General features: G+C 48.8%; 4 protein-coding genes across 5 annotated transcripts; all 4 read left to right on the top strand.

The window, feature by feature from the left end:
* The first annotated feature begins 4341 nt into the window (after positions 1-4341).
* On the top strand, positions 4342-13963 carry EIF2B5 (eukaryotic translation initiation factor 2B subunit epsilon). Its single transcript, XM_039241680.1, has 16 exons — positions 4342-4570; positions 5571-5695; positions 6533-6718; positions 6812-6989; positions 7077-7157; positions 7428-7505; positions 7779-8091; positions 9142-9287; positions 9801-9942; positions 10064-10165; positions 10350-10457; positions 11084-11174; positions 11478-11601; positions 12106-12231; positions 12649-12759; positions 12935-13963. Exons 1-16 carry the CDS (start codon positions 4376-4378, stop codon positions 12992-12994), a joined length of 2166 nt encoding a protein of 721 aa, XP_039097611.1. The 5' UTR covers positions 4342-4375; the 3' UTR covers positions 12995-13963.
* Positions 13964-19502: 5539 nt separating this feature from the next.
* DVL3 (dishevelled segment polarity protein 3) lies at positions 19503-35284 on the top strand. The gene is made up of 16 exons (XM_039241695.1): positions 19503-19908; positions 25445-25514; positions 26027-26148; positions 26270-26379; positions 26549-26684; positions 26881-26974; positions 27188-27257; positions 27880-28019; positions 28197-28273; positions 28389-28456; positions 28613-28762; positions 29375-29506; positions 29692-29859; positions 33108-33323; positions 33424-33834; positions 34682-35284. The coding sequence occupies exons 1-16, from the start codon at positions 19748-19750 to the stop codon at positions 34711-34713; spliced, it is 2157 nt and encodes a 718-aa protein (XP_039097626.1). The 5' UTR covers positions 19503-19747; the 3' UTR covers positions 34714-35284.
* A 2319-nt stretch (positions 35285-37603) lies between these two features.
* AP2M1 (adaptor related protein complex 2 subunit mu 1) lies at positions 37604-46667 on the top strand. Of its 2 annotated transcripts, XM_039241689.1 has the most exons (12): positions 37604-37711; positions 39725-39841; positions 41718-41983; positions 42657-42739; positions 43137-43142; positions 43343-43478; positions 43568-43709; positions 44182-44301; positions 44408-44543; positions 44644-44741; positions 45256-45367; positions 46057-46667. In XM_039241689.1, exons 2-12 carry the CDS (start codon positions 39768-39770, stop codon positions 46189-46191), a joined length of 1308 nt encoding a protein of 435 aa, XP_039097620.1. In that variant the 5' UTR covers positions 37604-37711; positions 39725-39767; the 3' UTR covers positions 46192-46667. The 2 variants fall into 2 exon arrangements, with proteins under 2 accessions (XP_039097620.1, XP_039097621.1); XM_039241690.1 differs by lacking the exon at positions 43137-43142.
* A 1788-nt stretch (positions 46668-48455) lies between these two features.
* ABCF3 (ATP binding cassette subfamily F member 3) lies at positions 48456-56767 on the top strand. Its single transcript, XM_039241716.1, has 21 exons — positions 48456-48639; positions 48869-49016; positions 49151-49230; positions 49716-49762; positions 49947-50044; positions 50146-50268; positions 50433-50699; positions 50966-51046; positions 51135-51194; positions 51293-51349; positions 51465-51487; positions 51589-51644; positions 51793-51993; positions 52085-52161; positions 54143-54187; positions 54266-54398; positions 54934-55022; positions 55121-55212; positions 55399-55531; positions 55650-55737; positions 55839-56767. Exons 1-21 carry the CDS (start codon positions 48567-48569, stop codon positions 55995-55997), a joined length of 2130 nt encoding a protein of 709 aa, XP_039097647.1. The 5' UTR covers positions 48456-48566; the 3' UTR covers positions 55998-56767.
* The last annotated feature ends 7358 nt before the right edge of the window (positions 56768-64125 follow it).

Below are 64125 nucleotides of genomic sequence, written 5' to 3'. Positions count from 1 at the left end.
GACTTTCGCTTAGGTCATGATCTCGCGGTTCGTGGGTTCGAGCCCCGCGTCGGGCTCTGTGCTGGTTGCCAGCTCAGAGCCTGGAGCCTGTTTCAGTCTGTGACTCCCTCTCTCTCTGACCCTCCCCTGCTCACGCTGTCTCTCTCTCTCCTAGAAATAAATTTAAAAAAAAATTTAAAAAAAAAATTAAATTGCAGACAAAAATGTATCATTATCATTAGCCAATATTCAAATTGCATTGACAATGTGTCAGTGTTCTAATGGCTTTTCATATTTTTTATTGAAATATAATTAGCATACAGTGTTATATTAGTTTCAGAGGTACAATATGATTCCACAATTCTATACATTACTGAGTGCTCACTGCAATAGGTATAGGGCTTTTCTTTTTTCTTTTTTTAAGTTTATTTATTTACTTTGAGAGAGAGGGAGAGAGAGAGCAGGGGAGGGGCAGAGAGAATCCCAAGCAGGCTCCAGACTGTCAGCCTAGAGCCCAGTGTAGGGCTGGAATTACAAATGGCGAGATCATGACCTGAGCCCAAACCAAAAGTTGGATGCTTAACTAACTGGGCCACCCACGTGCCCTGGTGTAGGGCTTTTCATACATTATGTCATTTAATCTTCACAACAACCTTATTAGGTAAGTACTATTAATATCCCATTTTTAAGATGAAGAAGTCCAGGCATAGAGAAAATGAGTAACCTGCCAAGGTTAAACAGCTAGTAAATGACTCGAGCCTGGAATGGAATCCAGGTTCTCTGACTGTGGAGTACCATAATATAGCACATTGTCTCTAAACATAATTCTATCCTTGGGTATGTGTGAATATACATATATGTATGAATATATGTATATGGTGTATGTTTGTGTGTGTCTGTGTCTGTGTGCTTAATCATATAATGTATCTCTATACCTAGATATATAAGCTTAAGGGAGAAATGGAAAGATACCCCACTGAATTATTAGTAATAGTTATAATTCTCAGGGTTGAGTAGGATGACAGAAATAGAGGAAAGGATTTTTACTACTTTTGTGTGTATGTGTGATTATATATTTGTGGATAATAGAATCTTTCCAGTAAGTTTTTTTTTCAATTTTTTTTACTATGGTAAAAAATACATATAACATAAAATTTACTATTTTACCAATTTTTAAATGTATATTTCAGTGGCATTAAGTACATTCGCATTGTTGTGCCACCATCACCACCATCCATCCACAGAACTCTTCGTGTTATAAACTGAAACTCTATACACATTAAACAACAACTCTCCATTTCCTCCTCCTTGGCCAGCTCGTGGCAACCACAGTTCTACTGTCTATATGAATATGGTACCTCATATAAATGGATCATACAGTATTTGTCTTTTTGTGACTGGTTTACTTCACTTAGCAGCACAATGTCCTCAAGCTTCATCTATGCTACTGCTTATGTCACAATATCCTTCCTTTTTAAGGCTGAAAAATATTGTTATACGTATATATCACATTTTGCTCATCCACTTATTCCTCAGTGGACACGTGGGTTGCTTCCATGTTTTAGCCACTGTGAATAATGCTTGTATGAATATAGGTGTGCAAAAATTTTTCACTTTTTGGGGATATTTGTCCAGAAGTAGAATTGCTGAATCATATGGTAATTCTATGTTTAATCTTTTGAAGAACCACTGTCCTGTTTTCCACAGTGACTGTACTGATTTACATTCTCACCAACAGTGCACAAAAATTCCAATTTATTCACATCCTAACACTTGTTATTTTCTGTGTTTTGCTTTAAAATTTTCTAAGTTTATTTATTTACTTTTAGAGAGACAGCACAAGTGTGGGGGAGGTCAAAGAGAGAGAAGAGAGAGAGGGAAAGAGAGAGAATCCCAAGCAAGCTCCACACCACCAGCACAGAGCCTGACACAGGGCTCAAACCCACAAACCCTGCGAGATCACAACCTGAGCTGAAACCAAGACCCAGAGGCCCAATCGACTGAGCCACCCATGTGCCCCTGTTTTGGTTTTTTTGATAGAAGCCATCCCAAGGGATGTGAGGTGATATTTCATTGCACTTTCGATCTGTAATTCCCTAATGTTTAATGATATTGAACATCTTTTTATGTGCTTTATTGGCCATTTGTATATCTTTTTTTGAGAAATGTTTATACAAGAACTTGACCCACTTTTGTTTGGATTTTTGTTGGTATTGTTATTGAGTCAAGTAAATTTTGAAACATACACTCCCTGAGATCCATCCATTAAAAACCTTATACCCAGTTATCTGTACATAGAATTTTATAATTATGGACTTTTCACTCACCACTTTCCTGGGTTACAAGAGTCATTTAAAAGTTTCTAAAACTGGGGGTACCTGGGTGGCTCAGTCCATTAAATATCTGACTCTTGATTTTGGCTCAGGTCATTATCTCACAGTTTGTGGGATCAAGTCCCCAGCTGGGCTCTGCACTGACAGCTCAGAGCCTGCTTGGGATTCACCTTCTCCCTCTCTCTGCCCCAACCCCAACTCACTTGCCTGCACACACTCTCTCTCAAACTAAATAAACTTAGTTTTTTTCCTAAAATTGGACCTACTTTCCATATGCTTCGCCACCGCTCCCCCATCACCCCACCTCGGTGTGTGCACACACCCACAAATCACTAGTCCAATATAGTCAGCCTTTTTTCCCTCTTTCTGCCCATGGATTTGTTTGGTTGTTGTTGTTTTCTTAAGTTTTTAATGTTTATTTAATTTTTGAGAGAGAGAGACAGAAGATGAGTAGGGGAGGGATAGAAAGAGAGAGACACAGAATCTGAAGCAGGCTCCAGGCTCTGAGCTGTCAGCACAGAGCCCGACGAGGGGCTCCAACTCACAAACTGTGAGATCAGGACCTGAGCCAAATTCGGTCGCTTAACCGACTGAGCCACCCAGGCGCCCTTCTGCCCATGTATTTGTAGTACAGTAAAACAGCATCCTTTACAATGTACATATATTTAATTGAAAACTTTTACTTAGTTGCCTACTGCCTTTCCTTCTCCGGCCTAAATTTTCCAAAATCCTTAAGAAACGGTTTTTGCTCAGCACTATCATTAACTAGAATGGCGGCAGAAATGAAAGACTCCGTGGTCCTAGGAGGGGAGCGCCTGAGTACCTCTATCTAGTCAGACCGCAATGACCGTGTGGAAACAACAAAGCTAAGCCTTCTGAACCCCAAATCGCAACATGCAGGGCGGGCAAGGGTGGGAGCAAGGTTTGCAGAAACTTTGCTGGATAAGCCGATCGTGGCTTTCGCACAGCTATGTGTAGAAAGGGCGCCGTGCCTCGCTGGAAAACTAGTCTACCAAATGACCGCCAAGCTGCGCTGCGCGGCTTCCACCGCGTCCCCAAGGTCCGACTGCTCTGCAGGAAGAGCTTCCTCCCTGCGGCCACCGCCTCCCTCCCCCTCCCGACCCCCACCCCGTCCCGCTCTGCCTCCAGAGCCTAGGGCTTCGTGCCTTCGCGCTCGCAGTTCCTTCCCGCCTCAAAGCCTTAACTCCAGTCTCACCCAACCTTACGGTGTTCTTGGATCCACCTCAACTCCGCTCTAAGACCGAGGAGGGTTTCAAGAGATGCTGATAGGCCGAATGAATGAGGAAATGAAGAAATCATAAAATAGTAACTTTTATCCGCATGCAACCTGACAGAAAGGCGTGGAACTCTGAAGTCAGATCGCGTTCCAATACCAGTTCTTCCACGTAGCAGCTGCTTGCTGAAGTTCATTCCACTGAGTGTTCAAGAAACGTTTGCTGAACGAATGAATGATATTCTAGCAGATATGTGAGGAATTAAACGAGGCCATACTTGTACGGTCCGCTGGCCACCATCGAGGCACAACAGAATTACTACTCTCCCTACTATATACCACGTTCTGTATTTAGGTGGAGTGTGAGTTCCCTGAGGGAAAGGGATGCCGGAAAGGCTTCCGAGCTCCCCTAGGGGTTGGGTCACATTTACGTGACTAGACTGTAGATGGAGGACTACAATTTTTTAAATGCTCCGGGCGAGGAAGATTATATACATTCCGAAGGATCTGTCGCTTTCGCAGAGCCCTCAGGTCCCATCATTCCTCGAGAATCTCGGCTAGTTCGTGAATAAAAAGGTCTACGGTACCTGAGTTAAGGTTTGTGCTCCATAGGACTCCACCCCACCCCGCGCCTCAGTCCGCGGAGCAGCCCACCGCTTGCTCCTCCCAGGGGCCGGCGCCTAGGGAGCACGCCTGCGCACTCTTCTCTGCTTGTCTCCTCCCTCCTTCTCTTCGGTAGTCCTTCGCGTTTCGAGCGCTGGGTCCTTTTTGTCCCTTACTCCGAGCGGTGTCCGCTTCCGTGCGGAAGTGGTGGCCGTGAGGGAAGAAGATGGCGGCGACTGTGGTGGCGTCGCCTGGTGCGGCAGCTAGTCGGGCCAACAAGCGCGGTGGCCCTGGGCCGGGAAGCGGCAGCGGTTCGGGAGCCAAAGGGGCGGAGGAGGAACCGCCGCCGCCCCTACAAGCAGTGCTGGTGGCAGATAGCTTCAATCGCCGCTTCTTCCCCATCTCTAAGGACCAGCCTCGGGTGAGCGCCGCGCGCGGAATCAGCCAAAGGGCCCGAAGGTGGCCGCGCTAGAGCAGGTTATGCTTTCGGCTGCCTAGTGAAGAGTGCTCTGGCAAACGGACACTCGCACTGGCCGCCTCAGGTTTGGAAGGCATGCAGCAGGCTAAATGTAGGAGTAGTGCTTGTGAGAAGCCTTCACGCTTCGATTCAGTGCCCCAGGAGGTTGGGCTGCCTTTAACCGCGCAGTGGAAAAAGATCCTTAGGTGAATGGGAACAACACTTCCTTTTCCTGCAAAAGGGAGGTCATATGCCTGAAAAAAGAGCAGACCGGTAAAAGTCTGATCCCATAGTAAGTGCTGTCTTGAATTTCGGAGGTGTCCTTTTTTTCTTTCCAGGTTTTAATGACAGCCGATGCCATCTGTCAAAAGGAGGACAGAACTGGTTTAGTGATTGGTTGCCAGCAGACGCCGTATTGTCTAGACACTGGGGAATGGACTTGGACTGAGCTAGTCTTAGGGATTGCTGGGTCACTCAGCAGGCCCCAGTTCAGTCAAAGACAGCTGCATTCGGATCAGAAAAATATCCTAACTTCCCACTCCCCCCCGAGAAGCCTAATGGCTGTTCATTTTGGACAAATGATCGGAGTGGCCAGAAAGAGATCAGGAAAGAAATTTTATGAGGAAAGGGCTTTATCACTCCTTACGTTTCTGGAGATATGATTGATTTTTAGTATTATCCTTTGCCAGGGCAGCTTTGTTCTGTAGCAGCTATGTGTCTGGTGCTAAGCAAGTAAATTACATGCTTGCTGTTGGATTCTCATCCTAGATCGTCATGCTTAGAGCATGCCATGAACATCAAAGGTAGGGACCTGATTACTTTTAACTTTAGAAGATAAAGTAAAAGGATAGTGTTTGGAAACTGGTAGGGGAGTGAAAATTGCGGTTAAGTGGAGGAAAGAATAGTACCCAGAGGGCCTTCCTGGATTCCAGACTTCAGACTTTTTTCATCTCCTGCCCTCCAGGTCCTCCTGCCCCTGGCCAATGTGGCACTAATTGACTACACTCTGGAATTTCTGACTGCCACAGGTGTACAGGAAACCTTTGTTTTTTGTTGCTGGAAGGCTGCTCAAATCAAGGAACATTTACTGTAAGATTCTGCAACTTTTCTTTCCATTTTTCACCATTTTTTCCAGTTTCCTTAGGATGATTGTAACTAAATAAGAGGAAATGGTGACGGGGGGAAATGTGTCTGTTTGTATTCCATCATAAGGACTAAGGGCAGTCTCTTTACCTATCAGGAGGTGAGCAGCTGAACTTGTGACAAAGATTAAAGAATAACATTTGGATTTTTTTCTGAATCTCATTTATAAAGTTTGGCCTCCTACATTTTGCTTTTATTTAAAGCCTCCTATATGGAAGTCATAAGAGTAACATCTTTGTTTTGCTACTGAACTTCTAAATATTGAGCCTTTCCTCATCTTTGTATTCCCAGTGCCAAGCTTAGTACAAAGCACATAGTAAATAAACACTTAACAAATGTTTGGTGAAATCTTCTTGAAAAAGAGTGAATCTCAGGATTTATAGAAGTTTAGGGAATAAAGACTAGCATGATGTCCTTCAGACAGCTCCTAAATTTGGTTTGGACTTTGCAAGGAGAGAAGTGGCATGGAAAGTATGTTCCCAGAATACTTTGTATACTCTAAGTCTCAGCAGGATTTTGAATTCAGATCCATGTTTGAGGACAGGTGTCACAGTGTGGAGAAGAAATAACTATGTTTCTCTATCCCATAAAACAAGGCTGGTGACACAGGATGCTGAAACCATTAATTAGAGTTCATAAATCCCTTTGAAGTAGAGGATGCTGGCAAGAACCCAAAAAAGCCATAGAGAAGGAGTATGAATGTTGAATGGGGGAGAAAAATAGGGAAGCTCTACACAGTCTTTATGTTTGATTTGCTCGTTCCCCTCATCCTCCTTCCTTTAGGAAATCCAAGTGGTGCCGCCCTACATCCCTCAATGTGGTTCGAATAATTACATCAGAATTATATCGATCACTGGGGGATGTTCTCCGTGATGTTGATGCCAAGGCCTTGGTGCGCTCTGACTTCCTTCTGGTGTATGGGGACGTCATCTCAAACATCAATATTACCAAAGCCCTGGAAGAACACAGGTCAGGATGGGAAGATGGGAAGGACAAAGGGTTTGGAACCAGCAGAGCCCCAAGACTGCTATTTTGCTGCTCTCTCCTTCCTATCCTTTATAGATTGAGGCGGAAGCTAGAAAAAAATGTATCTGTGATGACAATGATCTTCAAAGAGTCATCCCCTAGCCACCCAACTCGTTGCCATGAGGACAATGTGGTAGTGGCTGTGGATAGTGCCACAAACCGGGTTCTCCATTTCCAGAAGACCCAAGGTCTTCGACGGTTTTCTTTTCCTCTGGTATGTGGGTATCTGGGGTCCTTGAAGTGGGAAAGTGACAGGCTTCAGCAGGAGACAGTTTAAAGTCCTTATAACTTCTCCCTACAGAGTTTGTTCCAGGGCAGCAGAGATGGTGTAGAGATTCGCTATGATTTACTGGACTGTCATATCAGCATCTGCTCTCCTCAGGTGAGCTTTTCAGGGCCAGAGCTGCGCATACAAAGAGTAGAAATCTGAGGTATGTTATTGCCCCATTAGAAGGCCAGGGTATATTTCTTCTTTTTCTCTTATCAGTTCCACAGTAAACAGGTGCTTCATCTTGACGCCAGTATCCCATTGGGAGCCTTTTTGGGATTCTGGCCCTTGTCCAACTGTCATAGGGTCTGAATGTCTCTGGAGGCTAATCTTTGCTTCCAGATAATAGCACTCACTGTGGCCCCATCCAACTTGCCCCCACAGGTGGCTCAACTCTTTACAGACAACTTTGACTACCAAACTCGAGATGACTTTGTGCGAGGCCTGTTAGTGAATGAGGAGGTAAGAAAAGATTCCCACGTCTCTTTAGAGGGCTATGATTTTATCCCATGCTGATAACTTTTGGTCCCCTTTTGTGTTTTATTGAGCCTTAGGAGTAAGAGAAAGAACTAGGAGGTGGGGCGAGGGGAGAGGGAAGCAATACACAAAGAAACATCTTGACCATTTGGCTAGGACATTAAGAGGCAGAGGAGAACTTTAGAAAAGAGTCGTACCTGGTTGCGTTCTTCCTTTCTTACTTACTTGGGCGACTTCCCTTTCCTGTTCCCTTTTCAGATCCTAGGGAACCAGATCCACATGCACGTGACAACTAGAGAATATGGTGCCCGGGTCTCCAACCTACACATGTATGCGGCTGTCTGTGCTGATGTCATCCGCCGATGGGTCTACCCACTCACCCCAGAATCAAACTTCACTGACAGCACAGCCCAGACCTGCACTCATTCCCGGCATAACATTTACCGAGGGCCTGAAGTCAGCCTAGGTCATGGCAGCGTCCTCGAGGAAAATGTGCTTCTGGGTTCTGGCACTGTCATTGGCAGCAATTGCTCTATCACCAACAGTGTCATTGGCCCCGGCTGCCACATTGGTGAGCACAGGTGGGGAAGTCAAGCTGGTTACCTTAGGAGCAGGAACCTGGGAAGCCCCATGTCTTCAGAGAAGGTTAGAGAGGGATCATCCCTGAGAATGAGGAACTAGTGTGGCTACCTTAGTAAAGGACAGAATAGGGATGTGAAATTTGTGGCCTTTAATTTGTGGCCTATGAGCATCTTATTGGGTGACTCTTCACATTCCAGAGTACCCTATTCATGTTCAGGACCAAGTGGATAATTAACATACAGTAATGACATCTGTTTGGTGCATTGCAGTTTACAAAGGGGTTTTGCACTCATCGTTTCATTTAGCCTCACAAAAACCTTGTGAAGTGAGTATTATTTATCCCCAGTTTATAGCCAAACAAACAGGCTCAAAGAAGTTGTCTCCCTTAGGGTCATAGCTAACGAGAGGCAGTGCTAGGACTTGATTCTGAGTATTCAAAATGCAGTGTTTTTATTCTACCATTACTACTACCTTGTTACTTCTTGTTAAGTCACTTTGGTTGTAGGAATGTGATGCTTTTAATGCAAGTGCCCCTTTAAAAGAACAACAATAAGATTCTAACTCTAAAATGTACAAGAAGAGGGAGGCGTCTGGCTGCCTTAGTCGATAGAGTATAGGACTCTCGATCTCAGGGTTGTGAGTTTGAGCCCTGCATTGGGTATAAAGATTACTTAAAATCTTTTTAAAAAAGCAAAATGTACAAGAAGAGCTGGAAAAATTTAGTTCTACTTCTAGACATGGATATGTTTCTAACAAGGATCTTGAGTTTAAGTGGGTCCCTAGATATCTTGAAGGTTCTCAGGTTCTTAAGTCCAGTATATAGTCTGTGATTGTTGGAAACCTGGTGGAGGATGGTCATGGTGAGCACTGTTCTATACTCAGGCCGGAGCTTAGAAGGGGAGAGGGTGTTTCTGGTGAATTAGCGGATGGAGTATCAGAGCTGGGTGGGAATTGTGCTGGTATCAGTCAGCCCTGTCCTCAAGGAATGGCCCTGGTCTGGAGTCCTGAGTGACCAGGAATACTTCCTGTCCTGAGCCAGGTGATAACGTGGTACTGGACCAGGCCTATCTGTGGCAGGGTGTCCGAGTGGCTGCTGGAGCACAGATCCATCAATCTCTGCTCTGTGACAATGCTGAAGTCAAGGAGCAAGTTACACTGAAGCCACGCTGTGTCCTTACTGCCCAGGTGAGACCAGCTCCATACTATACACAGGGCCCAAACTGGGTGGTGGTCATGTTGAACCAGAGGGGCCTTATGTCCACCCATGTTCCAGCCTGAATTGTGAGTCCCAATCCAGTGGATTGATTTTTTTTTTTAATATTTATTTGTTTATCCTGAGAGGGAGAGCATGCATGCATGTAGGCACACAAGTTGGGGAAGGACAGGGAGAGAGAGAATCCCAAGCGGGCTCTGCACTGTCAGGCAGAGCTGGACACAGGACTTGATCCCATGTGAGATCATGTCCCGAGTTGGAGGCTTAACTGACTGAACCACCCAGGCACCCCCGTTTTTTAATGTTTATTCTGAGAGAGAGCGCACACAGGGGAGCGGCAGAGAGGGAGGGGGAGAGAGAGAAAATCCAGTGGATTCATTTATCTTCTACTTAGCTGTGTAAAAATAGTTGCTCTCATTGTCAGGATGTGCCTTTCCCCAACACAATCATGGATCTGTGCCTCCTACTCTTTTTTGGTCCCCTAGGTGGTAGTGGGCCCAGACATCACGCTGCCTGAGGGCTCGGTGATCTCTTTGCACCCTCCAGATGCAGAGGAAGATGAGGATGATGGCCAGTTCAGTGACGATTCTGGGGCTAACCAAGAAAAAGAGAAAGTGAAGCTGAAAGGTGTGAGGCTTAGCAAGTGTGGGGCATCTGTGTGTCTCTCTGCCCCAGGGGAAAACCAGTATTTCCTCCTAGAGGGATTGTGCTTTTCATGTGCCTTCACTAAAGATCAGTGCTTTTCCAGGTTACAATCCAGCAGAAGTCGGAGTTGCTGGCCAGGGCTACCTCTGGAAAGCTACAGACATGAATGTGGAGGAGGAAGAGGAACTACGGCAGAATCTATGGGGTGAGCTCGGCCTTATTCCTGTCACCACCCCCCTTCGAAGTCGGAATATTTTGAAGGAGAGTGAACACTTCAGAATCAGACTACTTATTTATTACTTTATTCATTCAGACAAGGTAGGGACATTGCTCTGTGTCAATGGCTCTTTCCTTACTTTTCTTGTTTCTCACCCTTAATGGGTTCCCAGGACTCACGATCAATGTGGAAGAAGAGAGTGAAACTGAAAGTGAGCAGAGTATGGATGCTGAGGAGCTGGATAGCCGAGCAGGCTCCCCACAGATGGATGACTTCAAAGGTGAATGGCCAGGGGAACAGTCCTCTGGGACAAAAAAGGAAAAACTCCAGTTCATTCTTTGTCTTAGATCAACTAGCCAGAGACTTGTGTTTCTCCCAGAAGGGGTTTTGTATAAAGTAGGCCTATAGGATGCTGGGGTGGCTCAGTTGGTTAAGCATTCAACTCTTGATTTTGGCTCAGATCGTGATTACACAGTTTGTGAGTTTAAGCCCCACATTGGGCTGTGCAGTAATAGTGCGAAACCTGCTTGGGATTCTCTCTCTCCCTCTCTCTCTGTGTCCCTCCCAGCTCATGCTCTCTCTCTCTCTCAAAATAAATAAATAGATTACGGAGGATCAAGGGGGAGAAGAAGGGGAAAAAATAATTGGAGAGAGGGAGGTAGGCAAACCATGAGAGACTCTTGAATGCTGAGAACAAACTGAGGGCTGACGGGGGTGGGGGAGAGGGGAAAAGGGGTGATGGGCAAGGAGGAGGGCACTTGTTGGGATGAGCACTGGGTGTTATATGGAAACCAGTTTGACAATAAACTATTTAAGAAACAAATTGATTAGATAGATAAGTCTGGACTAGAGAATTTAAAACATCTGGAGTGATGTTGGCTCATGAACTTCTTGCTTTGATTTTAGTATTCCAGAATGAAGTCCTAGGAACACTACAGCGGGGCAAGGAGGAGAACATTTCTTGTGACAATCTAGTCCTAGAGATCAACTCCCTCAAGTAAGAGCAGCACCCCCCTCTCCTCTCCACTAGTTAATCTGAGGCAGATAGAGGTTCTTGCCTGTTTCCTTCCCAGATAGGAACTGATTCCCTCAACATCCCAAGTGAGCAAGGCTAGTAGAGAATTAGGGTAATTCAAGGAGAGCATTAGGTTCTGGCCTCAGCATAGACTTCCCTCTTCCAAAGTCTTCCCTTGCATGTCGTTCCATCTGACGTCTCCCGCAATGTCCTGTCAAAGTCATGGTCCTACAGCAAGCTGAAAGGGCCAGTGAGGGCCCTGGTGTCACCCCAGTCTTCCCACAGGTATGCCTACAACATAAGCCTAAAGGAGGTGATGCAGGTATTGAGCCACGTGGTCCTGGAGTTCCCCTTGCAACAAATGGATTCCCTGCTGGACCCAAACCGTTACTGTACCCTGCTGCTTCCCGTGAGTAATGATGGGCTGGAGACAAGAGCTTGGGTGGTGGCAGATCTACATCCTTGCTGTGTTTCGCTTTAAAGGAAATAGGGAGTAGAAAGTGTTACTGTGGGATATGTGTTACTTGTGGTTCCTTTCTCCTTGCCTCTGGATGTAGATTGGGTACTAGAGCAGCCCAAAGATATATCCAGAATAGTCCTGGACTTTTATACTCTCTGACTGAAATGATTTGGCACAGAATGAGATCAACCGTTAGGCTGGCAGTAGGTATTTTGAGACAGCCGGTACACTCTAACCCCCTTTTACCTTCTCTGGGATATCTTTTCTTTATCACCAACCTGACTGCCAGCAACCCCCAAGTCGCTCTGACATGATTCCTCAGGCCTGTATCATCTCCCCCTTGTTTTCCCATATCCTGATAGACTTGTGTTATCAATGTTGACTTTCTTTGCTATCCAGGTGGAGGTGCATGCTCAGGAATATATTGCAGCTCCCTTCTCCTTTCTTCCATAGCTACTCAAGGCCTGGAGTCCTGTTTTTAGGAATTACATAAAGCGTGCAGCTGATCACTTGGAAGCACTGAAAGCCATTGAGGACTTCTTCCTGGAGCATGAATCTCTTAGTACTTCCCTGGCCAAGGTGAATACCACCTCAAGCCCCCTAGTCCTGCATTTGCTTTGAAACAGGCCTTGGCTACCTTTATGGAGACACAAAGCAGGCTGACATGAATCCAGTATGTAGTTTGATTAATAGCACCATCCATCCCTATTATCATGCTGTTTGCTAGGATAGTACAGCTTGGAGCCAGGCTAGTAAGGCAGCCATTTGGTGATTATCCTGGGGACCCAGCAGTAGTTCCAACAGTTAAACCCATCCCAGTAGCAGAGTAAACAGCTCATTCTTGTCTATTTTTAAAGCAGCTGCTTAGTGTTTAAAAGGAAGCTGATAGTCTGGTAGAGAGAGGTGCTAAGATCTTGCCTCCTCTCCCTCTCTTATCTATTATATCTTGCTAGATTCTTTGAGATCCCTGAGATCTCCTCTGCTGGCCTTCTGTAGGTACTGATGGCTTTCTACCAGCTAGAAATCCTGGCTGAGGAAACAATCCTGAGCTGGTTCAGCCAGAGGGATATGACTGATAAGGGCCGGCAGTTGCGCAAGAACCAACAGGTGAGTCGGGCTGCCCTCCTTTCACCACAGTGGTCATCCGGTCCCTGGCTCTCGGTCATAGGTTCCAGGGTGGTTGGTCCCTGGGACTCTGGCTGCTAACGCTGTTGATCTGCCGAGGAGAACAGAAGGGTTATATGCCCCTTCCTCGGTAGTTCTCCACTCTGCTTCCTTACAGCTGCAGAGGTTCATTCAGTGGCTAAAAGAGGCAGAAGAGGAGTCATCTGAAGATGACTGAAGTTGCACCGCCTGCTCCTATGGGTCTGGTTGATACCCCTCCTGGCTTCTGGGCCAGAGCAAATGAGAGGCTAGTTGCAGAAGGATAAGTGATCGCCATCCAAGCTGAGACTTAACAGGAGCAGAAGCTGGAACTACAGTATTCTTCCCACCGCCAGCAACCATGTGCCTCCCATCCTGACTGGGGAGTTGGGAAAAGGGAAGGTGGGCTGGAACAAAGCTCTGCCTGAAGAGGAGCAAAGCAGACCCTTCAGTCAGAGGAAGCCCAGAGGAACAGTTTTATGCTCTGGCTTTCCCTTAGGGAACAGCAGAGAGCAGCTGGACCTTTCTGCTGCTTGTATTTGTTAATATTAAAAAAAAAAAAAGAGAGAGAGAGGGATGTATTTGGTTTCTCTCCAACTCTGACTGATCAGCTCTTAAAATAGGTGACCAAAGAGTTCTGAACCTGGCAGCTTTTCTTTAACACCTGGGAGAGTGGGAGAAGAGGGATGTTATTGCCACTAGGTGGTACTGTGGTGCCTTGCTAACTGACCATTGCCTTGGCTCAAGGGTAGTGAAAGGCCTAGATTCTTTTCCACCCTCTTGTGGTCTGGAGTAGTGTTCCTGAGCCTATTTCCATAGAGAGTCCTAATGCACTTTCCTGCCAGAGGGTGATGATCCAAACATACGTAAAGTCCCTTAACCAACTGCTATGCTTTGTGCAGTACAATTATCAGGTAAGCTGTGATATTCAGCATCTTAAAGATAAGGAAGTTTGCTTAAGGTTTCAAGACTCTTGAGGAGTAAAGCTAAGGACTTGAATCTCATAATTCTTTATGAGAATTCTTTATGTTTCAGCATATTCAGTGTCTCAGTGAAAGGAAATTGCCTCCAGAGGTAAATATAATCCCAAGCCAGCAATGAATATCCTAAGAACAGAGAAAGACCCTATGAAATGGCTTTCCTCTAGTATTGTTTACTGTATGATAAACATTTTGCTAAATACTTTTTTTTTTTTTTTTTTTTTTTTTTTTTTTTTCTAGGAGAGAGAGACAGCGTGAGCAGGGGAGGGTCAGAGAGAGAGGGAGTCACAGACTGAAACAGGCTCCAGGCTCCGAGCTGGCAGTCAGCACAGAGCCCGACGTGGGGCTCGAACCCACAAACCGTGAGATCATGACCTAAGTGAAAGTCGGACGCTTAACCGACTAAGCCACCCAGGCGCCCCTTTGCTAAATACTTTTAATGTGTTTAGTTAAACTTCACGGTAGACAGAGCAGGTCATATCCCCATTTTAAGACAAAGAGCCTAAATTTAAGAGAGGTCCCATAACTGGTCATTGATAACGCTGGAGTTTGTCATTTTGCTCTGTTGTCCCCTGTAACCTCAACTATGAGACATGCTCCTCGGTCTCATCTTTTTTAGCTCTTGTCCTAAAACCCTTACCCTATTGACACTTAAACTGTGGCAAATGTTACTGGTAACCAGTGGCCCTCCTGGACATCACATAAAATCGTTGCCATTATTCATTTTAGCTGGGTAGAAAGGAGTAAGCTTAGGAAAATAATACTAAATTGTATTCACGGGTGTGAACGGGCATTACCGTGTATTCCTAAAGAGGGGAAAACAGGATTTGGCTTAGTTTACTTTTCCTACTCAGTAAAGCTCAGTTCTGATTTTTCAAATAAAGGAACTAGTACCTGGAGGGCATATGAAGGTTGTGGCATGGACTGCTAGGAGATGTTAAATACAAGTAACTGTAGGGCATCTCTGATTTGTACCTAATGGGTGTCAGAGACAAGAGGCTACCTATAGAACTTTTTAGAAGGAAGAGATTCCTTCCAGAGGAGTAAGTAGGGAAGGCTTACAGGATTGTGACACTTGAGTGGCCTAAAAAGAAAGAGTAGAAGGGGCTATTAAAAGCAAAGCAAAGGATTTCCATTTAAATGTGGCACACTAAACATAGTTTTTGTTTGTTTTGTTTTTTACTTTTTCAAAAACCCCATTCAAATGGAATTCTTCCAAAAAGGCACATGACTCAGTTAAGGAAAACCAGAGGTGGTCACAGTGAATAAGAGACATTAACATTTTGGAAAATGAAAAATAAATGAAAGAGTGAATGAAAGTTAACAGAGGGGAATGAGATGGGTTCTCTCTGTTGAGGTGGTTAACAAGAAGCAAACCCAGTGTGCCCTTTTGAACCCAGAAAAGGTTCAGCAAAGGGGATAAGGATTGGAGCTGAGAATGGGGTGGGGTGGAGAATCAAAGATCTGTATAAGAAAAGACCCCCCAGGTTTCTACCTCATCTGATCTACCCGGATGATTACCCCAACTCTTCTGTAAGAAATGGGAGATTTAGTCTCTGAAGAAATGGTGGAAAGGAAATTATAAAAAATACTTATGAAGGTTTCTTAAACCCAAAGGTCAGGATTTTTCAGACTGACCGCTCATGAGTGCGCAGTAGAATGAATGAAATAGCCCCATGAAATTTCAGAACCTTAAGGAAAAGATATTAGAAGCCTCTGGACTCAAGAGTAGACATGGGGGTGAGGGTGAGGGGCTAGATTGGAAATGAAGGATTAAGTGAAAGTATATGAGTGGTAGGGCTCTGAATATCAGCACACACCAGGCAAAAACAAGCTGAACTAGTGCAGGGGAAAAAGCCTTTTAATCCTATATTTTTTGTTTTCTCAAAACAAAAACCATCTTTACCCTATTTGATCACCCTACAGTGAAACCTGTTAGTTAAAAAGCCCTGTACCTCGACAGAGCTTCCTATCAGCTTTTTAGTATTTCACTCTTAAATTTGAATAGACTGCCAGTGGTTATTAAACATTTGAGGAAACTTTGAGCGTGAAAGGCAGAGACCAAAACAAAATTGAAACGAAGGAAACAATGACAAAGTAGGGAGCTTTTTGAAAACCATGGGTGGGGGGAGCTATATTTATTCTCAAAAGATATTGTGTGTCTGAAGAAACTACTCTGAAAAGGGAGAACTAGATAACAAATTTTTTTTCAAAGAAGTTTTTAGGGGCACCTGGGTGGCTCAGTTGGTTAAGCATCTGACTTCAGATCCGGTCATGATCTCCCTGATGATCAGTTAATGGGTTTCAGTCCCACACTGGGCTCTGTGCTGACAGCGAACAGCTTAGAGCCTGGAGCCTGCTTTGGATTCTGTGTCTCCCTCTCCCTCTCTCTCTGCCCCTCCCACACCTCTCTCTCTCTCTCCCCCTCCTCACTTAAAAATAAAAGATTAAAAAAACATTTAAAAATTTTAAAAAATTTTAGAAATTAAGAAGTGAATAAATTGTTTCCTACTGAGAATTGGAGGACTAAATAACCAAATAGGATGGAGACTATATTCATCTTTATGTACTTGAATTTTGAGTTGTGACATTTTATCTATCCAACTGGATAATGTTAAGAAAGTCTTGCAAAAAGATGCAATCATTAAAAAATAAAAGGGAATGGATGATAAAGGAGAAAAAATAATCCAGACCAAAATCTAACAAGTTATAAAAAGGACAGGGAAAATAGTGATGTTACTAAATAATTTAAGGAAACAGTGTTGGTGTGCCTGGGTGGCTCAGTTGGTTAGCTGTCTGACTTCGGCTCAGGTCATGATCTCACGGTTCCTAGGTTCGAGCCCCGCTTCAGGCTCTGTGCTGACAGCCAGCTCAGAGCCTGGAGCCTGTTTAGATTCTGTGTCTCCCTCTCTCTGGCTCTCCCCTGCTCCCGCTGTCTCTCTCAGAAATAAAACATTTTAAAAAATTTTAAGGAAATAGTGTTGAATTTCTAGTTGGAAAGGACTAAGTGTCTAGCACAGTGAATAAACACCAAAATGTATCACCATGAAATTTCAGAACACCAGGAATGAAGAGAACTTCCTAAAAAACTTCCAGAAAGAGTAAAAGCAAGTCCTGTGTTGGGAGGCCTGGGTGGCACAGTTGGTTAAGTTATGACTTCAGCTCAGGTCATGATCTCACGATTCCACGATTCATGGGTTTAAGTCCCGTGTCAGGCTATGTGCTGACAGCTCAGAGCCTGGAACCTGCTTCAGATTCTGTGTTTCCCTCTCTCTCTCTGCCCCTCCCCTGATCACACTGTCTTTCAAAAAAAAAAAAAAAAAAAAAAGATAATATGCAAAGCCTCAGGAAAAATAGAGATCTGACTGCTTAATAGCACTGGAAGCTGGAAGACAATTACTTTCAACTCAATCATATTTTCAGATTTGCGAGTTCTCAAAAGGTGTTTTATTTTCCATACTTTGAAAGTAAGCCACCAAAGGGTGTGCTTTACCAAAGCAAAGGAGTAAAAAGTATCCAGGAAATGGGGATGCAACACAGAAGGAGAGGTAATTCTGAGGATGATGCAGAGAAGTCCCAGGATGAGAGCTGAGACGGCTGACCAGAGCAAGAGAGCAGAAGTTTCAAAGGGAGGAAATAGTTGGATAATCTATTTGACAATGTAAACAAAATATGTATTGAGAAACTATTAGATTGTGTATTAAGACTTAATGGTAGATATACTATATAAAAAAGCAAATGAAAAAGTAAGGCAATGATTAATGCCAGGAGAAACAAAAAGTTGTAAAGGAAGCACTTACTCAGTGAAAATGTCAATGCTAAAAACTATACTGACTTAACCAAAAAGTATAATTTTACTATTTTAAGAGGCTAGGGGAAGGTGGAAGAAAAATAAATCCATCAATCAAACTTGGAAATAATATGCAATGTCTAAAATGCATAAATCAAGAAATAGTATAAGCTTTTTAAAAAAAAAAGTATACGGGGGTGGGGCAGAAAATGGGAGAGAAATGCTGTTAAGAGCTTTCTTAATATGCACATATATTCAATAAAAAAAGAAGGGTATGAAGCAAAAATGCACAAGATACATGCAGGCACTAGCAAATAGGTTGAATTGCTCAAGTAAAAAATGTAGCCAGGATAAAATGAAATAAGCTGTAATGGTTGACAGTTTAGATTATGGAAAGTTTTGAATATGGTGCTAAGAATATTTGGAAGGCACTGGGGAATGTGGAGAGGTTTCTAAGCAGTAGAGTTGTGTGGAAGAGGTACTTACTCTGAAAATGCTAATTGGACAACTATACAAAATGGAGTGCGAGGAGCCCACACTTGTTACTGTGGCCTTAAAGGATCTATGTGGTCTGGTCCCAGGCTATGTTTCCAGCCTCATCTACCACTATCACTAAAGTCACAATGCCCTTCCTGTTCCTCAAATTAGGAGGGTTTATTTGTGCTTGAGCCTTTATATTTGGCTCTACTTGGAGTGCTTCCCCCTGCCCAAACCAAACCCACTTATACCTGCTACTTCCTCCATTCTGTCTTAGCTCAAAGGAAAGAGGCCTTCCCTAACCACTCATAATTCTCTTTTCCCTTTTACTATCACATCACTCCATTTTATCTTTTTCATAGCATTTGTCACTCAAGTTATTTATTACAAGCTTGTGTGCCTCCTTTCAGATGCGTGAAAGTCCTGAGAGTAGTCTTACCTGTCTTGTTTTGCTTTATCTCCTGCAGTATGCTTTGCACCTAAGGGGGCACTCATTTATTGAATGAATTAAAAGGTAAGGGGTGGGGTGCCTGGGTGGCTTAGTCGGTTAAGCGTCCGACTTTTGCTTAGGTCATGATCTCGCGGTTCGTGGGTTCGAGCCCCGCGTCGGGCTCTGTGCTGACTGCCAGCTCAGAGCCTGGAGTCTGTTTCAGAGTCTGTGACTCCCTCTCTCTCTGACCCTCCCTGCTCACGCTGTCTCTCTCTCTCTCTCCTAGAAATAAATAAAAATATTTTTTAAAATTTTTTAAAAAAATTAAAAAAGCTAAGGGGTGAGAATATCTATTAGGGATGGATTATACCTAGTTCTGTTTGAGACTTACTGTCCCAGTCATGCACTCATTTTCATTCTTGCACTCATTCTGCATCAATCTATTTATTATGCCACTGCTTTACACCTAGGTGTTGTATTGAAGTTATAAGAAGGAATCAGAAATCTATCCTGTACTGTCCTCAAGAACTCAGTTTGGTAGACTCAGTGACAGCAGCTATGCTTTTCAACAGACTCTAAAGGGCCATGCGGAGGTCACTTTCCTCCACTGATATCTGGTCAGAACATCTGATCAAAACCACACTCCCTCAACTCTGGGGACCAAAGTGACCCCTGTATTACACCAGTCCCAGACTGCTAAGGAACAGCCGATTGATCCCTCTTGGGTCCAGAGCCAGGGCCTTGATGAGTCCGGGAACGCGGCCATCCTGATGAGATCTACCCTTCTCAGTCTGGGGGCCTAGGCGACCGCCGCCAAGCTCCTCGCTGGCCTGGGACCTGAGCGCCAGAGTCCGAGCTTGCGGCTCGGCGGGTGGGCCGGGTGTCCGCGGCCCCCGCGGAGGGCCGGGCTATCTGCGGTGAGGCCAACGCGGCTCCGCGGCGGACGGGGGCGGGGCTCGCGCTCGGGCGGGGCCGCGCCGGGGTCGGGGGAGGGGAGCGGGCCGAGCCGCAGCCCAGGGCCCGGAGGGCCGCGGCCACCGGAAGAGTCGTAGTCTCCAGCCGAGCCGGGAGAGTGGGGAGCGGAAGCGGTGGCCGCGGCGGCGGCAGGCGGCGCTGGGACCCGGGAGCGGCCGGAGAACAAGGGAGCTGGCGCCGCAGCCGGCTGCCGAGCGAGGCTGAGCCGCGGGGCCGCGCCGAGCGCCGTCGCCGCCCGAAAGGCCCGGCCCGGCCGCCGAAGCAGGCCGCGCGCGGGCCCCAGGGCCCGAGGCCGGAGCCATGGGCGAGACCAAGATCATCTACCACCTGGACGGGCAGGAGACGCCGTACCTGGTAAAGCTGCCCCTGCCCGCCGAGCGCGTCACCTTGGCGGACTTTAAGGGCGTTCTGCAGCGACCCAGCTATAAGTTCTTCTTCAAGTCTATGGACGACGATTTCGGGTGAGGATGGCCCCCTCCTCGCCTCCGGGGGACCTGGCCCCTTGGGCTTCTTGGGGCCCACTCGGCCAGTTTGGACTTCCTTTGCTACACTGGCTTCTAGTCCTACTCAGGATTCTAGGGGCGACTTGGCCATTTGGGCCGCCTCATTAAGCTGGAGCTCCAACCTCTTTAGGGACTCTCCTTTTGCCTCTTATGGGGGACCTAGGCCCCCATAGTTTAGGAGGACGTCCAACTCCGCAAGAGCAACCAGAGTTCCAAGCCCCCTCACCTCCTCAGAGACCAGCGGCCCACATAGACAGACACACACCCCTCTCCACCCCATTCCAGAGCCAGAGTCCCTAACCTTCTTCCTACCATGGATCCACCTTTTTAGCATAGACTTAGGGTGTTTGGCACTCGGCCTTCTTCTCCATCTTTTCAGCTCCACAACTCAGAGCCATATTTGGAGTAGTGCATCCAGGGGCTATGCTGGGGACTTTGAACTGGGGGGAGGGGGAGTTGGGGAGGGGACTCAGGGGCCAGGCTGCAAGTTAAGGCCAGCAAACCTGTTTATTTAGCTGCCTCTCTTCCCTTGTGGGGTGTTCAGGGTGTTGTCAAAGAATCAGAGTCCCTGACCCCTGAGAAGTCCCCACTACCCTAGGTGCTGATTTACCTTCAGAACTGGGGCCTTTTTCCTCCAGATGGTGGCCAAGGGAGAGACCTTGGAAAGGGCCTCAGAGCCTGGATAGGAGGGCCAGAAAGAGTCTCTTGATGTTCATCTTCCCCTCCCTGGCGGGGTCTTCTCCACCCAGCTGCAGGGCTTTAGACAGGCGGAGTTTGGAAGCAGCGACTTTCCCTTTAAGAGGGGATGGAATGTTGGAGCCGGAAGGTTCTGTAGCAGCTGGCCTGGGAGGGGGAGCCTGGCCCATCCCCTCACACACACACCCCCCCAATAACTCCCAGGGGACTGGGGGAAGGGGAGGCCCCCAGGCTTGCCTGCCCCACACTAACTGGGCACTGGGCCTGGAGGCCTGTAGGGAAGGCCTTCCCGGGCCCTCCAGGCCTAAAGGCTGTCTCTCCTGCCCTAGCCTGAGGCCTGCGCTGCTCTTTGGAGCTGAGGCCCCAGAGCTGAGTTAGGAAAGACTTTCTCTTCCCCAGTGTCGATAAATCTGGCTTCTCTTCCAGAACCCCTGGCCTCCTGGCCCTGGAAAGCAAGCCCCGTCTCTCTCTTCTGCCTACCATGTTTTGCTGTCACCTTTCCCCATGGAACTCAGGGTTTGATGAGCCCATGAGATCCTATGTGAGAGTGCTTTGTGCAGTGGGAAGTGCTATGCAGCTTCTGGCAAGTCTTGTTTCTGTTGTTGTTCCTACCCTGGGGTGCGGTACTTGGTACTCATAGTGTAGTAATCATTGTCTGACCTCAGTCCAGAGACAGACACCCCTGATTGGAAGATTGTGAAGAGGGATCAGTTGATCCGCAGGGGTGAGAGTGAGGGGGCAGATGCCTTGGCCTGGTAAGAGAAAAACAGTTGGAAGAGACCAAGATGCTGCCACAGGGTATGGGATAGGGGAAATCAGCTAGCGTCCAGTGTGCTGGGGTCACTTGCCTTGAGGGACTAGAGTAGGCCAGTGTCTCTACCCGCAACTCACCCCTGAACCCACCAAGCTTAGTCTCCACCTCCTAAACCTAGACCTCTCTGGGCTGCCTCCCACTCCCCACAAGCTACTATCAAACCAGACCTAACTGCAATCATAGGAGGGTCCCCATTACATCTCCTCTTTAAATCCACTGTCAGCTACTCACTCCTTCTTAGCTTGACCCAATCAGTAATATGAAATCAGAGGTCTGATTTTCTATTTGTATTTCTTTCTAAAATATGTTAAAAATAAATACTTAACTATTGTGTTTAACATTCATCAGGTACACCTGAAGTGATCTTGCATACATTAGTGGTACTTGAACCATCGTTTGCAAAATATTTTAGTAGATTGTTTTAACAGGGTTGAGAACAAAGCTAAAAGAGGAGATTGATTTTGTTTTTATATCCAGAAGGATCAATGAGCAGGAGATGTAGTAGAACTGTCTTGTCACAGGACTAGTAGCTGAGAAGTATATATATATTTCATTTATTTAACAAATTCTTTTTATAGTACTTCAGTGTACATACACTGATCTAAATGCTTTTCAAATCTTTACTCATTCAATCATCTTGACAGCCCTGTGAAATAAGTAGTAATATCTTCAGTTTTTACATGAAAAAACTAGAGCGCAGAAAACTTAAATAATTTACCCAAGGTCACATAGCTAGTAGGTGGCAGAGCTTGATTCTACATCGGAAATCTGGCTCCAAAGTCTAAGACCTTAATCACACAATTGTAGGCTTTATTATCACCGTTTAACAGACACATCCTCTCCAAGAGAGATGCTGAGCCTTGGCAAACTGTAGAGGTGATAGGGCTGCCACTTATCCTAGCCCCATGAGACCAGGGTCGGGCAGAGGCCAGCAACCTCTGCTGACAGATGGAGAGTGAGTCAGAGGAGGAAGGCTGCTCTCTAGGCTCACCCTCTAATGAATGTTCTGGTTTGTAAGGCCCAACTCCCATCTGGTCTCCAGAAGCATTTGTCAAGCTAGGGTAGGCCCAACCCTCTTAAATTACTTGGGAAATAGAGGGAAAGTAAACATTTTCACCACTGAGGGAGCTGGCGGATGAATATCAGAGTGGCCTTGAGCTGTGGACAGGAGCAACATGGGAAGTTGGGCTACTCTCTGTGTTCCTCCCCACTCCATGTCACACACTACCTTGCCTCTGCACCTGGTACTGAGAGCACACTCCCCTTCTATTGTCTTCCCGGAGCCAAATTTTCCCATTCTCTGGGTTTAGCTTTTAAAGTTATGACACTTTATCCTGTCTATCCTTACACCTACCCAGCTCCTAGCCAGGACCTGACAGCAGAGACACCTACTCAACAGATGTCTGTCCAGGGAACAAACACATCTGCTTCTCTTGTGGTTCTGACCACTTCCCACTTGCCATATACTTGAATGAACTGTCCATTGGGCCATAACCTCCAAGGACAAGGCGGGCTTCTGGTCTGGTGCTTCTTGAGGTTTTACACAATGGCAGCACAGGACTTAAAACCCACTGGGCTCTTAGCAAAGGCTTTTTAATTGAATGAATGATGATGAGCAGATTTGTTTGGTCCCTGCCCTTAGAAACTTACACATAGTTGGAAAGAGAGTATGTAGCCTGCTAAAAATTGACAGTTAGTAATTAGCTTTTACTTGTAATCCTAGACCATGCCAGGCATTTACAAATCCCACTTACCAGGACAAATCAAAGGCGTAGAAAATTTGTTAAGAAACTTCTCTAAGATAGGAAGGCTAATAAGTGGCAGATTTATAACCCAGATTTGTCCAACTCTGTTTGGTGTGTGTGTGTGTGTGTGTGTGTGTGTGTGTGTGTGTGAGTGCCATGGAACCCTGAACCATTCATCTCCATGGTGGGAGGGGGAAGCCTGTCTGAGGTCCCCCAAGACTGCTGATGAAGATCAGCTGATCGTTGTGAGTCAGCAGAGCCTTGGCGACCTGTCGGTGACCCCTAGAAAGAGAGGAAACATCTGTAGTGTGGAGCTGTGTGGTGGGGCCTGCTGGGGGAGCAAGTGGTGGGGACTTAGCAGCAGCTTCCCACTACAGGCAAACCCTCTCCAAAGCAGATCACAGTCTCTGCCATTTGGTCCACACACCCCATTTTCCTGTGAGCCCCAGTTCCCATTTGGGGCTGCAAGCCTGGGGTACCCTGTGACCAGATGGGCAGGTGAGTCTGAGCTATTTCCATGTCCCTTTTCAGCATGTTCGATCTCTAGGCTTTCTGCCATCATGGGTCTGACCAGGACTTGAGCTGCTTTCTTGGGGTCTTTGTGGGTTTGGAAATGCTGGAGGAGCCAGAGCTAGATGGGAGGGAGAAGGGCAGGCTCAGTCTTCAAACTTGGCTGTGAGTCCAAGAATGTGAGCATCACAAGGAGCCAAGCACGTTCCGGCTCTAGGCTGAAGCTGCTCCAGGAACAAGGAAAGACTAGGCTTCCCAGCCTCCTTCCTTGCTATCTTCCCTCTCTGCTCACAATCCCAAGCACATGTCTTCATCTTGCCCCTGATCATATCTTTCCAACTCTGTACTCCTGGGATGTTTGACATAGTCTGGGGGTCCCCAAACTGTAGTCATAGTTTGACTTCTCACCTTGATGCGGCCCCCAAGCCAGACTCCATGCCTGTATACACATCTCACTCCTTCCATGCCCCACATCCCTGTCTCCCCACCCCCACCCCCGACAGATCCATATTACCTGTCACTGTACAGGAAAGAATGCAAAGTACCATGGAAAGAGCATGGGGTTGGGTTTTTTTGTTGTTTTTTTTTTAACGCTTTTATTTATTTCTGAGAGAGACACAGTGTGAGCAAGGGAGGGCCAGAGAGAGAGGGAGACACAAAATCCAAAGCAGGCTCCAGGCTCTGAGCTGGCTGTCAGCACATAGCCCAACACGGGGCTCGAACCCACGAACAGTGAGATCATGATCTGAGCTGAAGACGGACACCTAACCAACCGAGCCACCCAGGCGCCCCAGAGCATGGGTTTTAGAGTCAGGCAAGCTTGGGGTTGAATTCTAGTTCTGACTTCTTCCTGCTCTGTGACCTTGGGCAAGTTACTGAATGTTTCTCCATTTCTTTACTCATAAAAAGAGGATATTGTCCACACAATGAAGGTGATGTGAAGATTATACATTCCAACTATAGGGAGATAAGATGGTATAATAGGTAAGAATAAAGGCTAAAGAGTCAGGCTGACCAGGAATCAAATTCCAGCTTTTATTAGTGGTGTGACTGCCAGTGAATTTCTGAACCTATAAGCCTTAATTTCCCCATCTGTATCTATCTCAGCATTGCAGTGAGTATTAAATGAAATGAAATAAGCAAAGAGCTTAGCTTAGTGCTTGGCCCATGATATGTGCCCAGTAAATGAGAGCAGTTTGTTGCTATTATCACAGTGGCAGTGGAAGATGTTCAGTAAATGCCTTTTCCCCTTCTCTTTCTTAATTTCCTTAAACTCCTCATCCACACGTTCTAGAAGAATGTCAGGATTCCCAACTAAGAAGAGAAAGACAGAGATAAGGGTGTACTTTTTCCTAGTTTAAGGTTAGAGGAAAAGAATAAGTCTAGCCCAAAAGAGCTATGTTGGGGCTGGGTAAAGGACTTTTGAGATTTCAGGGAGTGGCCACACTAATGGGGAACAGCAATCAGTCAAGTGTCATTTGCAATCACCTGATGACTGAGAGGACACCCTAGGGCAGCAGCTGCCCTGGGCAGGGCTGGTGTCTTCCTGGTGGTGCCGAAGAGCTGTCCCTGGGTGACCCCCACTTCTGCTCCCATTTGAAAGGCTTAGGTCAATGGTTTGATTACCAGGCTAGGTTAGGGTAGAGGACCCTCTGAGTTAGGATTGTGAGAACACTTTCATTTCCACCTCAGAAAGCTCACTCTAGACACCCCCACCCTTTCCCTGCAGAGTGGTGAAGGAAGAGATCTCCGATGACAATGCCAAGCTGCCCTGCTTCAATGGCCGAGTGGTATCCTGGGTAAGGAGCCCTCCTCAGCCCTCCCTCCTCCTGTATTCCTACGGTGGGCTGGACAGAGGAAAAGCATTGCTAAGATTGTAGCTGGTGGTTTTATGCTTCAATATGTGAATCTTCCTTGAGTTTTCTACCGGAACTATTTCTCACCCTGGATTCTGTAGCCTTGGTGAAAGGTTAGTTGAGGGGGCCGGGGGGAATGTGGGACGTTGTAGGACAAATGTCTCCTATGCCTTTTGAAGCACTGTGCCTCAGATTCCAGCCAACCTCTGCCTTAGACCCTTGTTCTGCCCTGACCCTTGTTCCCTGCCCCCACTCCACTTCAACAGCCCATGCCTCCCATCCCCCCCATCCCCCAGCGCTAGTCCATTCCATGCCTCAGCTGACCTTGCACAGCCCTGTCTCTTCTTCCTGTGTCCCCTGCTTCATTCTTCCCAAGTCTGCATGCCCTTCCAGAAGCCATCTGCTATTTCCCTGGCACCCCTATACCTACTACTCACCCATTCTTTTCCCATCAGTTGGTGTCTGCTGAGGGCTCACACCCAGAGCCTGCTCCCTTCTGTGCTGACAACCCATCAGAACTGCCACCATCCATGGAACGCACAGGAGGCATTGGGGACTCCCGGCCCCCATCCTTCCAGTGAGTGTGACCCGAGAGTGGAGAGGGCCCATGGGGGAGGGCCGCATCAGTTCAGCCCCGGGCTGGGGGAGGGAGCCCCCAGCCCTGCTCCCTCTCCCACCAAGTCCTCTCTTCCCTGCAGCCCTCATGCTGGTGGAGGCAGCCAGGAGAACTTGGACAATGACACAGAGACGGACTCCTTGGTGTCGGCCCAGCGTGAGCGGCCACGCAGGAGGGACGGCCCAGAGCACAGTGCGTCTTCCCTGAACAGATGCCTTCCCCACTCCTTCCATTCAGCTGCCTGCTACCCTTTTCTGAGCTCTGGATATGCCTGGCCCCAGTACAGCACCTAGCCCCTCCCTGTGTCCGCCCTTCCCTCCTGCACTGGCACTGTGAACCCAGCTGCCTCTTTTCCCTGCAGCAACCCGGCTAAATGGAACTGCAAAGGGGGAGCGGCGGCGAGAGCCAGGGGGTTATGATAGCTCATCCACCCTTATGAGCAGCGAGTTAGAGACCACCAGCTTCTTTGATTCGGATGAGGATGACTCCACCAGCAGGTGGGGCTTTGGTTTCATTGATATTAGGGGGCAGGTGACACCCCCTCCCTCTCCTTCCTCGCCAGGACCCTTGACCCCTAAGGATACTGGGACTTTGGGAGGGCTGTGGGCTTTGCGTGGGGGACTTGGGCCCTGCAGTGCCTCTTGTGGGGCAGGGCTGGGCCAGCCTGGTGGGGAACGACTGTGGGCCCCCCAGGTTCAGCAGCTCCACAGAGCAGAGCAGCGCCTCACGCCTGATGAGAAGACATAAGCGGCGGCGGAGGAAGCAGAAGGTTTCGCGGATTGAGCGGGTATGGGGCCTGAGATACCAGGGATGGTTGGGGGCAGACTGAGCCCTGTCCAGGCAGATCCAGGGCGTGTGCTTCCTTAGACCCCCTCCTACTGGGCCAGCATTAGAGCCTTAGAGGGAGGGGGTGTTGAGGGCTCTCCTTGAGGAAGACCTAGGTGGGAGCAGTGAGTTCTTGTGACTCCTGCCTGCTGCTCAGGGCCTCTGTCTTTTCCAGTCCTCGTCCTTCAGCAGCATCACGGACTCCACCATGTCACTCAACATCATCACAGTCACTCTCAACATGGGTGAGTCTGGTAAAACAACACTCTAGAGCGTCTACTATATACCAGACACTGGGCAAACTTGAGGAGCTTAGAGAGGCACAAGATATTTTCCCTGCCCCCGAGGAGCTCTCTCTCATAAACACAAACTGGTACATAAACTGATCATTTCAGTATCTCATGTCAGGGCCATGACAGAGATTAGCACAGAGAGCTGTGGAAGCAGAGAATGGCAGGGGAGGCTTCCTGGAGGAAGTGATTTCTGATTCTTATCCCCCTTCCCATTTTTCAGGCATTGCTTGTTGCTCTCTGATGTTTGTCCTAGGCACTCTCTTTAGGAGATACCTGGCTATAGTGAAAAGAGCCCCAACCTTGGAATTTAAGCCTGAGTGTGAATCCTGCCTTTGCCACTTCATGGCTTAGAAAAGTCATTGAAGCTCTCTGAACTTCACTGCCTGAGGACTCAGAGTCCCTGTGGCAGAGCTAGCAAGGATTAAATGGAAATATGCTTGACTATGCTGAACACAGTACCTGATTCAGGTTCAATGAATGTTAGTTTCCATCCCTTCCCACCCTTTACTAATAAAGGGCTTGGAGTTAAAGTAGGAACCTTATTCCCCTCTTAAGATTTTATTACTCCCTATAGAAAAGTACAACTTTTTGGGCATCTCCATTGTGGGCCAAAGCAACGAGCGTGGTGATGGAGGCATCTACATCGGCTCTATCATGAAGGGTGGGGCTGTGGCTGCAGATGGACGCATCGAGCCAGGAGATATGCTGTTACAGGTACCACTGCCCACCTGGGGTGGTGGTGTGGATGAGGAGTAGCGAGATATCCCTCTCCTCTGTACCCTGCTCATTTAGAGGCCACTTCTTGGGGGCAAGACCTGATCCACCAAGTTCTTCTTCCCTACCCACCTCCCCAACCCAGCTGCTTATCCCACTCCTGTCCCTCTCTCCCAGGTAAACGAGATCAACTTTGAGAACATGAGCAATGACGACGCAGTGCGGGTACTGAGGGAGATTGTGCACAAACCGGGGTATGGATGGGATGGGACATTGGGAAGGAGGGGGCAGGCATTTTTGATTATCAGGCAAGGGGGTTGGTCTGGCCTCCATGCATCCTGCCCTCACTAGGGTCACTCTTGCTTTCAGGCCCATCACCCTGACTGTAGCCAAGTGCTGGGACCCAAGTCCACGTGGTTGCTTCACTCTGCCCAGGAGTAAGTGGATGGGGGGACTCAGCCCTATAGCTGGATCTTGGCATACATGAGCCCTGTCTCTCCTTCTTTCTCTGTTGCCTTAAATCCTTATACCTACCCTGTCGGGCCTGGCAGTGGGCAGGGTGGGCCGCCTCTGACTTCTCATCCTCCCTGCAGGCGAGCCCATCCGGCCCATCGACCCTGCAGCCTGGGTCTCCCACACTGCAGCCATGACTGGCACCTTCCCTGCCTATGGCATGAGTCCCTCCCTGAGCACCATCACCTCCACCAGCTCTTCCATCACCAGCTCCATCCCTGACACAGAACGTGAGTGTCCAGCTCTGCCCCCAAGACCCAGCCAGACAGGGCAAGGTCGGGGATGCCCGGGGGGTGGGGAGTGGTTCTGATGAAGGCTCAAGTGGAAACTCTTGCTTAAAGTCAGAGGGAACTGAGGAGTTCATTCTAGCTGCCTCACACTGCAGCTTCCTTCAGTGGACACCCGACCCTCACTAAACAGTGTTTGCTTCTGAACCTGTATTGAGCACCCAGCAAGCCTGTTTCCTCAAGAAAATGGGGCTAATGATACATAGTCTACCAGGTTCCTGGGGGTTTAGTGAGAGGATATAAGTGAAGTCTCAATCACAGTATGTGGCATGAAGTAAGCACTCAATAAATGACTGCCATTTTCATTATCATAACACACATATGCTATGCTAAGCATCTTCATATATATTATTTAACTCTCTCTTCAGATATGTTCGTGAAATAGATATTAAAGTCCCCCCCCCTTTTTTTTTTACAGAGGAAACTGAGTGTCCTAGAAGTCAATTATGTGCCTAACATTGGTCCAGTTATTAGATGGTAGAGCTGTGATGCAAATTCCTCTCTTCCTAACTCTGTAGTCCCTTTCTGCCTCACCATTCTGCCTCCCACCCCTAGGCCTAGATGACTTCCACCTATCCATCCACAGTGACATGGCCGCCATCGTAAAAGCTATGGCCTCCCCTGAATCTGGGCTGGAGGTCCGTGACCGCATGTGGCTCAAGATTACCATCCCCAACGCTTTCATCGGTGAGAGAGCCCCATGGTGGGATGAAGGCCAGGGTGGGGAGTGATGGGACAGGGCAGGCTGGGGGCTGAAGTGGCCTTTGAGCCGTGCCTTTGAGCTAGAACCAGCCCCAGCCTCATGGCTCCTTTGAGGTCAGATGAGCCCAAGTCGGGTGGGCCTCCCAATCAAGTGGCTGCCTTGCCCCCAGGCTCAGATGTGGTGGACTGGCTGTACCACAATGTGGAAGGCTTCACTGACCGGCGAGAGGCCCGCAAGTATGCCAGCAACCTGCTGAAAGCCGGCTTCATCCGCCACACTGTCAACAAGATCACCTTCTCTGAGCAGTGCTACTACATCTTCGGTGACCTCTGTGGCAGTATGTGCCTCCCCCACCTCCTTGCTCTATCTCCTGGCTGGGAGTGGGGAGGTGCCCAGGGATGTGGCAGCAGACTCCAGGGAACCCACACAAAGCATGAACAGACAGCTGGCTGGGGCCCCAACTCAAGGCCTGACACAGGCCTCCCTCTCTAGTACAACCAGAGCCAAGTCAGGCCTTTTCACCTTCTCTGCATCCCTGTCTTGGGGCTGGCATTTTCTAAGTGCCTGATGTGTTTCTGGCACCATGCTCGTTGTTTCTACGCAGCATCTCCCTCTCAGTCCTCACAACCTCCACATGCTCACCCTTGGGCAAGATGGATCACTCACTATCCCTATTTCAGCTGAGGAAACTGAGACTTAGAGATGTTAGATAGTCCACCCATTCTCACAGCCAGAAGCAGAGTTAGGTCTTGGAGATCCAGGTCTTTCTGGCTCCAGTGTCCTCGTTCTTACCACCATCAATGTTGCAGAAACGTTACCTTGGTGCAATTGGTAATTGGTGCAATTACCACCAATGTTGCAGAAACATTGTCTTAGCAAGGTCAAACACAGATCCTCCCATTGGCCCCTGATCAGCCTCTAAGCATCAAGCACCTCTACCAGGGCAAGACCTGGGGCTGGCCTGAGGCCCCAAGTCCCCAGCCTCCTCAGACCCTTGAGGGTAGGCTGGGCCTTGAGACAAAACTGGAAAAGCTGTCAGGGCCAGCTTGTAGAGGATTCTGCAAGCTGCACTGAGCAGTTTGGACTTGGTCCTGAGAGAGTGTAAAGCCAGTGAGGGTTTTTAAGGAGGAGAGGTCTGCAGGGAACCCTCCTCCTCCTGAGCACGTAGACAGCCCCTGGGAAGGAAGGGGAGTTCTCAAAACAGGACAGCGTTTCAGGACTGGGAGCAGAAGCCCATTCCCAGCAGCCACCTCTGCCTCAGGCAGCTTTTTGTCAGCCAGGGATGCTTGCTGGCTAGGGTCCAAAACCTAACTTTTTTTTTTTAAGTTTATTTCTTTTGGGAGAGAGTGAGAGAGAACCAGCAGGGGAGAGGCAGAGAGAGAGGGAGAGAGAGAATCCCAAGCAGGCTCCACACTACCAGCGTGGAGCCCAATGCGGGGCTTGAACCCACAAACTGCAAGATCATGACCTGAGCTGAAACCAAGAGTTGGACGCTTAACTGACTGAGCCACCCAGGCACCCCCAAAAGCTAACTTTTAAGGTGCTTCAGATTAGGTTCTAGGATTAGAAAGGTTGTTGCTACAGAGCACAAGTCTGTGGTGGATGAATAGGGGTTTAGAGTTGGATAGTTCTGAGTTCAAATCCTAACTCCACCCTGACTATGTGAACATGAGTAAGTGACACTGCCTCTCATTGCCTCAATTCCTTGATCTGTAATTTGGGGGTAATAGTAGAACCTATCTTAGCACTGTTTGGAGGTTAAGACAATGTGTATAATGCTTTTAGCGCCATGTTTGTCCCACAGTAAGTGCTTTTAAAAAAGCTCTCCATTATTCACATATTTAGTTGATTCTAAGATGAACATTTTTTTTTTCACATTTCAATATCTCTAAAGTTGGAGTACACCTTAAAATTAATGGCTTCTTAGACTTAGTCCTATGTAGTTATTATAATCATCATTAGCAGAAGTCAGGCCTGGCCGCAAACATCTAGGGACACCTAAAGCTTCTCAAGACAGCTGTGGTTTTTGCTCAAGAGATGTTCTATTCCTGGGGCCTCCTGGGTCTTTCTACTCATGGGCCAAGGCCCCCAGAGGCTCAGTTCAGGGATATGCTAACAGACAGATCTTTTTCTTCTCACTGGCTAAGGTCTCCTCAGCTGGGAATGTGGCCGACTCAAAGGAGAGAGCTGGTGACCTGGGTAGCCCCAGGAGCCCACAGTTAACTCCCTTCAGGACTATAGCCTGGAGGCTGAAATAGTCACCAGCTCTTGGGGCATGAGCCAAGACAGGCCCCTTCTTCTCACCACCCCCCAACCCCACCCCCTGTGCTAGCTATAGGCCTTGATAGGTTGATGGTTTAGCTGGTAGACTCCACAGACTGCCTCAGCCCCCTCAGATCCCTCTCTTCTAATGTCTTCTTCCCGGAAGTTGGGCCGGTTTACTTAAAGACTTGTAACAAAGGGCTCCATCTCCTAGCAGCTGGCCTCTCCAGCAATTCCAGCTCTCTCAGAGCCCTGGGACCTGATGAGGTGTGAGCAAGGGGTGTCCCTTGGTAATCAGTTCTGGTGGCCCCTTATACTCCATTTCAAGTAGTTCCAACATTGGTGGGGACAGCCTTTCCCTTAAGAAGTGCATAGTTTACTTAGGGGCGCCAGTCATGAAACACATCGTGTTAATACATTGAGATGAGTGCTATGACGAATGAGGCTTCGCTGGGAATAGAGTGGAGGCACAGAGGAGGCACCTAAGTTCTTTTTCTGAGCCCTTCCCGCCTCCTCCAGCAGCACCAGAAAATTTATCTGGGCCAAGGGCCTTTGTATGGGGAGACTCTGAAAGGCCTATGTTCTTTCTGGCCTATAATGGGTGCGTTTTTTTTAGTCCTAGGTGAAAGGAGAGGGCAAAATTTCACCTAAATTTCCCCACTGTTCCCTACTCCTTACTAATGACTCATCTGGAAAGGTAAGAAGAAAGTAAGCAACTCCTAGCTTCTGCTCTGGCTACAATTTGGATTGACCTCAGGACAGTCATTTAACCTCCCTGGACTTCACTTTGCTCATCTGGAAAAAATGTGATAACATTTGCTGAGATGAAGTGCTTTGTATTGTGCCTAATGAATCGTAGGTATGCAATACCTGTCCGATATTTCAGCTTCCCACATTCCTCTACCTTTAGCCTCTAAGTGAACAAAGGAGAAAATTATCAATTAAGAGTTTTGCTCCTTCTTGCAGCCCACTAAGGAAGGAGGAGAAACTGTCAAATGCTTGGAAGGGGGCTTCCCTGAGACAGGGAGTTGAGTGTAAGGATTTGGCATTGAGTATCTCAAGTGGTGACTCAGGGACCTCCTGAGGAGGGTTTTCCTTGGGGCTGTGTCTATAGGGTCTCGCTCTCCACCATCTCAGGTGGGTGGCAGAGAGGGTCTGAAGAAGTGAGAAATCTCTGACCTGTGTCTCCTCTCATTTTGGGGACAAAGTACCACTGCTGTTGGTGTCATTACAGATGTACCCACCCTACCTAGACTGGGGGACCTTTCTCTCCTGACCTAGGAGCATGGGATAGCTCATCTGGCCTTCCCCTCCCTTCTGCAGACATGGCCAACCTGTCCCTCCATGATCACGATGGCTCCAGTGGCGCCTCTGACCAGGACACGCTGGCCCCTTTGCCGCACCCAGGGGCAGCCCCTTGGCCCATGGCTTTCCCTTACCAGTACCCACCGCCCCCACACCCCTACAACCCACACCCAGGCTTCCCAGAGCTGGGGTACAGCTATGGTGGGGGCAGCGCCAGCAGTCAGCACAGTGAAGGTAAGGCAGAGGGGTTGGGGTTGGGAGGTGGCCACAGGTGTGCCCAAAGCTTCTGCAAGATCTGAGCATCCCCTGCCCTGTTTCTGCCTGTCCCCTACAGGCAGCCGGAGCAGTGGCTCCAACCGTAGCGGCAGTGACCGACGGAAGGAGAAGGACCCGAAGGCGGGGGACTCAAAGTCTGGTGGCAGCGGCAGCGAGTCGGACCACACAACCCGCAGCAGCCTGCGGGGGCCACGGGAGCGGGCACCCAGCGAGCGCTCGGGTCCTGCCGCCAGCGAGCATAGCCACCGCAGCCACCACTCAATGGCCAGCAGCCTGCGCAGTCACCACACACACCCGAGCTACGGCCCCCCTGGCGTGCCCCCTCTCTACGGTCCCCCCATGCTGATGATGCCCCCTCCACCCGCGGCCATGGGGCCTCCAGGAGCCCCTCCGGGCCGCGACCTGGCCTCCGTGCCCCCCGAACTGACAGCCAGCAGACAGTCCTTCCGCATGGCCATGGGAAACCCCAGTGAGTTCTTTGTGGATGTGATGTGAAAGGACCCTTCCCTCACTTCCATCCCACTCCCACCCCTGGGCAGTTGCGGCCCTCTCTCCATCCGTCCATCTTTTTTACTTTGTCTGGTACCTGAAAGGGAAATAAATTGAACTAAATTCAGGCGCGCTAACTGCTCGCTGGGCGCAGTGAGGGCGGGGTGCACCCACCAATCGCCACTGCGACCCCTAACCTGCCATTAGCCCCAGCTTGTCCCTCTGCCCACTAACTGCTGCGTAGGACTTAACAGGATCCTTCATATCACTGGGACCTGACTTGCTGGTGCTGCTCCTTACTCCCCACAAACACTTCAGGAGTTACCCCAGTGGTGCCCTTGAGGCCCTGCTTACCCCCTTCTCCCCACCTTTTCCTCCTCAGCAAACTTGCACCATTCATTCAGCCCTCTATTAACCGCATCCCCTCAAGCATGTGTGCCAGTTTCTTGGCTTTTCCTCCACAATACTGACACCAAAAAATGTTTGCTTCATCTATTCCTCTTCCTAACTGCCTATCCCACTCCCATTGCTGCCTCAGGCCTGCACCCTACCTAGAGCTATAGTCACTTACAATAACCATCCACACTATCCCTGCCTGTGCCGGCCTTTACTAGACACCCAAAGGGGCCCCTTAGTTGCCTGAGCTGCTAGTGGCTTCCAGGAAGCACACCTGCTCTACCCCTACATCCATACCCCCATGCCTGCCCTGTGTGCTGGTTCCTTCTGACCCCTAACCCCACTAACAGGCAGGCTCATCTCACCTCTGGGCCTGAAACATTTCTTTTCTTTCTTTTTTCTTCCCTCAATTTTTCCTGGGCCTGGAGCAGCCAAGAATTTCGGGCTGTTTGACTTTCTGTGAGCCCCCATCGAGGGGAGGCCCAACCTCCGAGGAGACCAGAAGCCCTGCTTCAGCAGCGCCTCAGGGCTTCCCAAGGATGTTCAGCCCCCAAACCCACACTTCAACATGTTGAGTCACTAGGCTTTGTTGGAGGGCTCCAGCCTCTCACCCATGTATGAGAGACTCTGTTCCCCTTTCCAGAGAATGCCCATCCCACTCTCTCTTTCTTTCTCTCCCTCCCTCTCTCCTTCTCTCTCACACGCATACATACATACACACACACGTGCCTATGCAAGTTCACTTAAGCCTCAGGGCTGGTCCCTGCTCAGAGGGCTGGGCCTTCTCTCCCAGGTTGTGGGGCTGGTCCCCTGACTTTCCCCTCCTCTTCTTTATAGCCCCCAAACCACCCACACATGTCCCCATCATCTTCCTACCTGAAAAAGCCCATAAGCTGGGTCTCAGGTCAGGCTTAACAGAGGACTCTCCAAACAACTGACAGGCTGTTCTCACCCCGCTCCCTACTCCAACACCCTTATTTCACAATAACCATGATACCCCAGAGAAAGGTTGGACAGGGGGACTTCTGGGACTTCTAAAATGCCAAGTTTTATTTTTTACTTTATTCTACAGTTTAAACAAATCATTATGTCTTTAAGCCTCTTCTGTAAATTGTCCTGGCTCACCTAGGCTTCCATATTTTTAGGACTGGGGTGTCAAGAGTACAATTAAGTCTTAAGCTCCAGCCTTTGGGGCAAACGAGGGTAGGGACCTTTAAACAAATACTTCCTGGGGTTTTTGGTGCACAAGGGCTGTGCTGGAAGTGTGACTCAGTCTTGCCTGCCTTCTAGGAGCCCAGGCCATGGCTTTCTCTAGCCACCACTATAGGGCTGCCTCCTATACATGTTTAACTTTTCTCACTCTGCCATGTTCAACTCCCTTGAGAATTCCTCCACTATTTTTCATGCCTTCAATGTTGGTGCTCCTTGTGTTCTTTGATTCACTTCTCTTTCCTCTATATTTACTCTCCAAATGGTGTCATCTATACTGATGTCTTCAATTACCATTGATACGCTGGTGATTCTAAAATATGTATATTCAGCCCCACCTTCCCTCCAAATTTTAGACCTGTATTATCACCCACAGGACATCACCACGGACATATCCATATGGACTCAACTCATTTCCCCCATCAAGTGTGTTCCTCCTGAATTCCAATCCTGGTTATCTTCATCACACTCTATGTAGGCTCACCAGCTAGGAACAGTTAACGGGCTTAAATTCCTCCCCATATCTTACTAGTCAGCATATCATATCCATTCCACCCCAACAATCTTTCTTGAATATGGTCCTTCCTTTCCCCTCTGCCTCTACTCTATTTCACAGGAGCATGGGATTTAGAGTCAGGTTGTTCTGGGTTTGAATCCCAGCTCTATTACTTTTTGGTTTCATGATAAGAGAGTTATTTAATCTCTCTGAGCCTCAATTCCCTCATGTAAAATGATGATAATAATACCTACCTCACAGGGTTGTTGTGAGGATTTAAATTAGATATTGTACGAAAAGTGCCTAGCACAGTGCCTGGCACAAAGTAGAATAGGTGCTCAATAAATGGTAGCTATTATTATTATTTTATTATTATTATTATTTACTCTAAATTGGTAGGGTATGTATTGAAGATAAAGCTTTTGGAAAGGTAGCAGTGAAGCCTTGAGTGCTGGTTCAAGAGTTAGAAATGTCCATATTTGATCATTTAATGGATTCAGACTGTGACCACAGTTGGAGGCTAGATCTTCATCCTGCCACATCCTGCCTTATAGCAAGACGATGCTAGGGACAGAAGGGTTTGCAACCAGGTTTGCCCTTTTTTGCCCTTCTTCCCATAATAGGCTCAGCAGCAGGGAAGGCAGCAGGGTATCTCTTCTGTTGAGAAGAGCTAACAGATTCTATTTAGGTCCTGCAAAAGCCAAGAAGGCCTTTCGTGTTTGAGGAGGGTTGGCTCTGTCTCTTCTTCTCATCTTGGATGTGAGTGAGGATTAACTTTTCATCAGAGAGAGCATTTCAAATTCCATGTCCATTAAATTAAACTTGCCAACGTTTTTTTTAAGCAACATATACGTCCGTCACTGGAAAGCACACAGGTCCTGGCCTGCCTTGAGGGGTCACACAGGTGTGCATAGCTGGGATAGAACATTCTTGAAAAGCTTTGGCTAGTTTCTTACAAGTATTTGCCTCCTCGCTCCCTACTCTTCCTTGGGTCTTGATCCCTGGGAAAAGGCTCATGTCTGATACAAACATCTGATGAAAGAATCTTGGGAGAATCAGAGATGGTGTTAGAAAGCAGTCAATTCAGTAGAAACCCTTCTGCCAAGTCGTGTGTGTGTGTGTGTGTGTGTGTGTGTGTGTGTGTGTGTGTGTGTGTGTAAAGTGAGCACAGCCAGTCCTCGACCCTTCTGCCAAGTCGTGTGTGTGTGTGTGTGTGTGTGTGTGTGTGTGTGTGTGTGTAAAGTGAGCACAGCCAGTCCTCGGACTCCAGAAACAGAAAAGGCCTACAGCAATCTGAGGCTTAACAGATGCTTCAACAAATGGCACTAATCCTCAGAGGCTCTCCCTTAAATACTGAAATAGGAACAGGATGGATTCCAGACTACAGTTCCCAGAATGCTCAGTGGGGAAAATGAAGTGAGTGGAGCAGCGTACGTACGATGGGATGTGTATTTCGTGTAGGGCTGAATAAAAGCCACGCCTATCTCTCCCAAGGCACGCCTACCCCGCCGAAGGCAGTCGGTCGTTGTAGTTTTGTTAAACCCAGGAAACTTAAAATTGTAAACGAGCAGGCAGAGGGGCTTGACGGGATATGTAGTCGGCACGGTCATTCGACGCGCACGCGCAACTGTGGTCGGGGCGGGGCCGCGGCACTGCGGTGAAAGCCGAGGCAGCGGGCAGGCGAGCAGGGGGCGGGCGGACATCTTGGGATCTGGAGAGTGGCCGGCCAGGCCGAGCAGGGGCCCGCGGACACCAGGTGAGCTCGGGATCTGGCCAAGGGTGAGGGAGGATTCCTACCCCGCTGCCCAGCTTGGCCCTTCCCTGCACTGCGCTGCAGTGGAAAGCTGCCCACACCCGGGAGTGGCCTCAGTCTTTAGATCGGGAGGGAGCTGACGGCGGGGCGGGGGCGCCCGGGGCGCGGTTGCAGGACTGGCAGAGAGCAGCGCCCTCCACCTGACCCATCCGGAGCCTCCCGTGAGAAGGAGGAATCCTTCCAGAGCCGGGACTCCGCGCGGCGCCCCCCTCCCCGGGATCGTGACAACCTCCCTGCCCCGTGGCGCCTCCTCTCAGTGTAAGGACAATTCTCCCATCCCCTAGGAAGGACAGTGACACCCCCGTGTGCCTCCTCCTTGGACTGTGACAAGTCTCCCACCCTGCGGCACCCCTTCCCCCCAGTTGAGTGACACCCCGCGGCTCTTTTTTCTCAGACCTGTGACAGCCCCCGCACCCCCATGGAGCCATATTTTTTTCCGCGATGTCTACCTCCCCAGGGTGAAAAACCCACCAGCACATCATACCTCTGCACTTGAACCCCAAAGCAGGTTCCGTACCCCAGCTTTCCTTTATTCACCACTGTCAGTCTCTCCCTGCTGTTTTTCCTCTTCAGAGCCTTGACCTTTGCCACACTGGAAACTCCTTCCTCTAGATGCCCCCACCACCCCTGTTCCTGCTGCGGCCTCACCTGAGTAGACCGCCCGGCTGTTTCTGCCAGTCTTTCCCCTTAACTAATTATTCCATTCCTGTCCTGGACCCCACCGCTGCTGCCCTGGTGCTCTGAGGTCCCTACCACTCTGTGAACTTGCCCCTTTGCCCAGGGCTCTAAACTCCATTTTGCATTTCTTCTCCCAGCCTCTTTGGACTGAGGGATGGAATGTGTCCACCACCACTATGAGAGACCTCTCACTGAGTTTGGGAGACCCTGGTGGCCCCAGTAATCCGCTTTATTTTCCAGTCTAGAAAAGTCTGCTTAACTCCCGCCGCCCTGTGAAAATTAATACCAGAGCTAATTCAGGAAATCTAGAACTAAATTAACTGTTTTTCTCCTTGTAAACAGTCTAAATTAGTTTGACCCAAATAATTTGTATAATTCACATATTCTGCCCCTTGCTTATAGGTATTTAGGCCAGAAATGAGTTATGTCATGGGGTCTGGAATCATTAAAATTTCAGCCGGATCAATCTCTTCATTTTATGAACCTATATCCCTACCCCTTTAATTTTATTGGGCATTTGGGAGCTGAGAAGGAGCCTCCCTTTTTCAAAGGGAGATAGTTAAAAATAACTAATAAGCAGCTTGGATCATTGAAGTGTAGTCTGCCAGGGCTGGGGCCTTTCTCTGCTTTTTTGCCTGCTTATCTGACTGCCTGGGATTGGTTGGAACCGCACTCCTGGGTGTCAGGGCCTAAGGCCTCCCTTCTCTCCTCCCCACACCCTGCACACCCTTTCCTGGAATGTTTAGATTTCTGTGAATTAGAGAGCCGCAGGTTCAGGCCCTGCTGTCTTCTCAGAAGGGTAGTGGAGCCTCAATGACTGGGTCTTCCTAAAGCTGTGCCTGGGAGCCCCAGGCCTGAACCAAGTGGAGTAATTCCTACCGCCATTCCTGCAGCCGCAGGCAGGCCTTCCCAGTGACTCACCGGCTACAGTCTAAGTGAGAGCCTGCACAGGAAGGGGCCAAAAAGAATCCTTGCTGAGTTCAGCACTGTGAAGAGGGGGAGGGGGCTACTTTCTGGGCTCAGCCCCAGAAAAGGGAGGGTCAAAATGGCCTTAGAATCCTGGGCCCAAGTCCTTCTCCATTTCTTTCTCCTTTCCAGTGTGAGATAAACAGGAACTGGAGCCTGGCTAAGGGGAGGGGCATGCCTGGGAGGGCTGCAGGGTCACTTACTGGAGGGTTGAGTCAGGAAAAAAAGCCGAGCCAGTGACCTGCACAGCCCCACTGGGGATGTTGGCAGAGGTTCTGAGGCCTTCCCTTACCCTGCCTCCGCCTGTCCTAGGTCTGTTCTCAGAGCGATGGGCCTTGGAGACTGAGCTGCCGCCATGATAGGAGGCTTATTCATCTATAATCACAAGGGGGAGGTGCTCATCTCCCGGGTCTACCGAGATGACATCGGGTGAGTCCCCTGGCTGAGCCAGCCATGCCCCCACCCTTCATCCTTCCTCCCCAGCATGCAGGACCAGGTCTGTTCCTACCAGAGACTTGACTTGGGCCAACCCTGTCCCTTGCTGCATCCTAGAAGCTCAGCTAATACAACCTGGTTCCCATAAGGTCTGGTGGTATTGGCCTGGCAGCCAGTTACTGGCTGATAGGCAGGACCTGTGGAATAGTGTGGCCCCCACAGTTTTGGGAACTCTTGCCCTTCCTGCCTTCTCCTTCCCTTAGTGACAGACCTAGATGCTCGAAATGAGTGCTTTTGCCCTGGCAGATGGATTCCTCCTTTGAGGAGGAGGGAGATATTTCTCCAGGGGATGGAGTTAGTGGCCAGGCTAGAGGTACTAGCCCATCTAAGTCTTGCTCTCAAAAGCCCTTCTTTTGCTGAGAGCCTTCACTGGATTCTCTTGAAAGCCTCTCCACGCTGCCAAATCCTCTCCCACTCCCTTTCTCAGGAGGAGGCAGGCTGCTGACTCAGCTGTTTTCAGTTCTTCTGGGCCATTCCTGGAAGAGAGGTTGTGAGCAAGCCTGGGGCACTCTCTGGGTCACTGAGGGAAGGGCAGGGAGGCCATGTGGCCCTTTCTGGCCTATCAGAATAGATCTGGAGTAGCTCCTTGTTCTGGGTCCCTCAGACCTTAACAAGGAGGCACAGCCTGCCTTCTCATTCTGCCCCACCCTGCACGCCACTGTTCTTTCCTGAGTGAGGGCACACGTCCTAGCCTCTAGCCTCTAGCCTCGGCAGCTCTAATGAGATTAGGCTTCTTTGGTTCCCACTGCCCTGTTTCTCTTTCTCTAAGAGCTTAGGATAGACAGTTACAGAATGGGCCTGCTGCAGTGCCCTAGCTCCTTGGCTCCCAGCTCCTTGGCTAGTGGGCTGGCCTGGCCTTTGTGGCTGTTTGTCCACTGGCTGGTAGTGGGGCATGAGCTAGAGTTGTGGCAATGCCCGGCTTGCCTGAACCTGGCTGGCTATACCCATAAGCACCCCCCTCCTGCCCTGGATGGACCTGCTTAAGCCAGGGCACATACTATCTTGCATGCCTTGCTGTGCTCTCCACCCCCTTGCCTGTTGCTTGTCTGCTTCACCTCATGGTGTGTGCTGCCCACCCCAGTGTGTTGTGTGTCTAATCCTCTCTCTCGTTGCTGTCACTCTCCTCTTCTTGCTGGCGTCATTTCTCTCATCCCATCTCATTGGCTGCCGTAGCAATAGGTAAGCAGCCTATCAAGCTGCCGCCCAGGCACAGGTGGGTGGGGGGCCCTGCCCCCCATCATTGTTTTCTTCATCTATTCTCATTCCCCAAACACACCCTGGAATTGGATCCTGGACAGGAATGAATGGCCCAGCTCCATGGCCCCTCAGTCCTTTTTCCTCAGTAGATCAGAGCCTTCTCTGAAGTCATGCTTTGTCTAACTAGTGGAATCACAAGTGGGAAAACTGGAAAAGAAGCAGAGTCTCTCATTTGGGCGTGAAGCTTACAGAGAAGCTAGAGAGGTGGCAGCTGGGAAATTGGGGCGAAGCCTGGGAGTTTGGAACATACCTCCTTAAGCCTCATGGATCTCACTTTATTAATGCTACATCTATCCTCCTGTCATTGCCACTTGACTTCCCCGTCTCTTCTGATGGCCTTCAGACACCAGCCCAGCTCTGACCCTACCCCTGTACCTCTGCTGGGAGTCACAAGGGAACTGCCCCAGTGGTTTAGACAGTTAGCTTCAGAGTACATGCCAAACTCAAGCAGTGAAGGGAGGGGGAGGGGGGAGTTGTTAGCAGCTGTGGTTGATCCCTGTGGAGTGAGGTTTGCCTGGGCGCTGAGCAGCCCCTGTGTACCCTTTTCCCTCAGGAGGAACGCAGTGGATGCCTTTCGGGTCAATGTTATCCACGCCCGGCAGCAGGTGCGCAGCCCTGTCACCAACATCGCTCGCACCAGTTTCTTCCATGTTAAGCGGTCCAACATCTGGTTGGCAGCTGTCACCAAGCAGAATGTCAATGCTGCCATGGTCTTCGAATTCCTCTATAAGATGTGTGACGTAATGGCTGCCTACTTTGGCAAGATCAGCGAGGAGAACATCAAGAACAATTTTGTGCTCATATATGAGCTACTGGATGGTGAGGCTGGCAGGGTAGTGGGCCTAGGGTGGGGCTGAACCTGATGGGGCCTGGCCTGGAGGTAGGAGCAGGTGTGAGATTCCCTCCAGTGCCTTCTGAACTTTCCTATTTGGTCTTTTGAGCCCTGAAAAGGCCAGCAAGTAGAGGTGGGAGAGGAGGCAGAGGACCAAAAGCTCTTTCAAAGGGGATAGGAACCTAACTGTGGGGCTTGGTAGCTTGAGCTCCTGCAGTTAAGCACATTTCCCGTTCACCTTTGTGGTTTGGGCATTCACTGACTGTCCTTCCAGCTTTCTGTCTCAGCAGCTGCCTCAGAGCCTGGAGGAGGGTGAGCTATTACCAGCTTCTGGGGTTGCATTCTCTCTGTTCCTCTGTAGGGTATGATTTAAGGAAACAGTCTTTCCACCTTCCCAATGTCTGGGTTTTCTAAGGACTCAGCGCTTCCTGATCTCTCATTCACTGGCCATAAGATTCTTCTGCTGATTTTCTCTGTGAAAAGAAAAATCTGACATTTAATTATGTTTTCTTATAAAGCACAAATCCCAGAGTAATTGCTACAGATGATCCCACACTCTTCTAAAGCAGTCCTGGCCAGATATGTCCAGGCCAGGGGAGGGATTAGACTAAAGGAGTCTTCAGCTTCTTCTAGGGGCTGATGGATCCCTTCCTTTTGCAGAGATCCTGGACTTTGGCTACCCACAGAATTCAGAGACAGGAGCACTGAAAACCTTCATCACTCAGCAGGGTATCAAGAGCCAGGTACTCAGTTGTACAGCCACAGCCAGGGTGGGGCCCATCCTCCTTGAGCCCCCTGAGCCTTGTCCCAGCTGACTCAAGTACCCACCTCTGACAGGAAGTGCTGGCCTGAGCCCTCTGCCATGATTGCAGGCCTTTTTTGCTGTGTGTGGCCCTCCACCCCAGGAGCAGCCAACTCAGCATCTCTGTTACTGGGAATATAGTTCAAGCGGTTTCCTTCTGCACTGGGGGAGGGAAGGGTGTGGGCTGCTCTGGGGGCCTGGTGTTCCTCAGGAGGAGAGTGTGGGCCCTCCTCTAGGAACCAGGCCTTATAGCTGCCTTCTTCTTTTCTGCCTGCCTTTTCCCGTCTGTGCTCCCCTACTGCTTCCTGTGGGCATCACACTGGCCCTTTGGCCTCCAGCATCAGGTAAGCTACTCCCTTAGCTTCCACCTTTACAGCTTTGCTCCAGTTTTCTTCAGGCCCTGCATCATGGAGCTTATGGCAAAGATGAGTTACAGGGTGGGGATGAGAAGGGAGGGGGAATGATGGTAGAGTAGGGATAGAAACAGGATGATTGAAGGTGGAGAGAAATGAGCCATTAGTGTTTGTCTCTGTCCCCCGTGTAGACAAAAGAAGAGCAGTCCCAGATCACCAGCCAGGTGACCGGGCAGATTGGCTGGCGGCGGGAGGGCATCAAGTATCGCCGGAATGAGCTCTTCTTGGATGTCCTGGAGAGTGTGAACCTTCTCATGTCCCCACAGGGTGAGATCCCTCTTGTGATGAAGCTGGAGGGGCAGGACCAGGGCAGGATCCTCATGCTGACTCAGATGTTCCTATTTATCTATCACCAGGGCAGGTGCTGAGCGCCCATGTGTCAGGCCGGGTGGTGATGAAGAGCTACCTGAGTGGCATGCCCGAGTGCAAGTTTGGGATGAACGACAAGATTGTCATTGAGAAGCAGGGCAAAGGCACAGCTGATGAAACAAGCAAGAGGTGCCTGAGGCAGGGTTGCTGGTGGGAGAGAGAGGACCTTGGAGGGCTGAGTAGGGCCTGGTGAATCACAGGTTCCTTCTGGATATCATTTCTTCCAAGCTCTTGACATCTGCTTACGAGAATGAGGGGATTGTTCTCATCCTACTACTTAAAGAGTAGGTCCCTTTGTTTGATCCCCAGGACCAAGACTTTTCTGTAACATACTGATGGCTTCTGCCCAGTGTGCCTGAAACCTCTGGGTCCCAAGCAGCAGAGTTCTCCAGAAATGGTGAACTTGCAAAGCTTCCACTCATCCCTAAGTTAGCAGCAGGGACCCTTCAGTCAAAAAGCTATAAGCTGGTAGCTTTCCACAGTCTGTAGTGCAAGCCTCACTCAGGATGTGACAGCCTTTGGGGGTGGGATAGATGCCCAGTCCAACTCTCTCCTGCCACTCTCCTGTATCAACGAGGAGACCTTCTCCCCCTGCTCACAGTGGGAAGCAATCAATTGCCATTGATGACTGCACCTTCCACCAGTGTGTGCGACTCAGCAAGTTTGACTCTGAACGCAGCATCAGCTTCATCCCACCAGATGGAGAGTTTGAGCTCATGAGGTACCAATGGGGTGTGAGGAGCCAGGGGGCGCTGCTGGCAGAGAGGGGTGGGGAGAAGGGAGAAGGACAGGACCTGCTGTGCCAACCTTGCTCCCCACCCCTAAAGGTATCGCACCACCAAGGACATCATCCTTCCTTTCCGGGTGATTCCGCTAGTGCGGGAAGTGGGACGCACCAAGCTGGAGGTCAAGGTGGTCATCAAGTCCAATTTCAAGCCCTCATTACTGGCTCAGAAGATTGAGGTGAAAACAAGGGACTTGGGGAGGAGGAAACACTATCTCCAGATAAAGGTAGCTGATGTCAGGGCTTGACAGAGCTCTCTGACAGGTATATCACTTCTAGGTGAGGATCCCAACCCCACTGAACACAAGCGGGGTACAGGTGATCTGCATGAAGGGGAAGGCCAAATACAAGGCCAGCGAGAACGCCATCGTGTGGAAGTGAGTCTCCTTCACAAGGTCACTGCAGGGCTCAAGATGCCTTGGTGTACCCTCTTAAGTTTTATCTTCATCCCGTGTGTGTGTGTGTGTGTGTGTGTGTGTTGCACGGGTGGGGGGTGCCTATCTGCTTCTCCAGGAGCCTCTGCTTATGCTGTCACCCCTAAACCTCTCTGTGAGTGTGCACATGCCTGCACTTGGGTGCATGCATACATTTAGTTATCAGAATGCTTCAAGATTTCCCTATTTGCCCTTGTAACTTCTCTGTGAAATAAGGAGCAAGGGATAGCAAGCTTGTGTATCTAGGCTGAAATTGCAGCCCACAGGGCTAAAAGAATAGCAAACCCAAGATTCCATAGCAAGTGATTTTCAGGGCCCTCACCATATTTCCTGTCCTAGCACCTCCCACAAGCTCCTCTGTTCCCTTCCCCCCTCCTCTCCAGAAAGGGCACCATCCACCTTGAAACTCCTCCAAGCTATCAGGGGCACTTGTTGCTCATTGCCCCTCTGTTCCTAGGATCAAGCGTATGGCAGGCATGAAGGAATCGCAGATCAGCGCAGAGATTGAGCTTCTGCCCACCAATGACAAGAAGAAATGGGCCCGACCCCCCATTTCCATGAACTTCGAGGTATGGCAAAGGGGGCGTGGTGGTGGGGGCTAAAGGCATGGCAGGGTATGCTAAGAAAGATCTTAGGATTGTCCGGGTCACCTTCTGCACCTTATCACCTGCAGATGAGACCTAGAGAGGGGAAAGTGACTTTTAATTCAAAGACCCATTTCTTTCCCCTTCAGGCCTCTTACTAGAAATTGCTACTCACACTGACCGAAAAAAAAAAAAAATCTGTGACATGTAAAGTTTGTCTTAAGACAGTTTTTTGAAAAAATTTAGATTGTTTGAATTCCAGATGAGACTCAAAGTTTATTTACACATAGGAGACTGGGCTGGCTTTGCTTTTGTACATGTTAGACATATAATTTTCTCCACTTTATTTTTTAAGCCCATAATATTGAGCAGAATAAGTGTTCTAAGGTGGGTCTTTGGTTACTGCCTCCTGCTGATTAAAGGAATTGATTCAAGTTATCACAGGCATTGCCTGACTTCAAACCCAAGTAGTTATTACTTATTCTTGGATATGCTTTCTTCTATAGTAACCTCCTAAGACCCTTCTTAAGCTTCCCCTAGCTTGTTTCAGGACTCCGATCATTCCAACACTTGTAGTAAAGAGAGGTGAAGTAGCGCAGGGCTACAGTACTTCCCAGAGGAGAGCATCTGTCATAGGAAGACCAAATTCCTAACTGAACCTGTCCCTTGCCCAGGTGCCATTCGCGCCCTCTGGCCTCAAGGTGCGCTACTTGAAGGTGTTTGAACCGAAGCTGAACTACAGCGACCATGATGTCATCAAATGGGTGCGCTACATTGGCCGCAGTGGCATTTATGAGACCCGCTGCTAGCTGCCTAGTAAGCAGCTAGCCTGCCTCCCCACCCACCCTCTTCCACAGGTCTGGGTGTCCCCAGGCCACCACACTTCAGCGTCTCCTCCCTCCTGCTTTGCTGCCTTCCCTTTGCACCAGCCCCTGAGTCTAGGTCTGGACCAACCACATCGCGAACGGGACTGGCGGAGTAGTCCCTGGGCTCCCTGGGCAGGGTGGTTTTTGGGGCTCCTACTCCACCATCCATCTGTCTGTCCTGGCCCAATGCCAGGCTCTGTGTTCTGTGACCAAAGCCAGGTGGGCTCCCTCTCCTCCCGTCCCCCGTGGCCACATCTCTGGAGTGGGAGGGTTGGCTGCCCCTCACCTCGGAGCTCCCCCAAAGGCCAGTAACGGATCCCCAGCCCTCAATCCCTACTCTGCTTTGGGATAGTGTGAGCTTCATTTTGTACACGTGTGACTTTGTCCAGTTATAAACCCAATAAACTCTGTAGAGCGGAGTTGCTAAGTGTTGGTGCTGGAGCTACATGCAGAGGGGAACTGATGGGATTGCTCTTCCCAAATCTTAGGCTGCCTACTCTGAGTAGAATTTTGTATCCTGAGCTCACTCGGTTTTTTTTAATCCTGAGTTCTCTTAAGGCTTTTTTCTGTTGTTAGGCCCCCTTGAGGTCATTCAGGCCCTTATCCTGACTGGTGTCTGGCCTCCTGTCTCAGAACACAACCTCAAGGGCAAGCAGCTCCACTTGGACCCAGTCCCCTGAGGGTAGAGATTCTTTCCCTAATTATCTCCAGCCTTAAGCAGGTATTTTCTAATTAGCATAGATTAAGCAAGGTTTACATTTGTTTTTTCCCCACCATCTTGAGAAACTCACCTCAATTCTGTCTTCCCAATTACCCAGGCTTCCCTAATATTGGTGAATGGTAAAAGGGATTCTCCTCCTTTCTGTAACTTTCCGTCTGCAAAAAGAATCTTGTGATGAGCTAGTCCTTAGGCGTATTCCGTACCCTGTTGGTGTGTTGGGGCAGATAAAAGAGCAAACCTGCCCTCACCAGTTTTCCCTTGTTTGGCTTCAGTCATTTAAAATCTATTAGAGAAAATTTCAAATATAAACAGGAAGTATCAAGACATATATATAGTGAACCCTCATTGAACTTGTTATCAGCTTATGGCCAGTTTCTTAGTATCACGTGATCTGTGTTCACAATCCAAGAGTCCTGTGGTATTTTTTTAACAACTTGCATCTGGATCTAAACAAGGTCCATTGGGGTCAGTGAATGCTTTTTAAACCTTATAAACTATAGGTTCTTGCAAGTTGTTGAAGAAACCAGTTTTTAGTTTCCCCACCAGAATTCCTCTTTTCCTCTAGTGCCTATAAAGTGGTTGTTCGCTCTAGCAGCTTAAACTGTTTAAACTGTAAATAGCAGGATTGATCCTTCGCAATGGCAAAAGGATGATGGATCTTAGGTGAAAATTTTAGAGCCAGGTTGGAAGAATATTCACGTTAAACGTTAAGCAGCATCATTTTGGGGATATTCCTAACTTACGAGGGAATCGGTGAAACGAAGTAGCTTTTTACATTTAACTGAGCTTCCTGATTCAGAGAAGTCTGCTTTGGGTATAGATAGGTAGGGAATAAATACCCTTGAATTTACACATGCCTTTGTCGATCTGGTTTTCCTGCCCTTTGGTGGTGAGTTTGGGCCCTGCAATGTTAGAACTGAGTGAGAATATTCGCGTAGGACTGCTGAGCTGTCAGATGAGAAAACAGAGTGCTGGTCCTGGGCGGCCTGGCCACCAGGCTGATACAAGAAGCCCATAGAACCTGAGGACCAGAACAAAACCTGTGAGCCATACATTACTGCCCAGGGGGCTTCTGAAAGCTCAGGGATGAGTGTGAGTCAGCAAACCTCTCAGAGGGCTCCAAAATGGACCCGTCTGGGCGCGCTGCAGCAGACGCGCCTCAAGGGGACGCAGAGACTCTACCGAGGCCCTTGTGCTTTATCAACCGCTCATCTGTCAGAAGGTTCCCTCCTGCCGCGCTTATCGGTGTCTCGAGTCCAGATAAACCGCGAGGTTCCCTGCATCCCGCCCCGCCTCCTCCCTGGGAGCTCCACCTCCCAGAAGGCAAAGAGAACCGCACATGTGGCTGATTTTTCAGGGGAAACGGCGTTGCGCAAGCGCAGAGGGAGTAGTCCTAGCGTAGACTTTGAGGAGCGCTTGCGCACGGTTCCTCTAGCCCTGATCTCCCGATCCATCGGATTCCGGGCACGCCGCGCCTTTCTTACGTCACCACTACGCATGCGCTTTGGGAGGAGGCGTGAGCTTTGGGGAGACCGGCCGGAGGCGGGTCTTGGCCGAGGTCTAACGGCGCCTGCGCGGACGGGATCCCGACTGGAACATGGCGACTTGCGCTGAAATCCTGCGGAGCGAGTTCCCTGAAATTGACGGACAGGTCTTCGACTACGTGACGGGTGAGCGGAACCGAATCAACGCACTGGGGAATCGGAAATGGAAGTCATTAGGGGAAAGACTAAGGGAGGGCCGTGCCGGGGACCGCTCCTAGGCCTCTCCTCTGCGTGACCTCTTGTCCCGAGAACCGGTTAGGTTTGGAGCCCGGACTGAGGCCGTGGTTCGGGGACTAAAACTGCTTGTATGTCCACCCTACCCGCTCTCTTTCTCGGCCTGCCACGCCCGGACTAGGCGTCCTGCACAGCGGCAGTGCGGACTTCGAGTCTGTGGATGATCTGGTGGAAGCGGTGGGGGAACTGTTACAGGAGGTGTCCGGGGACAGCAAGGATGACGCGGGCATCAGGGCTGTGTGCCAGCGCATGTACAACACTCTGCGCTTGTAAGTGCCTGGGAAGGTGGGGGCGTGATGGGAGGGCGGACGGGGAGGAGACGAGCTGTAAGGGAAGAAGGTTTGATGGTCTTAGAGCTTTTTATTCGACTCCTGACTCTGTGCTTTCTGTTCCTACCTTCAAGGGCTGAGCCACAGACCCAGGGAAACAGCCAGGTGCTACTAGACGCCCCCATCCAGTTGTCAAAGATAACAGAAAACTACGGTGAGAGTGAGGGAAGATTGAACTAGTTGCCCTCTGTCCTTATCTCAGCTGTCCCCTGGAGCCCAGGATTCCTGGTACCCCTTTTCCACAGGGCAAGGTTGTAGAAGCTAGTTAATGTCTTTCCAGAGAGCAAAAGAGGCCATTGATGCAGGTAGTAGGATTGGACAGTTCTCTAAGCTCTTAGGTAGGGTAGGAAGAATATAGGTGTTACAAGTGGACAGACTTGGGTTTACTTCCCAATTTTGTGACTTCCTAACCAACTGCATGCTCTTTTAGGAGTTGCTTACCTGCCCCAGTCTCTATTGTCAATCTGGAAGGTGTTTTTTGGTTTTGTTTTGTTGTAGAGTGGAGAGAATGACAGCTGTTTTGGGATTGTAAGGCTTTCCTTTAAATGTCTATGTCTGTGCCTCTTTCATATTAGTTACTCAAAATGTTAGTTTCCCTTCCCTCAGGGAGAAGGTGACTGCTTTTCTTATCGCTTACAGACTGTGGCACCAAACTTCCAGGACTGCTAAAGAGGGAACAGTCCTCGGTGAGGAGGGGGAAGAAAGGGTGGGGACTGTGTCTGTGATGAGGGTGGGGAGTTGACTGTCTTTAAATATTGGAGTATTTTTCTGGGGAATTTCTGATTAAGTCTTTCCCTGGAAGCAGGGTAACTTAAGATGTTCTTTCTGAGGCTACAACCTAGGCTGAAACAGTTGTGTTTGGACCTTCAGACAGTGAATGCAAAGAAGCTAGAGAAGGCTGAGGCTCGACTGAAGGCAAAGCAGGAGAAGCGCTCTGAGAAGGACACACTCAAGACCAGCAGCCCTCTGTGAGTTTAGTACGAAGGGCTGAGAAGAGAACAGAGCAGTCTCTGTTGGGATGGAAGGGTGGCTGGGAGTGCTAAAAGCTGTCCATTTCTTCCTTTGAAAGAGTCTTAGAAGAGGCTTCAGCCAGCCAGGCAGGCAGCAGAAAGGAGAGTCGGTTGGAATCATCTGGCAAGAACAAATCCTATGATGTTCGAATTGAGAACTTTGATGTGTCTTTTGGCGATAGGTGAGGGAGTGGCAGTAGGAGGTGACGTTTTTTCTTTTTCCAATTAAAGGAGAATTTGGACAGATGAAACGGGGCTTAAAATAACACTAGGTTTGTGTTGTTAAACTTGCTGCGTACCTGTCTCTAGAGCAGCACCCTTTGTTTTCTTCCTGCTACCCCTCCAGGGTACTGCTGGCTGGAGCAGATGTGAACCTGGCGTGGGGCCGCCGCTATGGACTAGTGGGTCGAAATGGGCTGGGGAAGACAACACTCCTGAAGATGTTGGCCACTCGGAGCCTGCGGGTTCCTGCCCACATTTCCCTGCTGCACGTGGAGCAGGAGGTTGCTGGAGACGACACCCCTGCCCTGCAGAGTGTGCTAGAGAGCGACACCGTGAGAGAGGACCTTCTGCGGAGGGAGCGGGAGCTCAGCGCCCAGATTGCCACTGGCAGGTAAGGGCTCCAAAATAGGCAATAATCAGCAGCCCCACAGTTCTTCACAGAGTGCCTATCATACTGCCACAATCCATCCATAACTTGCATGCCCATGCTGGTAAGCAGAAGAGCTTAGAACTTGGCTCTGTGGATCTGTAAAGCCGTATTCCTGTCCTGGCAACAAGGCAGTCGGCGGCCTGCTTTTCAGCTACATAGGGTGCAGGACATTCCCCCGAGACTGCCTGCATTCAGGCTGAATGCTCTTCCTCCCATTCCCGCTCCAGGACTGAGGGCTCAGAAGCTGCACAGCTGGCAGAAATATATGCCAGATTGGAGGAGATTGAGGCTGACAAGGCACCTGCCAGGTATTTAAATTCTCCTTCCCTCCTTCGGATTTCACCTTTCCATTCCGTTACCTGTTCCAACTGGTTTCTTCGATATATTTACTTCTAGGGCATCAGTCATTCTTGCTGGACTTGGCTTTACCCCTAAAATGCAGCAGCAGCCCACCCGGTGAGTGGCCCTTGCCATTCTTGGTTATGAATACTATTGGCACTGCCTCTACCTGACCTGGTGAGCACCTACAGCTGATGTGATCCGTGTTTCTTTAGGGAGTTCTCAGGTGGTTGGAGGATGAGACTGGCCCTAGCCCGGGCCCTGTTTGCTAGGTGAGTCTCCTGGGCCTTGAGGGCCCCATGGATACTGTGGGAGGATCGGCCTTGGCTCATGGGAGGTCATGAGCTGCTGACCTAAAAACCTCAAGGCTTGCATTCTTTTCTATAGGCCAGATCTTCTGCTGTTGGATGGTGAGTTTGAAAAGGGCGCCCTGACTTTGGGGTGGGGAAGGATGGCAGCATCCAGGTTCTCTAGACTTCAATCCCAAATGTGTCCTCTCCAACTTTTCCAGAACCCACAAACATGCTGGATGTAAGGGCCATCCTGTGGCTGGAGAATTACCTGCAAGTGAGTGCCTGTAGGTGCTGGAGTAGGTCTAAGGAAGATCTGCCTCTAAGGCACCAGTGAGGGGGGGGGGGGGGGGGGGGGGGGGGGGGCGTGTTGGAAGTTGATTGCCCTCCCAAACTGGGCCTGCCATCCTGTGACCCCCCCCCAGACATGGCCCTCTACAATTCTGGTTGTCTCCCACGACCGCAACTTCCTGAATGCCATAGCCACAGACATCATTCACCTGCACAGCCAGCGGCTCGATGGCTACCGGGGAGACTTTGAGACCTTCATCAAGAGCAAGCAGGAGCGGCTGCTCAACCAGCAGCGTGAATATGAGGCACAACAGCAGTATCGCCAGCATATCCAGGTGTGGGGGCAGACAGGGCTGGGGGCCCGTGGGTATTAGAGTTTGCAGGAATGAGGGAGCCTGATCAGTGTCTGCACTCATCCACTCATAGGTTTTCATTGACCGGTTTCGCTACAACGCCAACAGAGCTTCTCAAGTGCAGAGTAAACTCAAGATGCTGGAGAAGCTGTGAGTACAATGCCCTTGACTAGACCCTGAGTCTTGTTCCCTTAAATTTTTCCCTCATTTTGCTCTCCAATTCTAGGTCTCCCATTTTTTAGAAACCAACTTTAATCTCCTCTCCAACAGGAAAGCAGAATATTTTACACTGCTGTTGTAAATTAGTTTTGTCCCCATAGGCCTGGGCAACCCGTAATTCCTTTTCTGTGTCTAATATATTTGCTTATTCTGGATATTTTATTTTATTTATTTTTTAATTTTTTTTTAATGTTTTGTTTATTTTTGAGAGAGAGAGATAGAGACAGCATGAGCAGGGGAGGGTCAGAGAGAGAGGGAGGCACAGAATCCGAAGACAGGCTCCAGGCTCTGAGCTAGCTGTCAGCACAGAGCCCAACATGGGGCTCGAACCCACGACTGCAAGATCATGACCTGAGCTGAAGTCAGACGCTTAACCAACTAAGTCACCCAGGCGCCCCTTAATGTTTATTTTTGAGAGAAAGAGACACAGCATGAGCAGGGGAGGGGCAGAGAATGAGGGAGACACAGTATCTGAAACAGGCTCCAGGCTCTACGCTATCAGCACAGCCTGATGTGGGACTCGAACCTATGAACTGTGAGATCATGAACTGAGCCAAAGTCGGAAGCTTAACTGACTGAGCCACCCAGGTGCCCCTGGATATTTTATATAAATGAAATAACAGGTGATGTTTTGTGTCTGGCTTATTTCACTTAGCGCAATGTTTTTGAGGTTCATTTGTGTTGTAGCATGAATCAGTGTTGTCTGCTTTTCAATGACCGGATAATATTTCGTTGTAAGGCTCTACTGCATTTTGTTCATTGATTTATCAGTTGGGGGGTTTTGGAAGTATTTCTGGTTTTGGCTCTTAGGAATAACAGTGCTCTAAACGTTTGTGTAAAGTTTTCATATGGGCATGTGTTTTCTATTCTCTTGGGTATATTACCTCAGAGTGGAGTTGCTGGGTTACAAGATAATTCTATGTTTAACTTTTTTGAGGAACTGCCAAACTGTTTTCTAAAGCAGCTGTACCGTTTTATATTTCTACCAGCAACGTATGAGGGTTTCAACTTCTCTACATCCTTGCCAGTACTTGTTATCTGTCTTTTTAATTTTGGTCATCATAGTGGGTGTGAGTAACAGCTCACTGTGTGGTTTTGATTTGCATTTCTTTAATGACTAACGGTATTGAACATTGGGGGTTTAATAGCAACCTTTCTAGAGGTGCTGGTGGCAGAAGGTAGTCTAAAATCAAAGGCTTAGGTTTTTGTGACATGAAATATTTATCATGATGTATTAACTGGAAGACCAAAAATCTACAGAAAGGGATATTGTGAACTGGAAGAAGGTACCCTAAAATAAGAATGGGGTTGAGGTGTCTGGGTGGCTCCATCGATTAGGTATCCAACTTTGGCTCAGGTCATGATCTCACAGTTTGTGAGTTCGAGCCCTGCGTTGGATTCTGTGCTGATGGCTTTGAGCCTGCTGTGGATTCTGTGTTTCCCTCTCTCTCCTCCCTCCCTCTTTCCCTGCCCCTTCCCCTTCTCCACTTGTCTCTCTCTCTCAAAAATAAATGAACAATGGGGCACCTGGGTAGCTCAGTCGCTTGAGCATCCGACTTCAGCTCAGGTCATGATCTCACAGTTCATGGGTTTGAGCCCCGCATCAGGCTCTGTGCTGACAGCTAGCTCAGAGCCTGGAGCCTTTTTCAGATTCTGTGTCTCCCTCTCTCTGACCCTCCTCTGCTCACACTGTCTCTCTCTTTCTCAGAAATAAATTTAAAAAACATTAAAAAAATTTTTTTGAAAAAATGAACATAAAAAAATTTTTTTAAGTTTAAAATAAGAATGGGTTCTGGATGGTAGAAGTATAAGATTTTTCTAAGTTTTCTCTGAACATCTATTACTTGTGTAGTAAGAGCAAAGTTATTTTTTAAAGCCATAAATCTAGTCTGCCTGCCCCCTCTTTCCTCAGACCAGAACTGAAACCTGTGGACAAGGAGTTGGAGGTGGTGATGAAGTGAGTGCCGGGCCAAGGGGCTGGTTGGGAGCTCTTGTTTCTGGCCACCTCCGTGTTCCTCACTACCACCTCCTGCAGGTTCCCTGATGGGTTTGAGAAGTTCTCACCACCAGTTCTACAACTAGATGAGGTGGATTTCTACTATGATCCTAAACATGTCATCTTCAGCCGTCTGTCTGTCTCTGCTGATCTCGAGTCCCGCATTTGTGTGGTATGATTGCTGTTTCTCTGTTCTGTGAGCTGGGACTCTCCCACCCCATCACGTGGTGTGGATTGGCCCAGATCATCTGGCTGCAAAGGGAAGTGATATACAGGAGCAGGGGTGGGCCTGGGCCAAGGACTTTGCTCTACTTCCCTACAGAGATAGAAAGGCTGGTTGTGGTATTTTATGAATACTAAGAGCAAGACTTTATCTGACTAGTCTTAGCTCTGAGTTTTCTCAAACCATGGAACATGGAAGAGAGATCAGATCTCAGGTATTGACTCTGCCTATTGCTAGCTTGGTAACAAAGAGGAGATAACACCTACCTCGATCAGTTATTGGCAGGATTAAATCCCCTGCAGTTAGTAGGTATTCAGGTGTCAGTTCCCTTTATATCTTTACTAGTTCCTTCATCTTTCTGTAGAGTTCCTTAATATTTTTTTTTAGTTATTGAAGGAATCATTGATCAGAACCAGTTCTTATCTCCTTCCCTTCGGTGTCCCACACATGTCCACTCTTTAACATTCCGTGGTTCTTTTTACAGGTTGGGGAGAATGGTGCTGGTAAGTCTACCATGCTGAAGCTGCTTATGGGGGATCTGGCGCCTGTCCGGGGCATCAGACATGCTCACAGGTAAAGCCCCCACTCCCCAACTGTTCCTATACTGTAGCTACACCCCTTTATGGTCACTGCCTTCCATCCCCTCTTTCTACCTTCATTTCTGCCTGTAGGAATCTGAAGATTGGCTATTTCAGCCAGCACCATGTGGAGCAGCTGGACCTGAATGTCAGTGCTGTCGAACTGCTGGCACGCAAGTTTCCCGGTACCTTAGGGATTTGAGTCCAGAAAAGAGGTGACCCCTACAGCTAGGCCTATCTTGGGGTGGGATGCTGAGCAGCAAGCCCCGAGTCTAAGTATAAGGACATGGGCATTTGGAGGTAGGGCTGAGGGGAGGGTGAAGAGAGGAGGTTGGGTCAAGAACCCACTTGATGGGTGAGGCCTATTTCAGGGCGGCCTGAGGAAGAGTATCGTCACCAGCTGGGCCGATATGGCATCTCTGGAGAACTGGCTGTGCGCCCTGTTGCCAGCTTGTCTGGGGGCCAGAAGAGTCGGGTAGCCTTTGCTCAGATGACCATGCCCTGGTGAGCTCTTGCCTTCCCCTCTACCCAAGTAGAAAATGTTTATCTTGTCTTCATATCAGAGGAGTTCATTTTCTCCCAACCCTCATAACTACCCACCTTCCTGGGTACTGCCTTCTAGCCCCAACTTCTACATTCTGGATGAACCTACAAACCACCTGGATATGGAGACGATTGAGGCCCTCGGCCGTGCTCTCAATAATTTCAGGGTGAGTGTGCCTTCTTGCTGCCCACTCCTCCTTAAGTGCCAGCCCCCCAGAGGGCCCCCCTTAGGGCCCCCCTGAGTGCCTCCTGGTCTCCTCTCTTTCAGGGTGGTGTGATTTTGGTGTCCCACGATGAGCGCTTCATCCGGCTGGTGTGCCGGGAGTTGTGGGTGTGCGAAGGCGGCGGTGTCACCCGGGTTGAGGGGGGGTTTGACCAGTATCGCGCCCTTCTCCAAGAACAGTTCCGCCGTGAGGGCTTCCTCTAGGGTCACCAGGCTGAGGACTGTGCCCAGGACATGGACTGGTCTCTCAGACCCCTGGGCCGTGATGTAGACAACCATCTCCAAACCACGGACTTCCCCCGACTTTGGGGACAGCCTTATTTCCAAATCTCCTTTTAACTGGAGCATCCTCTGCACAACCCAGGAAGCCCCATCTAAGTATCTATGAGGACTGGTCTTCAAGGGAAGGGGTGGGAGGGTGCCCTCTGGTTATAGAGCACCCCAACTGCCCCAGCTCCGACTGGGCCCAAGTGGCTGCTGTGTAAATTAAATGTCCCCCTGCGTCTCCCTGGCCTCATCTCTGCTGCTCATTGGCAGGGCTGCAGCGCTTGCCCACTGTTAAGGGGTGTGGGCTTTGTGGTTTGGGCTTTTCGTGTAATGCTTGTATCAGCCACATGGCCGAGTCCATGGCAGCACCAGTCTTGCTCTGGAAGGAGGTGTCATTAAAGCCACTGGGGCTCGGAGGTCACCTGCCTTACTTTGGGTGGGCTGAGCTGGCAGAATGAAGGGCAGTGTGTTACATCACTGGAGTGCTATTCCCTATAGCCTGGGCTCAGCCTCAGTCGAAGGGGGCTTGGTTTGTGCCGCCTCAGTCTTACTGCTTGGAGGAGTGAACTGATTGTGTAAGCCAGCCTCCAGCATGGTTTGTCAGCTGCTTAGTCCAACAGTCTCGAATTTAGGCTCACCCTGCCTCTCTGATCTGGATCCTCAGATGGCGCTGAAGAGAAACCGAGAAACAAAGTTTGTCCCATTTTGCTTGGGTGGCTTCATGTTCTTTAATTTCTCTCAAACCGTGTAGGAGGGGCCTGGGGCATCAAATGGAAAGAAACAGCACTTTGTTTTTAAATTATGCAGTCTCAGGAGAGCAGCTGTTAAACAGAGTAGTATGACTTATAAATACTGTTTCTTGAGGACTCTGCTTCCATATGCAATTGTTAGAAGACACTAAAGTAGGAATTTTGCTTTCCTCAAGGACAACGGAGAAACCAGAGTCAACAGAAGGAACTTGTTGACTTCATGGAGAATTGTAGTCACAGGCTCAACCTAAGATTTTTAGCCCCTGCGGCTATTGTGGTATGAAGGTGACTGGACGGAAAGAGCCTGTTTTGGGGAAAAGGAGAATGAAGTCAAGAAGGCTTTGTTTACTACACAGCAGGTGCTGATGGACTCAGGAAGCTGGCCAAAGGGCCATCAGTCAGCCAGCCTCCTCAGCCTCCCTCCCTCTTAGAAGTCCAGAAGTGTCCCAGCCACTCCTGTGGCCATGTGTGCCATTGAAGTCATGAGAGCCTTCTCACAGTCCCCACCACACTTCCCACGCTCAGGCCTGCAAGGGAGCCAGTTCGGGGGCTCTGTGGTATAGGTTCTGTGCCTGCCTTTTGGCCAGACTCTCAGCCCCTTCACCCCTCACTAATTTGTGAATCCCTGTAGGAGTCCTCAATGTCTGAGTCAGTGAGAATGCAGCTGAAGAGTTCTGTGACACAGTCTGCTTCTTTGGAGGTGCTTTGTGTACAGAGAGCAGAGGCATCAGAGTTGGGCCTGAGATCAAGTCCCAGCTCCGTCCCCAGCAATAGAAGGGGCCACCAGTATTAGCTGGGTAACCACAGCAAATCACCACCTTTTTGAACACTTTCCTACATGGTTTATAGGATTGTTGTGAGGTTTAGATGGCAGGCATGTAACATATAAGCACTCAGAAAGTGATTCTTGGGTGAGCTGTCTATGATTTGCAGACTATTATTTGGGAAAAGAAATTTTCTCTTGAGAGGCTCCAGAGGTAGACCAGTTTGGGCTCAAAGGAAAGAAAACTTATTGAATAGCTCAGGCTGCTTTCTGGGAGTGAGTTCCCGGTCTCAGACTGTTCCGCCCTGCCAGGCTGTGGAGAAGGCCTCTGAGGAAGGAGCCAGCACTAGATAGTCTCTAGGCTGGCTTCCAGTTTTAGAATTCCATGCAAGAAATGTGAATGAAGAGCTTTTATATATGACAATATAAGTTTGTGCTGCAGGACTTCAGAAACACAGCATGAATGAATTGCAGCAGCTGAGAAAGATCCCACGACAAGTGTGTATGGTGAACTTGTGGAAATTAGGGGAGGTGAGTTGGCAGAAGACGATGATCTTGAGGGATGGAAAATGCAGCACAATCAACCATCTCCACTCCACAGGGCAGAGGGGAAGGTGACACAAAAGACTGCCCTTGATCACTCCAGATAATCCATTATGGCAGCCAACCCTTTCATGCTATGGAGACCCTATCTAACCCCCGCCATTGGAAAGCTGGTCCTTCCCACAGCTGCTGATGGTGGAGCTGCCCTGCTGACATCAAGCCTTTAAAGCAATCCAGGGCCGGCCAGTGTGAAAGACCTCAGTCTGCAGGGTCTTCATTGAAATCCTGGCCTCCCTGCTTCTGGCCTTACCATACTCCCCAGTGCCTTCCCAGACAACCTGGTTGGTCACCAATGGACCTGGTTGCAGTGGGTCTCCCTGTACCAATCTACATGACCCTCCAAGATGCCAGTCACAGAATTATTTCTTCCAATGTGATACTGCTATCTTGAGATTTGTTAGACATTTTGCTAAGCTTTCACTAGTTTCCAGGTAAATTTTAGCAAAGAATACGAGAGAACGTACCATTTACCCTGCCTGGCCATGCCCCAGCCTGATCTGTCCTTTTGGTTCAGAACATCTTACTAGGAAACACTCCCCAGGCCTGGGTCTGGTCCATCCACAAATGCGAACCAAACACCACGCTGGTGTCAAAGCGCCATTGCTCTATTATCAGCCCAAACACGCAGACTAGATGTCCCAGCCTGAGCCAGGTAGCAGGCAGGCTAGCGGGGTAGGTCCATAACCTGACTGAGGGCTGGGAGGGTTTTCAAACCTGTAGTGATGGACTCTGCTTCAACCCTGCCTTCCTCAAAGTGGGTTTCCTTGGCACCGTGTGCTTCCCCCAGTGTAAGCCATATGCTGTGAAGATTGTAGTTCCTGGTTTGCCTTGACATCCTTGAAGGCCAGGCCATGACTTGCTCATTTTTGCATCTCCTGTGTCTGTCAGGTTGGCTTCCCTGGGAAGCAGCTGGAGATCAGTTGACCCCTGGGATCAACCTCAGAGAGCAGAGAGAGAAGCCGAGCAGTGATGCAGGCGCAGTGAAAGGCTCAACCAGGCCCACATTCCGGAGCTGGGATAGCCCTGCAGAGTTGGCCTAAGCAGAGGCAACGGGTTCAGCCTTTACCCTGCTGAGTGATTAGTCCTTAGATGCCAGCTGCTACGGGAAAGAGTTGTGAGGTTCGGAAAGGAAGTTTTCTTCAGATGAGGTAATCATCCTCAGGAGCTGATAAGCTGAGGCCTTTCTGCCATCAATACTCGGCAGCTAGGACAAGTTCTTCACTCCTGAAGGGGGTTCTGGGTAGCCCATCATAGCATCCACTACAGTGCCTTCCAATTAATAGGTGCTCAGTTAAAATACTTAAGTGACTACTTGGGAAAAAACAATTTGAGAAAAAGTAGAGAATGACAGAAGAGGAGAGAGCATAGGCAAGATGACCAGCAGGGAGGCCATGACCCAAACCCAACCTAAGGACATGGAGTCGGGATGATTCAGGCAGAGGTACGACCAGGGAGGGTAGTGTGCAGACTCAGCAAGGGGTTTTGAGCTCAGCCCAAATGAGGGGGCGCTCCTTTTTCTGGGCCTGAGTCTTGAAATAAGTGAAATGAGAACTTTGGGACATTAAGGGGTTAAAAGACATACTTGTTTTTCAACTTTCCCTTGTTCCTCCTTTCAACACAATGCTAAGGAAATAACAGTAAATATTTATTGGGGTCTTGTGTAACAGGCACCATTGTAAGTGCTACACCTGCACTAATGCAGTCCTCACAACCCTGTGAACTGGCATAGTTGTCATCCCCACTTTACAGATAAGGAAACAGAGTTGACCGTGGGTGTCCGGGCTGGGATTCAGGCCAGGTGGGCTCTAGACCTCCGCTTTAACTGCTGCACTGCTGCCACTTAGCTCCTACTGTGTGACATACTTAATCCCAACGCTTAAAACTCATCATTAATTGCATAGGACAGGAGAGGGGGGAGGTTTGAACAAGCTTCTCCCCGGAGGGCAAGCCGGAGAAGGAGTACCTGGCACAATGGCTGACGTGCTAGGTGCTCAGTGAATCCTTAAGAAATCCCAGAATATATGATACAGTGGAAAGTCATGCCCTGGGGTTAGTCCAGCTCTTTCTTCCACTAATGGCATCTCGGGCAAGTCAGCCTCTCCGGGGTAGATTATCCTTTTCCATAAAATGGGCATACTGAAGTTTGTCCCGCCTGCTTCTTCGGGTAGTTGGAAGCATTAATTGGAACAAGGTCTTGTGGGTGTTTGGGTGGCTCAGCTAAGCTTCTGACTCTTGACTTAAGCTCAGGTCATGATCTTACAGTTTATGAGTTTGAGCTCCTCAGGCCCTGTGCTGACAGTGTAGAGCCTACTTAGGATTCTTCCTCCTTCTCGGCCCCTCCCCCGCTCATATTCTCTCTCTCTCTTCTCTCTCTCTCTCCTCTCTATCTCTCTCTCTCTCACTAAAACAGAAACAAGGTCTTGTGCAAACAATATTTTTTATAAACTAAAGTGCTATGGCTCAGTTCGTGGAAGAAATGATGCAGCAAGCAGCCTAAACCTCTGGAGACAGACTCACACAAATGCTCAGGGCCATCATCAAGATGTCACCCCAGAAGGGCCACCCCACAGCCCTCATCTGCTGAGCACATCAGAAAGCACGAGTGCAGGAATGCACCATGAGACTGCCTAGCCCTCGCTGAGTTACACAGGGTTGGACAGAAATCACCATGTAATTTAAGTCCATTATAATATGTATACGGCATGCCATGTCGGTAATTCTAGGTTTCTGGTTTCTTTATGTTGAATAAATGGGTGGTTTGGAAGTAGTTTCTGCTTTACTGTATATAGAGAGGCCTTTGAAACCCTAAATTAGAGTACATAAATATTTGTCCACCGACACTATAGCATTTTTAACGCTGAGGAATGCTTCACGAATATTCTCTTTTGGTCTAATCTTCTCACCTTGTGTTAAATGGCTGCTGAGTTATTCCCATTTTATGAAACAGGAGCTTAAAGCAGGTGTCAAGGGTTTTGTTTAGGTTCACATACCTCTTTTTGTGCAGAGAGAGGACAAGAACCAAAGTATGTGCGTTTCCAGCCTTGCCTCATCTCTCCAGGTCAGCTGTTCTCAGCTTTGCTCCACAGCAGTTTGTACAGAGGGTGACATTCTCCTGAGCACGCACGCCCAGCGTCAGGAACCCTTCTCTCCTTTTAGGAAAATATTTGAACCTGGAAGGAGGGTGAGTGCTTGTGGGTCTGATTTGTTTTAATTTGTGTATTAGGGAGCCAGCTCTAGAATCAGAAAGAACTGCATTTGAGTCTGGATTCTATTATTGAATGGCTATGTCACCGTGGCAAATGAAGACTCTCCGTGCCTCAGTTTCCTGATCTATAAAATGGGAACAATAATGGTCCTTATATTGTAGCTTCATTGTATTAAATAATAGAAGCAAAATTTTCATCATGGGCCCACTGGTTCCATAAATGTTAGCCATTATGACACCTAGTGTTTGTTGTGACCTTCACTGCTTTACTGATTTTAGTGAGGTAATATTTATGATGCTCTGGGGCTGAAAACCACTGTATTTAGTCGTGGTGCATCAACCAAAATGACAGATACCAACACTTCGAACTTTGTATCCTTGGGCCTGGAAGGGACCCCTTCTTGGATTCTTCTCTCACTGCAAAGACTTTTCCTTAGATTCTTACACACACACACACACACACACACACACACACACACACACACGTGTGCACACATGCTTCTCTTGTTCTTTCTGGATGTTCTATATTCAGTCTATTCCAACTCAATAGTTTGTTCCAAGTTGAGAATTTTCCATCAGAGGAGTCTAGGTTTTTCTTGAGTACTGCTGACCTTTGAGTATAGTCATTCTGACCCTTCTCACCTCCAAAGATTTTTCCTCTTCCTTTTCCATGAATGCTACAATCAGAACAAAAGTATGGCACACCCAGGATTTGGAAGTAGAGTTATCTTAGAATAAAACTAGTAAGAACTAGTGAACAATGGTTGAAATATAGAAGTCATACAAGAAATTGTACATTGTGGTTTGGTGTCAGGGTTGGGATACATTTTTTTTTTAAGTTTACTTTGAGAGAAAAGAGAGAGTAGGGGTAGAGCAAAGAGAGGGAGAGGGAGGGGGGAGAGAGAATCCTAAACAGGCTCTGGCTGGCAGCATGCAGCCCAACACAGGGCTTGATCCCAGAACCCTGGGATCATGATCTGAGCCAAAATCAAGAGTTTAATGTTTTATTTATTTCTGAGAGACAGAGAGAGCGTGAGCAGGAGAGGGTCAGCGAGAGAGGGAGACACAATCTGAAGCAGGCTCCAGGCTCTGAGCTAGCTGTCAGCACAGAGCCCAACGTGGGGCTCGAACTCACAAACCGTGAGATCATGACCTGAACCGAAGTCGGACGCTCAACCGACTCAGCCACCCAGGTGCCCCAAGAGTCAGACACTTAATCTCTAAGCCACCCAGGTGCCCTGGGTTGGGGACAGACTTAAGAACCATCAGGTAAATGAGACACAATTAGCCAAAGAAGAATAAGTGACTGGAACAATACATGAAATGTGATTGGAATCAAGAATCCCGGGACCCTGCAACGGAGGGGAGAGAATATGCGAGACCAAGCATTGTCACTGAGTCCCCAGAACTGTCGGGAGCTGGCAAACTCTATCTGGTGACTTGACTTTTCAGCAGGTCTTGCGTTCAGAGGCCCTGGATGCCCTAGTCCATCAGAGCTTGATACCAAAGGCCCCAGAACCTCATCCACTACTTCCTCCACTCCATTCCACCTTCCTCTGGATTCATTGGCTTGTGACTTGGCTTGTGCGACCTTTCTTACCTGGAGAACACATACTAACCAGAAAGCTGGAGTTTCAGGTCTCCTGTCAGTTGCATTTCTAATGACAAATTAATAACCTGAACTCTGGTTTATATGTCAGTCTCTTCTGAGTTTCAACACTGTAGCTTTATCCAACAATAATAATATACTTAAAAAATTTTTTTTGATATTTATTTTTGAGAGAGAACAAGCAGGGGAGGGGTAGAGAGAAGGAGACATGAAATCCAAAGCAGGCTTCAGACTCTGAGCTGTCAGCACAGAGCCTGATGCAGGGCTCAAACTCACGAATTATGAGATCATAACATGAGCCTAAGTCAGAGACTTAACTAATTGAGCCACCCAGGTGCCCCTAACAATAATAATATACTAAACACCATGTACCAAGCATCATTCTAAGCATTTTACAAGTATTGACTAATCCTCACAACAAAGTGAGGTGTGGATTATCCTTTTAAGTGAGAAAACAGAGGGGCGACTGGGTGGCTTAGTCAATTAAGCGTCCGACTTCAGTTCAGGTCATGATCTCGTGGTTCTTGAGTTTGAGCCCCGCATTGGGATGTTGTTGACAGCTCAGAGCCTGGAGCCTGCTTCAGATTCTGTATCTCCCTCTCTCTGCCCCTCCCCCACTCGCACTGTGTCTCTGTCTCTGAAAAATGAATAAACCTTAAAAAAATTTTTTTTAAATAAGCGAGAATATGGAGGCCCAGAAAAAAACCTAAAAAGCTAAAGAAAACTTGCTCGGGTCTAGCCACTTGTGGGACTCTTAGCTGGGCTTGCACTAAGGTCACAGTGAGCCCAAAGCTCCAGCTTGGCCGCTCTAGTGCAGCAAGGTGGCTCGACCATTAACATTTAGTACCTGAGGGGGTGAGGAGCAGCAATCTGCTGTGCTGACCTCAGTAAGTCCCGGGGCCCTGGGAAAGCCACCTGCATCTGAGCAGCCTGCCAACCGACATGGGCTGTAGTGCCGTGTTTTAAAAGATTGTATGAAACCTAATTTGTTGCATAATTATTTTCCCATTAAAATTCAATCAAAACATAATATGGTTCTAATCACAGTTTCTGATCAGCCTTAAATAATCACAATTGGGGCACCTGGGTGGCTCAGTCCGTTGGGCATCCAACTTCGGCTCAGGTCATGATCTCAT

Source organism: Hyaena hyaena, unplaced genomic scaffold, assembly GCF_003009895.1.
Source record: "Hyaena hyaena isolate Hyena2069 unplaced genomic scaffold, ASM300989v1 scaffold_199, whole genome shotgun sequence".
In the NCBI taxonomy this organism is placed as follows: Eukaryota; Metazoa; Chordata; class Mammalia; order Carnivora; family Hyaenidae; genus Hyaena; species Hyaena hyaena.
The sequence above is the reverse complement of the archived record's forward strand: the minus strand, read 5'-3'. Positions and strand labels throughout refer to the sequence as shown.

Coding starts and splice junctions, on each gene's coding strand:
- ABCF3 (XM_039241716.1), top strand. CDS start 48,567: ATGGCGACTTGCGCTGAAATCCTGCGGAGCGAGTTCCCTGAAATTGAC. Junction 54,188..54,265: donor GAGTTGGAGGTGGTGATGAA/GTGAGTGCCGGG, acceptor CACCTCCTGCAG/GTTCCCTGATGGGTTTGAGA. Junction 55,023..55,120: donor GGCATCAGACATGCTCACAG/GTAAAGCCCCCA, acceptor TTCTGCCTGTAG/GAATCTGAAGATTGGCTATT.
- EIF2B5 (XM_039241680.1), top strand. CDS start 4,376: ATGGCGGCGACTGTGGTGGCGTCGCCTGGTGCGGCAGCTAGTCGGGCC. Junction 8,092..9,141: donor TGGCCCCGGCTGCCACATTG/GTGAGCACAGGT, acceptor GTCCTGAGCCAG/GTGATAACGTGGTACTGGAC. Junction 11,175..11,477: donor CTAGAGATCAACTCCCTCAA/GTAAGAGCAGCA, acceptor GTCTTCCCACAG/GTATGCCTACAACATAAGCC.
- AP2M1 (XM_039241689.1), top strand. CDS start 39,768: ATGATAGGAGGCTTATTCATCTATAATCACAAGGGGGAGGTGCTCATC. Junction 39,842..41,717: donor GTCTACCGAGATGACATCGG/GTGAGTCCCCTG, acceptor CTTTTCCCTCAG/GAGGAACGCAGTGGATGCCT. Junction 44,544..44,643: donor TACTGGCTCAGAAGATTGAG/GTGAAAACAAGG, acceptor TATCACTTCTAG/GTGAGGATCCCAACCCCACT.
- DVL3 (XM_039241695.1), top strand. CDS start 19,748: ATGGGCGAGACCAAGATCATCTACCACCTGGACGGGCAGGAGACGCCG. Junction 28,020..28,196: donor CAGGAGATATGCTGTTACAG/GTACCACTGCCC, acceptor CCTCTCTCCCAG/GTAAACGAGATCAACTTTGA. Junction 28,274..28,388: donor GAGATTGTGCACAAACCGGG/GTATGGATGGGA, acceptor TCTTGCTTTCAG/GCCCATCACCCTGACTGTAG.